The sequence below is a fragment of the Myxocyprinus asiaticus genome, chromosome 48 (genome assembly GCF_019703515.2).
Source record: "Myxocyprinus asiaticus isolate MX2 ecotype Aquarium Trade chromosome 48, UBuf_Myxa_2, whole genome shotgun sequence".
Classification (NCBI taxonomy): domain Eukaryota; kingdom Metazoa; phylum Chordata; class Actinopteri; order Cypriniformes; family Catostomidae; genus Myxocyprinus; species Myxocyprinus asiaticus.
Window position 1 is genome coordinate 29,703,690 of NC_059391.1, and position 72,089 is coordinate 29,775,778.

The 72,089-nt window shown below is 39.1% G+C and overlaps 3 protein-coding genes across 4 annotated transcripts in view; 1 reads left to right on the plus strand and 2 right to left on the minus strand.

Moving 5' to 3' along the window:
* Positions 1–6,586, minus strand: part of LOC127437114 (transmembrane protein 117) — a 77,000-nt gene extending 70,414 nt beyond the window's left edge. For both annotated transcript variants that reach the window (XR_007896523.1, XM_051691813.1), the window contains exons 1-2: positions 6,410–6,586; positions 3,297–3,605 (exon numbers count right to left, since the gene is read on the minus strand). Coding sequence is in view for 1 of the 2 variants with exons in the window: in XM_051691813.1 (XP_051547773.1) it covers positions 3,297–3,605; positions 6,410–6,443 (343 nt within the window). In the remaining variant the exon portion in view is untranslated. The remainder of the gene's footprint in view (positions 1–3,296; positions 3,606–6,409) is intronic.
* Positions 6,587–8,563: 1,977 nt separating this feature from the next.
* LOC127437126 (twinfilin-1-like) lies at positions 8,564–20,131 on the plus strand. The gene is made up of 9 exons (XM_051691829.1): positions 8,564–8,680; positions 9,522–9,599; positions 10,026–10,204; positions 12,314–12,409; positions 12,556–12,660; positions 15,219–15,344; positions 18,347–18,497; positions 18,600–18,721; positions 18,829–20,131. The coding sequence occupies exons 1-9, from the start codon at positions 8,656–8,658 to the stop codon at positions 19,000–19,002; spliced, it is 1,056 nt and encodes a 351-aa protein (XP_051547789.1). The 5' UTR covers positions 8,564–8,655; the 3' UTR covers positions 19,003–20,131.
* LOC127437120 (interleukin-1 receptor-associated kinase 4-like) lies at positions 19,271–29,017 on the minus strand. Its single transcript, XM_051691821.1, has 12 exons — positions 28,757–29,017; positions 26,383–26,528; positions 26,104–26,298; positions 25,845–26,005; positions 25,417–25,481; positions 22,728–22,842; positions 22,512–22,621; positions 21,939–22,125; positions 21,702–21,764; positions 21,467–21,625; positions 20,271–20,336; positions 19,271–19,868 (listed from the first exon to the last, which is right to left on the minus strand). The coding sequence occupies exons 1-11, from the start codon at positions 28,912–28,914 to the stop codon at positions 20,283–20,285; spliced, it is 1,413 nt and encodes a 470-aa protein (XP_051547781.1). The 5' UTR covers positions 28,915–29,017; the 3' UTR covers positions 19,271–19,868; positions 20,271–20,282.
* Between the last annotated feature and the right edge of the window lie 43,072 nt (positions 29,018–72,089).

The following is a 72,089-nucleotide window of genomic DNA, read 5'->3' on the forward strand; positions in this document are numbered from 1 at the left end:
GACAAAAGAACTGACTGAATTCACTGACAATAATCGACTGAATTCATTGACAAGAATCGACTGAATTCAGACAAAACAATTGACTGAATTCACTGAAAATAATCGACTGAATTCATTGTCAAGAATCGACTGAAGTCACTGACAATAATCGACTGAATTCATTGTCAAGAATTGACTGAATTCAGACAAAAGAACTGACTGAATTCATTGACAAGAATCGACTGAATTCAGACAAAACAATTGACTGAATTCACTGAAAATAATCGACTGAATTCATTGACAAGAATCAACTGAATTCAGATAAAAGAAACATCTGAATTCTCTTAAAAGAATCGACTGAATTCATTGACAAGAATCAACTGAATTCATTGTCAAGAATTGACTGAATTCAGACAAAAGAACTGACTGAATTCACTGAAAATAATCGACTGAATTCATTGACAAGAATCGACTGAATTCAGACAAAACAATTGACTGAATTCACTGAAAATAATCGACCAAGAATCGACTGAATTCATTGTCAAGAATTGACTGAATTCACTGAATATAATCGACTGAACTCATTGACAAGAATCGACTGAATTCAGACAAAACAATTGACTGAATTCACTGACAAGAATCAACTGAATTCAGATAAAAGAAACATCTGAATTCTCTTAAAAGAATCGACTGAATTCACTGAAAATAATCGACTGAATTCAGACAAAAGAACTGACTGAATTCACTGACAAGAATCAACTGAATTCAGATAAAAGAAACATCTGAATTCTCTTAAAAGAATCGACTGAATTCATTGACAAGAATCAACTGAATTCATTGTCAAGAATTGACTGAATTCAGACAAAAGAACTGACTGAATTCACTGAAAATAATCGACTGAATTCATTGACAAGAATCGACTGAATTCAGACAAAACAATTGACTGAATTCACTGACAAGAATCAACTGAATTCAGATAAAAGAAACATCTGAATTCTCTTAAAAGAATCGACTGAATTCATTGACAAGAATCAACTGAATTCAGATAAAAGAAACATCTGAATTCTCTTAAAAGAATCGACTGAATTCACTGAAAATAATCGACTGAATTCATTGACAAGAATCGACTGAATTCATTGTCAAGAATTGACTGAATTCAGACAAAAGAACTGACTGAATTCACTGAAAATAATCAACTGAATTCATTGACAAGAATCGACTGAATTCAGATAAAAGAAACATCTGAATTCTCTTAAAAGAATCGACTGAAGTCACTGACAATAATCAACTGAATTCATTGTCAAGAATTGACTGAATTCAGACAAAAGAACTGACTGAATTCACTGAAAATAATCGACTGAATTCATTGTCAAGAATCGACTGAATTCAGATAAAAGAAACATCTGAATTCTCTTAAAAAGAATTGACTGAATGGTATGGAGCATAACTAGAAAAATGCATATTCACTACAGAAATGTACAATCACTTTTCCAAGCCTGGCCTTTTCCATCCCCTGATATTTACAGGTTTTCCATGACCAGTGGGACACTGTTAAAAACACAATCACATGAACATCATCTCCACTGCTGGAGACTCAGATATGACAGTCTGAAACACACAAGAACTGAAAGATTAAAATCACACAAAGGTGCATTATTTACGATGTGCACACATGCAGCAGATGACACGCCACATCTCTACAAACACTCATGGGAAATTAAAACAGGGAATTAGAGGATGCACGTTAAACCACATGTGCTATAAATACTTGCTTTTTCTGGTCTTCTTTTGTTTTGTGACATTGTGACGTGTTTGCATGTGATAAAGTCTCTCATTGTTCAGAACAATCATTGTTTTGTTCTTCAGAACCGACCAAACAACAGAACAACATCAGCTGCCTCTGAATGAACAGATCACGTTGAACGCCCAGTCAAATGAAGAAATTATTCAAGAATCTTATAGGATAGACAAATAATGCACTCTACCAGTAAAAAGTTTGGACATGATCTTTCTTATGATCTTAAAACATTTGGATCTACATGCCTAAATGTTTGAAATTCGTTTTGGAGATGAAGATCAATTTCATTCAAACTAAAATGAGCTGAAAGTGAGCTGAAAATGAGCTGAAAATGGATTGGAGCGAAGAGGGAAGGAACAGCAGTGATCAAGTGTCCAGCATACATGTGAACTTCTTAAATACTGTTTTTTTAAAAGCATTTTAGGATGAACCTCAGGGTGTGCAGAGCTGGAATCACAAAAAAAACAATCAAATTAAAAGTTAAAGTTGTTGATTGACAATGTATTTAAAGTATATTGCAAGATTTTCAGATATACAGTATACTAATATACAAGCAGTCAGGAGAGCGACTCGATTGCGTCATTCACAGTGCATCATGGGAGTGGGCGGAGCTCTTTTGACGTGATACTCTGATTGGTGGATCTCTCTTTAGGATTATGGGTAGTGTAGTTCTTCACCAGGAATTCTGCTATTAAACAATTTTTTTTAAATAAAGTTGAAATAACATGGACTGTCTTGAACAGAAGCATATCCCATCGATTTACAACCTCAGAGCTCACAGTAGATCTATCTTTAAATGTTTATAAATTATCATTAATAATCCCTTCCCCTACAGAGAAAATGAATGGGATTTTTTTCGTCCAGAAACCAGAAGTAAATTACAGTGTTTCTCCATACTGTTCCTCAGCATGGCACATTTTGGATGTCTCCCTTTACAGTGTGCATCCATGAATGCTTTTTATGAGCTAATAATACCCAGAGGCTTAGTATGGTCCAGTTAGCCCTGTCTTTCTTCACAGACGGCCATTCAAAAGTAGTCGTGTATTCTGACAAAATGGGGTTAATGGAAGGGAATTTGGGTTGGACTGAAACAAGAAGGGTGCTGGGGTCAGAGGTCAACTCTTGTCTTCTAGTGACCTAAAAATGTCAGTTTTAACGTCTTCAAATATAACCAACATGCTGCAAAATTAATGAAACGCATTACAGTCGACGTGACCTAAGTGTAATTTCTTTGCAACTAGCGTCACAAACAGATTCTGAAAACTCCCCCATCTCCCACTGGCTGTACAAACAGACAGTCCCGCCCAAACTCACGCCATTGGTCGAGCCAGTGTTGTTGTGTCGGGCTGGATGAGCTGCTCAAACAAGCAGAGGAATGTTTTTAAAGCACCACAGAGACACAGTGTTCCACTTTTAGGTGAAATCAACCTGTGAATGACGTATATTTGACTCTGCATATTAAACTGGGAAACAAGAAATTATTTAAAGATTAAACACAGCTTCAAAATCGAGGACGTACCAAACAAGCGTCGATGAAACAGGAACTTCCCGGCAATGAGGCCCGTGATGATGGCCAGGATCCACATCAGGACTTTCAGGAAGTTCCATCCTCCACCAGGATATTTATTCACCACGAATGAGAAGCAGTTCCCCACCACGATCATGTGTGCTTCCGTCTGGCTGTGAGAGATGGGATCCTCCGCAAAGATCAGGAAATTGAAGAAGGTGACCAGATACGCCACGACCAGACGAGACCACGGGTGCTGGAAATAATAACGGAACCGCACGTCAATCTCCATCCGTCTGAGGATGCCCAGACACCTCCCACCTGAATGAGATGGAAATGAGACAGATACAAGCATAAAGAGACACATTTCTGCAAGTCACATTGTGAAAAAAGATATTTCGAACAATATCCTGGCCGCTCCTTTTGATATATTGAAAGTGAATGGCGACGGGTGCTCCAAATGTACAAAAAAGCACCATAAAAGTGATTGCACCAAAATAAGACTTGAGAGCTGCAGTGGAGAAGATTTTCACTGAATAACGACTTAAATTTGGGTCTGTTCCTCATGCAGAACTATCGATTGACTTCAGAAGACATGGAATATAGTGCACAAGTCATATGGACTACTTTATTGGTGCTTTAAAGGGGCTATTTTGTCATTTTTGGAGCTTGACAGTATACTTCCTCATTCACTTTCATTGCATGGAAAGAGCAGCTTGAAGTGAACGTTCTGCTAAACATCTCCTTTTGTGTTCCACAGAACAAAGAAAGTCATATCGGTTTGGAGCAACATGTAAATAATAATAATAATAATTACAGAATTTCCATTTTTGGGTGAACTGTAACTGGTTAAGGAAGCCAGGAATTACAGGCCTTATGTTTGTGTGTCTAAATCCGGACTGGATCTGGAAAAAACCGGTATGTCACACAGACACTCTAATGTTCACACGGTGACCCAAAATATGTGAGCGTGTGTGATGACGTAAGTGCACTGGAATAAACTGCTGCTTGGAAACCATGTGATTCAGGACTCATTTAGCCCCCTGTGTGTGTGTGTCTGTGTGAGTGTGTGTATGTCTGTGTGAGTGTGTGTGTGTGTGTGCGTATGTCTGTGTGTGTGTGAGTGTGTGTATGTGTGCGTATGTCTGTGTGAGTGTGTGTGTGTGTGTGTGTGTGAGTGTGTGTATGTCTGTGTGAGTGTGTGAGTGTGTGTCTGTGTGAGTGTGTGTATGTCTGTGTGAGTGTGTGTGCGTATGTCTGTCTGTGTGAGTGTGTGTGTGTGTATGTCTGTGTGAGTGTGTGTGCGAGTGTGTGCGTCTGTATGTCTGTGTGTGTATGTCTGTGTGAGTGTGTGTATGTCTGTCTGTGTGAGTGTGTGTATGTCTGTCTGTGTGAGTGTGTGTATGTCTGTCTGTGTGAGTGTGTGTATGTCTGTATGTCTGTCTGTGTGTGTATGTCTGTGTGAGTGCGTGTGCGTGAGTGTGTGCGTGCGTGAGTGTGTGCGTCTGTGTGAGTGTGTGTGTATGTGTATGTGTGTGTGTGTGTATGTCTGTTTGAGTGTGTGTGTGAATGAGTGTGTGCGTCTGTGTGTGTGTGTGTGTGTGTGTGTATGTCTGTGTGAGTGTGTGCGTCTGTGTGAGTGTATGTGTGTGTGTGTGTGTGAGTGTGTATGTCTGTGTGAGTGTGTGTGTGTGGATGTGTGTATGTATGTCTGTGTGAGTGTGTGCGCCTGTGTGAGTGTGTGTGTGTGGATGTGTGTATGTGTATGTGTGTGTGTCTGTATGTCTGTGTGTGTGTGCGTGAGTGTGTGTGTCTGTGTGAGTGTGTGTGTGTGGATGTGTGTATGTGTATGAGTGTGTGTGTGTATACCATGTTTTGACCAAATGTACAAACATAATAAACCTCAAATCACCTACATTGTGGGGCCTTTCAACAGACCATGATAGAAATTGTTTCATAAAGTGACTAAATATTATGCTATGTCTTATAATACCAAAATTTAAGGGCTGGGTTTTAAAAACGTAATTAGCATTAATTAAAGGAATATTGCAGGTTTTATACAAGTTACGCTCAGTCGACAGCGTTTGTGGCATAATGTTTATTACCACAAAAATTAATTTCAACTCGTTCCTCCTTTTCTTTAAAAAAGCACAAATGTGTGTTTCAGTGAGACACTTACAATGGAAGTCAATGGGGTCAATTTTTGGAGGTTTAAAGGCAGAAATGTGAAGATTATAATTTTATAAAAGCACTTACATTAATTCTGTTCAAACTTGTGTATTATATGAACTGTGAAGTTGAATGGGTCGTTTTAGGGTTAACTTTGTTACATCGTCATGGTAACAAAGTTGTAAAATTGTCTATATCTTTCCACAGATGTGTTTAGTAAGTGATTTTATGACAGTAAAATCATGTTAACACACATATTGTTTATGTCTTGTGTCTATACTTTTGAAACAGTGGGTGTTTTAATGTTTACAGATTGACCCCATTGACTTCCATTGTAAGTGTCTCACTGGAACACACATTTGTGCTTTATTAAAGAAAAGGAGGAACGAGTCGACATTCATTTTTGTGGTGATCAATATTATGACACAAATGCTGTCGCTTGAGCTGAACTTGTATTGAACTGGAATATTCCTTTAAAAACGAAAGAAGTTAATAGGAAGTCCCCAGCATGATATAATTACAAGCATTAATTGTGTGTGTGTGTGTGTGTCTGTATGATATAACACACACACACACACACACACACACACACACACACAGTGTGTGTGTGTATATATATATATATATATACTGTATATATTCAAAAGTTGGCCACCCAGTGCAACTGTTGTTAGGAAAGTCTTCCCTTAAATAATTAAAACAATAACAGAAATAAATAAATAAATGTGTGCATACTATATTTATGCGTAACAAATACCCGGTATATGCAGTACACAAAACAAAGACCGCGTGGCCTGATTTTTTTCAGATATTGTAAATCTACACATCTCAATGTCATATTTCTCTGTGTTCTTTAAATATCCACCGCCGGCACGTGTGTCCGGTTTAAATCATATATTCCAGCATATTCCACGCGCGGTGATATACAGTAAACAGTGGTAAAGTGATTATCTTACGGAGACAGTCGTGATCGTGATGTTCAGATCCCATCGCGACATCCGTGATTTGATTCCTATCTGAATGACGGATTCACCACACGCGTCTGATTTACCAGAACCAACACGAGACCAATAAACCTCCGAACATCATCACAACCATCAGCTGTTAAACATCCGGAACACAACATGGAGACTCACGTCTCTCTCTCTCTCTCTCTCTCTCTCTCTCTCTCGCTCTCGCTCTCTCTCTCTCTCTCTCTCTCTCTCTCTCTCTCTCTCTCTCTCTCTCTCTCGCTCTCCCTCTCTCTCTCTCGCTCTCCCTCTCTCTCTCTCCCCCCTCTCTCTCTCTCTCTCTCTCTCTCTCGCTCTCCCTCTCTCTCTCTCGCTCTCTCTCTCTCTCTCTCTCTCTCTCTCTCTCTCCCTCGCTCTCCCTCTCGCTCTCTCTCTCCCCCTCTCTCCCCCTCTCTCGCTCTCCCTCTCTCTCTCTCACTCTCTCTCTCCCCTCTCTCTCGCTCTCCCTCTCTCTCACTCTCTCTCTCCCCCCTCTCTCGCTCTCCCTCTCTCTCGCTCTCCCTCTCTCTCTCTCGCTCTCCCTCTCTCTCGCCCCTCTCTCTCTCTCTCTCTCTCCCTCTCTCTCCCCTCTCTCTCTCTCACTCTCTCTCGCTCTCTCTCCCCTCTCTCTCCCCCTCTCTCTCTATCTCTCCCCCCTCTCTCTCTCTCTCTCCCCCCTCGCTCTCCCTCTCTCTCTCACTCTCTCTCTCCCCCCTCTCTCGCTCTCTCTCTCTATCTCTCCCCCCTCTCTCTCTCTCTCTCCCCCCTCGCTCTCCCTCTCTCTCTCACTCTCTCTCTCCCCCTCTCTCTCTCGCTCTCTCTCTCCCTCTCTCCACCCCTCTCTCTCTCTCACTCTCTCTCGCTCTCTCTCCCCTCTCTCTCGCTCTCTCTCTCTATCTCTCCCCCTCTCTCTCTCTCTCTCCCCCCCCTCGCTCTCACTCTCTCTCTCCCCCTCTCTCTCTCGCTCTCTCTCTCTCTCTCTCCCTCTCTCTCTCTCTCTCTCCCCCCTCGCTCTCCCTCTCTCTCTCACTCTCTCTCTCCCCCTCTCTCGCTCTCCCTCTCTCTCTCGCTCTCCCTCTCTCTCGCCCCCCTCTCTCTCTCTCCCCCCCCCCCCTCAAATTTCCTATTTTTCCAGTTTGTTTTTCCAGAATTGCAAATTCCAAGTTCCCATTTAGTTCCAAATTAATATTGCAATATTTTTCACTGAGCTCACTGACTTTTACAGGTCTAGAAGGTAATTTAATAATATAAATGGCAGTGAATCGTAAAATACACAGGCAGCAAAATCATATTCCGTAAAGCTTGAAACGCGGTCAGCGCATGTTTTACGGCAAATTTCTGCCAATCACAGCTGCGGGTACTTTACCGTCAATTTTACCGTATTTTTCTACCATTATTAAAACATACAGTATGTTAGGTCAGGATTTGACCATTGGTCCCTTCATACTAAACAAAACTTTCCACTAAATAAATAAGTCAAAACTGTAAAAAGATATTAGAAGATCATTTTACGACAGTTCTGCGATTGTTCATGATTGTTTCACATAGGCCACATTCTGCCGGGAGAGTTGCTGGGAAGAGGATTCAGAGTCAGTGGGACAGTCAACACAAATGACCTGATGATTCTTAAACTCTAATCCTCAAATCCTGTCGCATTGTTCCGGACAGCAGCACGCTCCGATGGGTCTGATCATGCCATGCATAGAGAGACCCAGAGCAGATCAGGCACACACCATCAGATTAAATTCAGTCTAATTATTGGACAGTATTTGATTCAATAATTTGGAGATTCACATTAAAAACTCAATAATTCCAGAACAATTTAATGTCTTAAAATTACACTTTGAACCCCAAAAAATATATATTCCTCAAAATAAAAATACAGTTGTGGAGTGGCCTCTTTGACTTCATTCTTTTGCAAATTAAATGTTATTTATGTAAAACTTCTGTGCTCTACAAGAAATGCAACAGAACAAAAACCATTACAATAAAACAAAGTCTCTAACAAAACTGAAATCTAAATAAATCGGACAGAGATTCAAGGTTTTACTACAACAACAGCGTTTTTATTACAACATCATCTTTGCATTCACATCCGCGCATGCGCAGTGGAGGAGGAAGGGCTGATGCGTCAGTCGCGTGACGTCACCGCTGCTCTGCTTCCTCTTCCCGGATTGCGAGTCTTCAAACATCATCCTCGGAGTTAAAAAATAATGTCTCATCAAACTGGTATTCAGGGTAAGAAATTATTTATTTTCATCTTTTATACATCAAAAAGTATTTCCGGAGAATGCACGAGCGCTGTCAGACTCACTGTTTCATTTAGAAAACCAACAAAAAATATTATAAACATCATCTGTCGCTTGGGCTTCACTCAGATCTCAGCTAAGTCACTATAAATCATCTTCATGCGTTGAACTGAGAGTGTTTTCTGAAGGACTGAGCTCTGGTTCGGTGTTCTGTGTGCATGTTTCACTCTCACGAGCGCACGCTCCAGTTCAGACTGCATGCATCTAATAATATCATCAAACTGAGTGCATGACAACACATGCATATTAATGCATATCCCTGTATGTAACATGCTAAGTGTTTGTGCATTCATGTAGTATGTGTATTACTGGGTGGATGCATGTTTGTGATGTCATCAAACTAGCCATACATGCATATTTTACACTACAGAGTGTCCTTGCATGTACAGTATGTAGTATGATCAAATTGAAAGCATATGCATGTATTTAATATAACCATACTTGGTGCATAGACATGAATAGTGCATAGCATGCATTATTAATTAATGCATGGTTGTGTACATGTATGGGATAACATACAATGTATCAATGCTTAAATATAATATTCATAAAACTCAATGCATATCATATAATGCAATGACCAAGCATGGAATAACCAGTCCACTGTTGGTTTATCATATCTGCTTAACATGCATTTTTTATTTACAAAGTTTTTACAGTAATCTAAATAACTCTATATGCACTCTGAGATGTGGGTATTATATGCTTGCAAGTGTTTTTTTTTCTTCTTCTGGCTGTTAAAGTGTGTGTGTGTGTGTTTGGTCTTCTAGCTGCTGAGGAAGTGAAGAATGTTTTCGGCAATGCCAGAAATGGAGATTACAGACTTCTCAAGATCATCATTGAAAATGGTGTGGCTGCACTCATACTGCTGTTCCAACCATCTGCAAGCTAAAAAAAAAAAAATATGATTATTTATAACTACTAGTTGACTGTTGTGGAGTTTTTAATGGCTTTTGAAGGAAATGAAGTAAATGCACATGTGGGAATTAGATGTACACTTATTTTACACACAATAGTGTTTTGAGGAAAAAACGAAACAAAACTGAAAAACAGTGTGTATCATTAATTGACAACGCTGTTAGTAGATTTGGAAACTTACAGAAGGGGAAACCAATTGCCCCAACAGACACAGTAATCAGCCGATAGTCTCAAAATGGCCAAATGCCAGTCAATCAATTGGCAAATATCTGTTCTGGTAAAGTAAAAATCATTTAAAAGGACATGAATAGTGCCCATACTGCATTCTAGTGTCACACACTGTCACATGTTTCCAGAGGAGCTGGTTTTAGGCCTCACCAAACCGCCGTGTCGCAGCTGGGAGGAAGACTACAATTCGCTTTTACTTCCTGTGCTGGATAAAGAGCTGCCCTGCTACATCCTGTACCGACTCGACTCCAAAAACAGTCAGGGACACGAGTGGATCTTCATCGCCTGGTCACCTGACAAATCGCCTGTAAGATAAACACACACAAAATCAACTTTGAGTTTAATTAACATTGAATCATTAGAACCTTTAGCATAGTTAAATGTCATTCTCAGTTAATAATTTCTAAAAGTTCTTAACTAATTGATGGTATGTGATTTGCTGATAAATTGAACATCTCACCCCCCCACCCCCCATTTGCATCCAAATTGCAGTTAATTAGTGGCAAATATTGCAGCAGCGATTGTGCCGGAACACTATTTTTGAAAGGTTCTTTATCGGTTCTTATGTTCATTAAAGGGCTCCTTTCTTCTCAAGAACCGTTTTTGTCTATATGTGGTTCTTTTGAGATGAATAAAGTTCTTAATGTTTCATTAGAGGTTCTTCAGATCCGTCTTTTGGTTTCTAGGTTCTTTAAAGCACCATAAAATTATTTGCGATGTTCTCTGAACATTCTCATACATGTTACGACATGTCAGGGACTTTACACACTGATGTCTGTGTGTTCAAGTGATAAACGCTGATCTAGAATCAGCGGATACTCCCAAATCTTGTGGGAAAAGTCAAACTGATGTTAAGTTTGTTGTAAAAATTTATGTTGCCATCTTCCATCATTAGGTGTTTCTTCAACTTCGGGGTTTTATCACTGTGGTCTTCTAGAAAGTAAAGTCTCGTTAAAACTTTTTTCACACTCTCACTAGTTTATTTGATTTGTCTACTAACAATGTCCAACAGTGTATATACTAGAGATCGACCGATATATTCACTTTACCAATTAATCGGTGCCGATAGTTGCTGTACGAAACTATCGGTTATCAGCAAATATCTATGCCGATAGTTTCTTTTTTTGTTCCTCTGCGCTTCTACATTTAAAGGGATAGTTCACCCAAAAATTAAAATTCTCTCATCATTATCTCACCCTCTTGCCATCCCAGATGTGTCTGACTTTCTTTCTTCACATTCTTTGTGCATATCACCACCTACTGGTCGGGGTTGGTCAAAAGTGGAGTTTTATAGTAAAAAAGGACTTAAATGTTGATCTGTTTCTGACCCACACCTATCATATCACTTCAGAAGACATGGATTAAACCACTGGAGTCTTATGGATCACTTTTATGCTGCTTTTATGTGCTTTTTGGAGCTTCAAAGTTCTGGTCACCATTCACTTGCATTGTATGGACCTACAGAGCTGATATATTCTTCTAAAAATCTTAATGTGTGTTGTGCAGAAGAAAGAAAGTCACACACATCTGGGATAACATGAGGGTGAATAAATGATGAGAGAATTTTCATTTTTGGGTGAACTGTCCCTTTAAGACAGCTTGGTTGTACAATATAACAGCGACCTCTAGAGGTGAAATAAAAACAATCATGTGGGGATTCACTGTATCTAAATCTTTGATCATGACAATATTCATCCATATTTTTATCCTCACTTCAATGCATATTTTATTATTTTAATTAGATAATAAAGTGTTCTATATTGAACCATGAGCATGCAAAGAAAAATGCGACCATATGAAAACATGCCCGTCAGCACATACATCATGTCTCCAACTTCATATCTTGTGAATAAATGAATCTAGTGAAATATACAGTATATATATATATATATATATATATACACACACAAAACCCTTCATCTGGTGAATCTATAGGCTATAAAAAGCTTAATTTGGTAAATGCATTGTACACACAATATATTGTAACAGAGTCAATATACAACAACAATAGAATTATGCAGTATAATAGAACAATAAACTGCATCTTGTTGCCTCTATGTTTGTGCCCATAACAGTAAGGAAAGGGGGGTCTGGGTATCTCAGTGAGTATTGATGCTGACTATCACACCTGGAGTCCCGAGTTCGTATCCAGGGCGTTCTGAGTGACTCCAGTCAGGTCTCCTAAGCAACCAAATTGGCCCGGTTGTTAGGGAGGGTAGTGTCACATGGGGTAACCTCCTCGTGGTCGCTATAATGTGGTTTTAATGAGACCTTCATTTAACAAAAAGAAAAAGTTGAAATCTGTTTGTGTTTTCATACCAGCAGCTCTTGTGTCGTGTGGCTGACAGTCGGTGAGAGTGATTGCACATGGTTTATTTAAACTCCAATCAAACTCTTTTATTTGTTTTCTCTACAGGTGCGGCATAAAATGCTTTATGCAGCCACCAGAGCCACACTTAAGAAGGAGTTTGGACTCGGACACATTAAGGATGAGATTTTCGGCACTGTTAAGGTTCGTAAAACGCAAGTATAACTTTCTAATGATGTAATTATTACGCCTTTTCACTCCCAAACCGTTCACTTAAATGTTGGCAGAGATTTCTCTTTGTACTGTAGCAAACAAAACTCCAAATGTTTTTTCTTCTTGATGTGTGTCAGGATGATGTTTCTCTCAGCGGTTATAAGAAACACGTCACCTCACAGTCCGCTCCTCTACCGCTGACTGCAGCTGAGGAGGAACTACGACAGATTAAACTCAGTGAGGTAACCGTTTTTGCAATAATATATAACATATTCTTTGATCTTTTGACTGATCCTGTGACATCACCATGGAGTTTTGTTTTAATGCTTTATTATAAACAATTAACATACAGATAACATACAGTACACTGTACAGTATGTCACAAGAATGCAAGTCTCGGGGGCCTGGGTAGCTCAGTGGTAAAAGACGCTGACTATCACCCCTGGAGTTCGCTAGTTTGAATCCAGGGCGTGCTGAGTGACTCCAGCCAGATCTCCTAAGCAACCAAAATTGGCCCGGTTGCTAGGGAGGGTAGAGTCACATGGGGTAACCTCCTCGTGGTCGCTATGATGTGGTTCTCGCTCTCGGTGGGACACGTGGTGAGTTGAGCGTGGTTGCGCGGTGGATGGCGTGAAGCCTCCACACGCGCTATGTCTCCGTGGCAACATGCTCAACAAGCCACGTGACCCATGCGTGGGTTGATGGTCTCAGACGCGGAGGCAACTGGGATTCATCCTCTGCCACCCGGATTGAGGCGAGTCACTACGCCACCACGAGGACTTAAAAGCACATTGGGAATTGGGCATTCCAAATTGGGTGAAAAAAACAAAAAAAAATACAAATAAGAATGCAAGTCTTGTATACATTAAGTCAGTATATCAGAATGAGCTTCATTTGTCATGATGACAGAAGCTTCCAGTGCAAATGCAACGGTATATACATACATACAAACGTATACATTTAAACATATATACATATAGTGACATAAAAATAATACATAACGGATAAACAAAGAGAAATATACAATAGAGCAATAATGTTGTTAGAATATTTTGTATACAGATATACAGTTGTGCAGGTGATGTATAGATGAAGAGGTAGGATATGTTAAAGAATATACATGAAATATGGATATAAGTAGGAATGGATGGATTGAATATTGCACATGGTTGTATTGACCAAAGGAATGTAATTGGGGGCAGTTTTAACTGTTCATGAGATGGATAGCCTGAGGGATAAAACCTGATGGTTCTGGTGCTCAGAGCTCTGACGCTGTCGGCCACAAGGCAACTGTTCGAAAAGGTAGTGGGCTGGGTGAACGTGGTCAAGAGTGATTTTACCAGCCCTTTTCATGTCTCTGGATGTGTACAGTTCTAGCAGAGTGGGTAGGGGAGCGCCAATAATCCTCTCAGCAGTCCAAACTGTACTTTGTAGACGTCTGATGTCTGATTTCATAGCTGAACCAAACCAGACAGTTATTGAAGTGCAGAGGACAGACTCAATGACAGCTGAGTAGAACTGTATCAGCAGCGCCTGTGGCAGGTTGAACTTCCTCAACTGGCGAAGTCACATGGAGTCAATGTGTGTCTCCCACTTCAGGTCCTGTGAGATGGTAGTGCCCAGGAACCTGAATGACTCCACTGCTGCCACAGTGCTGTTTAGAATGGTGAGGGGGGTCAGTGTTGGGGTGTTCCTCCTAAAGTCCACTATCATCTCCACCGTTTTGAGTGTGTTCAGCTCAAGGTTGTTTTGACTGCACCAGTGAGCCAGCCGTTCAACCTTCCTTCTGTATGCAGACTCATCGTCATAACGGATGAGGCCGATGACAGTGGTGTCGTCTGCAAACTTCAGGAGCTTGACAGAGGGGTCCTTGGCGGTGCAGTCGTTGGTATACAGGGAGAAGAGTACACATCCCTGGGGGCGCCAGTGCTGATCATACATGTGCTGGAAGTGAATTTCCCGTCTCACTAGCTGCTGCCTATCTGTCATAAAGCTGGTGATCCACTGACAGATAGACATGGGACCTGGGTTAATTTAGTCCATAGGAGAACGGGGATGATGGTGTTGAAAGCAGAACTGAAGTCAACAAATAGTATCCTTGCATAAGTCCCTGGTCTGTCTAGATGTTGCAGTCCCGTGTTGATTGCATCATCCACAGACCTGTTTGTTCAATAGGCAAACTGCAGGGGACCCAGGAAGGGTTCAGTGATGTCCTTCAGGTGGGCCAACAAGTTAGATAAGAAACAAAAAAAAAAAAACGAACAAAGAAGGAAAAAGTAAAAGGGTACATAAATGTCCTTCTAGACAAAATTGGACATTCAGTCTTACTCTTAGTCTTAATATGTGTGAATGTGAAATTTACAAAGAAATAAAATAACCTTAATACTAAAACAAGCATCATCAGTAACATTTCAGTAAAATCTCTTTTACCTTGTTTGCAAGGAAGATTTTTATATTATTATTAGCTTTTACAAACTCAAGACCTTATAAGGGCATGGAGTGAAACACAGTGGCAGGCTTAAAACTGGCCAATCAGACATAAAGATACAGTGCAAACAGGAAGTAGGAGTTTCATTTTCCTTAAAAAGCTGAACAAGTAAAAGAGACCAGTGGCGTGATTAATCTGATATCAGTTCATTTATTGAATGATTTTTTGGGAAGCAGAGTTACAAACACTAAAATATGGCTTGCATTTATTTTTCATGATAACAGAATTTTATAACTTCAGTTGTTTATTAATCACTAATATCGTCTTGTGATCTGCTGTAATGAATCTGTCTCTGTTTCTCTCTCACTGCAGGTTCAGACAGATATCAACGTGAACACTACGAAGCAAACTCTTCAGGGAGTAGCGTTCCCTCTGGACGGAGAGGCCGTCGCTGCATTACAGCAGTTCAAAGACAAGAAACTCAACTATGTCCAGCTGGTGAGGATTTCCGAAAATGTGTTTTCCAGGCACATTTCTACTGAGCCCTTTAGAGGACAGGACGGGACTCTTTTTTTACCTGAAAAAGTTTAGCATGCACTCGCAATACACTTACCATGGTTTAACTACAGTAATATTGTAGTAACTATGAAAAGTGAAAACCATGTTTTTTTGGTGAAAACCATGATTTTAATGCAGAATACTGTATTCATATAGTACCCATAGTTTTACTTTAGATTAACCATGGTTAAACTATACGGTATATCACGGTAATTAACATGCACAATATTGTTATCGTGGGCACTTCAAAATACAGTCAATTATTCTAGATAACCTTTTAGCCAAATTGTTTAGATTTTTCCAGATCACACAGTAGTTTTTATTCCATCAACAAATCGAGATTTACAGCACTGATGTAAACAAACCAGCCAAAGGAGGAATGTAGCCGACCCTTTATCGCCTTCTAATAGGGTTAAGACGGGAGTGTGGAAGTATTTTGGTTTCCATAAAAATGCAGAGGGACTGATGGTTTCCCTTTGTGTAAAACATGCAGCAGAAAAGTGGCAGCGAAACACGGGAACACCTCCAACATGTTTGTGCATTTGCAGGACAATCATTGTGTTTATTTCCAGACAGTTCTGCTCATTTTTGAAAACTGAGAGACAACACTATGAGACAATCAGCTAAGTGACAACTAAGACAACAAAGAAAGGGAACAGTTGTTGTCATTTGCAGATAATGTGGCCATAGTTCGCTAAAACTCCACTAGCTACACAGTAACGTTTGCGTCTCATAGAAACAACTAAAGTACAGTTGGAATCAGATAACACTAAGTCCTGTAATTATTAATGGCAATGTGGCACAATGATAATTCCAATATTAATTTTGAAGTTCCCATACAGTGTGAGTGAATCTGCGGTTATTAAATTTAGCACCTAGCTATATATTAGCAACTGTTGCTATCCAGAAAAACAAACAAACATGCATACTATTGTTGTAGCCTAGGAGCTGGCTTGATAAAATTAGTCTAGACTTCCTTTAACATTAGCTTCAACAAAACAAGTTCTGTACTGATCTGTAATGATTAGTGGCCCTGTGGCATAATGATCATTTAAATATTAAGACGTCAACTAAATGTTATATTTGGTTATGTATCTGTAGCGTTGATGGTAGTTTTTTAAACGTTCAAAGTTCTTCTTTATCTGTTCATTTAAAGGCCAGTGTGGAATTAAAAATGTAATTAAACATGTTATTTAGACAACAACAATAAAGTTGATCTTTCAACCTGTTTTTCTAATGTAATTCAATACTGTGATAATACCGTATACCATGATAAAAGCTTCAGCAATTATCGTGATGTGCAAATTTGATACCGTCACATGCCTACTATGGAATTTGAAGTGAAACCATAATTATGATATTTATTATTATTCAAAATTTTCACTATGAATATCATGGTAAAAATATGATTACTGTAGTAAAGCCATGGTAAATTAATTGAGAACACAAACTATTGCAAGGGCACGCAAAACTTATTTCGAGGGAACGCAAAACTAATGTGAGGGAACGCAAAACTATTGCAAGGAAAAGCAAAACTGATTTTGAGGGAATGCAAAACTTATTTCAATGGAATGCAAAACTTGTTAGAGGGAATGCAAAATATTTTGAGGGAACGCAAAACTAATGCGAGGGAACGCAAAACTGATTTTGATGGAACGCAAAACTTGTTAAAGGGAACAGAAAATATTTTGAGGGAACGCAAAATTATTTTGAGGGAACGCAAAACTGATTTCGAGGGAACGCAAAACTAATGTGAGGGAACGCAAAACTATTGCAAGGAAAAGCAAAACTGATTTTGAGGGAATGCAAAACTTATTTCAATGGAATGCAAAACTTGTTAGAGGGAATGCAAAATATTTTGAGGGAACGCAAAACTAATGCGAGGGAACGCAAAACTGATTTTGATGGAACGCAAAACTTGTTAAAGGGAACGGAAAATATTTTGAGGGAACGCAAAATTATTTTGAGGGAACGCAAAACTGATTTCGAGGGAACGCAAAACTAATGCGAGGGAACACAAAACTGATTTTGATGGAACGCAAAACTTGTTAGAGGGAACGGAAAATATTTTGAGGGAACGCAAAACTTATTTTGAGGGAATGCAAAACTAGTGCGGGGGAACGCAAAACTGAGTTCGAGGGAACGCAAAACTAATGTGAGGGAACGCAAAACTATTGCAAGGAAAAGCAAAACTGATTTTGATGGAACGCAAAACTGATTTTGAGGGAATGCAAAACTTATTTCAATGGGAATGCAAAATATTTTGAGGGAACGCAAAACTAATGCGAGGGAACGCAAAACTGATTTTGATGGAACGCAAAACTTGTTAAAGGGAACGGAAAATATTTTGAGGGAACGCAAAACTGATTTCGAGGGAACGCAAAACTGATTTCGAGGGAATGCAAAACTAATGTGAGGGAACGCAAAATTGATTTTGATGGAATGCAAAACTTATTTTGAGGGAACGGAAAATATTGTGAGGGAACGCAAAACTGATTTCGAGGGAACGGAAAATATTGCGAGGGAACGCAAAACCTATTTTGAGGGAACACAAAACTAGTGCGGGGGAACGCAAAACTGATTCGAGGGAACGCAAAACTGATTTAGATGGAACGCAAAACTAGTTTGAGGGAACGCAAATCTTATTTCGATGGAATGCGAAACTTATTTTGAGGGAATGCGAAACTTATTTTGAGGGAACACAAAACTATTTCAGAAAAAAAATCCCACCGTCATCTGAGGGGTTCTGTAAATTTCTGTAGTAAATGTACATGTTAAAATATTTAATTTGTCGAAAAAATGTGTGTCCAAAATTCCCTTATCCAGTAATCTCCAGACACTGGAAAAGTCTTATTGGTCAGAAGGTGTAGAACATCTGAGAACGATCCGAGATCTTTCTACCTGAACATTTTTCCTCATGCATGTCTGTTGTTTCATGACAGATCATTAATTTCGAGAAGGAGTTGATTATGTTGTCAAACACGGACGCCACAGAAATGAAAGATTTACCCAAGAGAATTCCTAAAGACGCAGCGCGATATCACTTCTTCCTCTACAAACACTCACACGAGGGCGACTACCTGGAGTCTATAGGTACAAACATCAGCAAACAGAAGTTTCTATATGTTTTCAACATAGAAATCTTAAAACGTATGAACTATACATCCTCTAATCCACCGATGATTGTTTTTTCAGTGTTCATTTACTCCATGCCGGGTTATAGCTGTGGAATCAAAGAGCGGATGTTATACTCCAGCTGTAAGAATCCGCTGTTGGAGATGGTGGAGAACAAACTGCACATGGAGGTGGAGAAGAAGGTCAGATCTGTTTGTGACGTGATGTTTCACACTATCGCTTTACTCTGTATTTGATAACTTCATCTGGTGTCTCTCAGTCTAAAGTTTACAGTGTTTTTACTCTTCAGATGGAGATTGATAACGGCGATGAGCTGACGGCTGATTTCCTGTACGACGAGGTTCATCCGAAGCAACACGCGCACAAGCAGGCGTTTGCTAAACCCCGCGGCCCACAGGGCAGGAAGGGTGAACGCAGAATCACGAGGCGGCCCGGAGAGGGCGATGACACCGCCGATGATTAATTGAACATCAACAAACAAAATCAAAGAGGACACGTCTGTACGACACAACACTGTTGAACGTTTATTTTGCATAAAACACCCTCATGAACTATGCACGTTATGACACGAACACGGCCGTTTTCTCAATTTCTGTGGTCCATTTCCTGCTGTTTGAAATACTGTAGAGACGTCAAATTAAGAATTGCGTATTTGTGAAATCAGCAACACTTTTACAATAACACTGCATATGTTAACATTAGTTAAAGCAATCGAAAACATGAACTAAAAATACTTTTAAAGCATTTATTAAAACATAAAAAGGACTTTATTAAAAAGAACAATACACACAAAATATTTACAACAATTGAACTAGTTCTTCAACACATGCAAAGCTGAAATTGTGCAATTATGATCAATGATATTATATATAATTCAGATAAGCATTTGTGACTTTAAACTGTGCCAAATTAACAACAGGTCAGCGAGTCGTTAGACTGACGTAGTTACTGCTGGAACATGAAATGATAAAATGTGAGCTCTACGAACGCCCCCTCATTCCTGAACGATTGTCATTCCTCTTTGTTACATTGTTTTATTTTTCTAGTTTTACCAAACACAAGGGAAATCTAACATCTGTTCTTTTCCATTTTAACACTGTCCTTTTTTTACGACATAAATAAAATTCTCATTGTTTGATAAGATTGTACCAAGACGTTCATTTTTCTATGCAAGTGCTGTTCATGACTGTGATAACCGTGGTCTCTTATCTTGTTTTGCCGTGTTGTTTCTCTGATTTCCCCGTCGTCCTCAGAGGTGCTGACCATGAATTTCATTACGATGGAGGCAGTTCAGAATGCAGAGCGAATGTTTATCGTTTGAGGCTGTGGCTAAAAAGGAAGACAGAAATATGTGAATTTAAATGATTCACCAAATTTGGGGTCTGTGGGGTCAGGGGTCACAACAGGTCAGATTGAGTATTATTTGTCTACTGAAAGTCATTTGGCAAACACTGTTTCACATCTGGACTGTGACAGCAGCCGCTCTTGAGTTTCATATGTAGCTGTATGTGATACATCATGTGTACATATGTCTTCAAATAACCCTCGCTGTACAACTTGTGTTTTTTAAATAAAATATTTAAGCAATTGAATGGATTGTTCTTTATTATGTAGTGCTGGTGATATTCACTGGAAATTCAGGATCATATTAAACCATCTTTAAATAAAAAGCTATCTGTGGCTAAAATTTTACAGGATTGTACATTAAATGTAGATTTAATGTGGATTTACCGTGAGCAGCTCTCATCCAGAGCTCTGGGAATGTTTACGATGAAGATCCTCCAACTCAGATACAACCTTTCAATAAATAAATAGCAGAAAATACTGGGTTTGTATATATTTAACACTATAAAGCAACCTAAAAAGATACTTGTCCTATGTACTGGTAAATATATATATTTTATTTGTTATTGATTGCTAAATGTAAAATAAAGTGTTTTAACAAAAGCGTCCATGTTCAATTGTCAATTTTACAACAAACCCTACCCAATCTTAAATATAAAGCTAAATATCAAATATACAGTGCACGTAAATCTTTAAATAAGATGTTTTATATACAGTACATTTTATATACAATATATATATATATATATATATATATATATACACAGTATATACAGGGGACCTTCTTACTATGTACATTACGAAAATATTAATTTGACTAATTATATTTTATTAGTTTTTATATAATTTGTCACAATTTAGCTTTTTAAAAATGAACAAATCCATGTATTCCATCAATAAGTATAACAATCTATTGCATATATTATATATATTTTTTTACATGTTGTTTACTTAAATAATTTGTACTATTTACAAGTATTCACATTGATTAGTTGAACATGTCCTAAAAACCGGTACTGTCTCTTTAAGAAAACCGGCAGTTCTGTAAATGAGCACACATTAACGAGAGAGACTCGATCGGCTTTACCTCATCTGTGCTATGTTTGATTTAGAAATAAATGTTTCTTTTTCAGTTGTTTTTATCAACAACTGACTGTAAAGGACAGAAAGAATATTAAAAAAACGACAAATTATTCAATGATATATGGATTGTGCGAATCTCGGCTTTGGACACACATTACACAGAACGAGTCAAACCAAACTGTACTGTTGTACTGAACTGTACTGAACTTCTAGCCTTTTCTACTCAATCACTGCTGAGTGAAATCTGAACATTTACCAGCTTGTGAAGAATCAGACATTTTAGTCGTATAGCACTAAATTTGGTAGCAAATGCGAGTGAGCTCCGCATAGCGTAAAAGATCGATCTTGAGATTTAAGAATCAATATCGATATAGTTCAAATGAAGATAGCAATGCATCAGGAAAATCTATGTTTTTACACAGTCCTAATATATACTGTTTATATATACGTAATGTCAAATCTACATCAAATTAAAATAAATATACATTATATAAACACACCTCTTTGATTGTGGGTCTTTTGTTTTTCTTTTCACAGAGACATTGAGATGAAACGTCATACATCTGCTCCACCTCCTCCATCATCCAACCCTTCATCTTCTGATCAATAAACTCCTCCAAAGAGATCTCCTCATCATCGATTTCATCCTTCATCTCCATCTGAAATACACACAATGTGAAGGACATGGATAGTTTGCCGCTGTTTAGAAGATCTTCTGACTGAACGTTCACTGACCAGTAGTTTTGGATCACGACTTTCATCAACCGGAGGAAGTCCAGACAGAATTTCCAGCAACACCTGCAAAATAAAACACAACATAAACAAAATTAAATAAGACATCAATGTAAAACTAACGTCTCAGAACGGAGAATGAGAAAATTATGAATTTTCCATTTCAGGTAACCCATGTCTTGAATGTGTTAATATGAATGTCAACAAACACAGTGGATGATCAGAGCGGGCGTAACGTACCACCCCAAAGCTAAAGATGTCTGATTTCGGCGTGATCTCTCCTCTCAGAGCTTCCTGCGCCATGTACGCTGTAGTACCCACAATTCTCTGCGTCATGACCGTTGAGTTCGACTGTTTGGCTGAAGCTCGCGTCAAACCGAAGTCAGAGATCTTTGGTACAAAGTTTTCGTTCAACAAGATATTTGCGCTGTTAAACAGATGGAATAACATTTATTCTTTTCAATAGATCTTTCAATAGTATGAGATGTTGCATAGTGGTTAAAGATCTGGGCTGGTAACATAAAGGTTGTAGGTTCAAACCCAGTATAATAGTTTTTTGTCTAAATGTTTAAATACTCTCTGGCATCCTGATTTAAAGTTCAGAATCAACTATCAGTGCTCCAATGTTAGTTTGACTTCCTCAAGAGTGTACTGCCGCTAATGATACGTAATCTAGATTCTTATAAAATGTTGTTTATTATTCAATAGTATATCTTCAATAGGGTTCTGTGTGTTAATGAATGCAAGCAAATACTAACAATAGAAAATTCATCTAAAAATAAACAAATTGGTACATTTTGGTCTGACACAGACCTCTTCACATCGCGATGAATATGATTATTATGATGCAGATACTCCAGACCTCTGGCTGTTCCCATGGCGACAGAACATCTTGTGTGCCACGAGAGAGGAGCACTTCCTTCCTGTAAGAAAAATGTTCAGCACCGGAATCAACACAAGCTTGGCTTTGGGGCCCTGGGTGATATTTTTATATTTATATTGAGTTTATTTGTCAGATTCTTTGTTTACCAAACACGCCAGTCGATCGAGCAGCGATCCATTGGGCATATACGCGTACACCAAACATAGATGTTGCCCGTCGCTGGAGTACCCAACCATATTCACCAGATTCTCATGTTTCAGGCTGTCAGAGAAGGGGAAAATAATCTTATCACTTCGTTGCCTTGACAAAGCTTTGTCTGAAAGTTTGAAACTAGTTTTGAATGTTTGAAGTTCGATGGCTGTAGAGAGCAACTTAAAGCAGATCAAAGGCCTTTTGTTTACATTTAAATGTTTGACAGCTGGAGTTTGAATTCATGAACATTCCGTTGGCCTGTTTGAACATTCCGTCAATGTAAGTCGATGTAATATTTGATCGTCAGCTGTGCGAAAGCCACAAGTCCAATCAGTTAGAAAAGACACAGCATACTACTTCAGAACAGTCTGAAGGCTTGTACCAAATTTGGTGGATGTAGCTTGAAAGCTTCAGGAGGAATAAGTGGCATTAACGTTTGGTCTCGGTTTAGGGATTTTGAAAAATCCTAAACAATGTCTGTAGAATAACAGTATGTTGGCTTTGTCAAGCCAACGTAACAAGCAGAAAAATACATGCAAACACAAATACTGGGTAATTTAGTCTATTTTTATTTTTGGGGGGGATTTTTCCCCTTTTTCTCCCAATTTGGAAATGCCCAAATCACAATGTGCTTTTAAGTCCTCGTGGTTGTGCAGTGATTCGCCTCAGTCCGGGTGGCAGAGGAAGAATCCCAGTTGCCTCCGCGTCTGAGATCGTCAATCTGCGCATCTTATCACGTGGCTTGTTGAGTGCGTTGCCACGGAGATATAGCATGTGTGGAGGCTTCACGCCATCCACCGCGGCAACCACGCTCAACTCACCACGCGCCCCACCGAGAACGGACCACATTATAGTGATCACGAGGAGGTTACCCCATGTGATTCTACCCTCCCTAGCAACTGGGCCAATTTGGTTGCTTAGGAGACCTGGCTGGAGTCACTCAGCATGCCCTGGGATTCGAACTAGCGAACTCCAGGGGTGGTAGCCAGTGTCTTTACCACTGAGCTACCCAGGCCCCCAATTTAGTCTATTTTTAATTTGATTACAAGTATGAATTAATTAGAAATTGTTTTACTGATAGATTACATTTTTAATGACTAATAAATAGGACTACATTTAAGATCAACATTTTGTTATAAATCGTTCTTTCGTTTCATCTGCCATCTTGGACCAATTTCTTTCACTAAACTTGACAATGCATTCTGGGATTGTTTTCGCCATGAAATATTGATGTAATGCTGCCTTAGAAATCGGTCATAAAATGGTATGAGCTTTAGACGGAAGCATAATCTCAGAGAGCACATGTACATCTCTGAGATGTCTGTTTAAGATCTTCTTATCTGGAAAGCATCACAATCTAATTAACATCTGATAAAGGTCTTAAAAAGATCAGATTTATAAACATTCTAAATCATAAACGTCTCAAAGACATCTGCTGAATGCCTAATTGACATCCGAGAGGAAACGTCTTTTAGACATATTACAGATGACCAAGTAACCTAAAAAAATACGTCTTCCAGATGTAAACACACACATCAAATAGACATCTGGGTGATGAATCCCAGAGAGCACACGTACATCTCCAAAATGTCTGTTTTAGATCCTTTCATCTGGAAAGCATCACAATCTAATTAACATCTGATAAAGGTTTTAAGACCTTTATCAGATTTACAAATGTTCTAAATAATAAACGTCTCAAACACATCTGCTGAAAGTCTTACTGACATCAGAGACATACATATTGACATATTGTATATTAGCAAACAATGTTAAAAATACCTATTTCAGATGTAAACACACACATCAAATAGATGTCTAGGTGATGTACGTGTGCTATCAGGGATGTTGCTGCCTATGTACATTTTGGAACAGTTTTGCGCCGGCAGCTAAGATTAGAAGTCATCCGATAGTGGATTTTGCCGATACCGATATCTAATGTGGTAACAGATTAATCGGCCGATTGTTTTTAAAATCAACGTATGATGATATGAGACTGTTAAAAAAAACTTTCTTAGTCTTTCCTTACTATGACAGGCACAAACATAGAGATAGCAAGAGTCAAAAATGAATAAAATCTTAGATGCAGTTGATTGTGAAACAAAAATTAAGATTTTAAGCGTAATGCGGGACTCTTAACAAGCCCCAAATACATGTACTTATTTCAGGACTCTTATTTTGAAATGACAGACACTAGGCTCTGTTACAATGCTTAATTTTTTTTAACCAAATTTAGCTTTTTATAGCCTAAATATTCACCAGATTAAGGATTGTATATATACATACATATATACAAGATGAGTTTTTTTTATTATTGTTTACAAGAAATGTGTAAGACATAATGTGATCTATATAATCAAAATAACGAAATTTGCATTGAAGTGAGGATAAAAATATGGATAAATATTGTCTGTCAGTGATTGTTTTTCTTTCTCCTTTTTAACAACTATCGGCATAGATTTTTGGCCGATAATGATAGTTCCAAAAAGCAATTATTGGTACCGATATATCGGTCAACCTCTACATAAGATGCCTTAAAATGCTGTCTAGATAGGCAGTTCACTAGATTTTGGAACAAAGTCAACCTCGTGAATGACTAAAAGCACCAAAGAAATTTTTGATAGAGACAAAACTTTTGATTTTTACCTCCTCAGTGTTTGAATCTCTTGATCAAACTGAGTCTTGAGGTCTTCAGGAGAGCCGTCGTCCAACTAAAACATTCAAACAAACACCTTGATCAAACCGATTTAATTTAACCAATATGTGTTGCAAGACACGTTTAAAATGTTCTTAAATAATAGTCACAGCCTACTGTCATTCAAGAGTCCATATGAAATCAAAACTGACCCTATATTTACTTTCTTAACACACATTAATGTAACTACTTTCATTTTTTGTGACATCATCAAGCCCTCTTAATTTTCAAGTGACACTGAATGTCATGTTTTACATTGCAAAAGTAAAATGCGTTAGCAAATGTTGTTTCATATTGACTTTAAGAATTGTTAATATATGCTGACTTTTTCTTATATCACAGAGTGCTACTGAGTTGTCTGTCATGTGTGTTAACTCACAGGGTTCAGTTTTTTCACGGCTACATGCGTGTTACCAATGATTCCTCTGAATACGATGCCAAACCCGCCAGCACCCAGTTGACACCCTCCTTCTGACAGCGGACGATCATCCCAGTTCCCCGTGATCGCCGTCAGTTTGCGATAAGTGAAGGTGTAGAAACCTGATTAGGAGAATAAAACACTCATGATGCCACTTTACAAAAAATCTAGTACCTGAAATAACTAGAGTGCATGAAAGCTGGCCATAAGTTGACCGTACAATCGACTCTGTGAAACTCTGAACTCTCTGAGTTCTCCTCGGGTCTGCTGGTGCTGTCCGGCTCCATCACAGCTGTGCTGACTTCATCCATGGGTTTAGTCACCTCAGGACGCACACAGGGCTGCAGGCACGCCGGGAACGGAGGAAGCACTTCCTCAAACTGCAGTGTGGAGACTGACGCTGCCGCGCTCGAGTCTGATTTCAAAAGAAAAAATCATTGAGAGTAACAGATATCAATGGATACACATTGCAGATAGACAGATCTTCAGATCAACGCACCTGGCAGGAGGACACTGACCGCAGCGAACAGCTTGTGTCGGGTCAGAATCTTCACCAGATCTCCAACGGTGCAGTTTGTGGTTCCCCAGTCAAACAGCATCTCTGTGGTGGGACTCTTTCCTTGCACTACTGCTGCTTCAAAACGCCTGAAATCACACACAAAATCATCAAATGTCTGTCTTTATGACATTATATGCTGTTTATTTCCCATTTGTATTTTGATTATTTTATAAATTACATTTACCCTACCGGTCAAAAGTTAGAACACACTGGACTGAATATTTGTTTCTCATGATCTTACAACATTTAGCGCTTGAAATTCATATAAACTGGGGCTACTTATGAATGTCTATAAACAGAAAAACTCAAATAAAACATATTTTTCATTTATTTAACAGTTTTTTGGTCACTACATAATTTTTGAAGTCTTATTTTATTGTTTTGATATATATTATATATATATAAACATCTTTGGTCACTACAAAGTTTCCAACTTTGTTATTTCAGAATAATGTGAAGGTCGGTCCAAGCTTGATTGATTTATACTCTTTTAAATGTTATATTTTGTATAAATTGTGAATACTTTTTATTTATTTATTTTATTATGTAACTAGTCCTACTCGACCCGCTCCGAATGGGATTCGAACCAGCGTCTCTGGCGTGGGAGGTGGGCTTGCTAACAAGGAGGCTACAGCCTCTAGCGTCAGTCGCTAGTGCGCCTGTTGAGACCAGGGGAGTGAGGTTTAGACACTGCACAGCTACCTACCAGCTTGCTCCCGTTACACTCACTCCCCTAAACCTCACTCACATCCGGGTCACGGCACCACTGTAACCGGTCCTACTCGACCTGCTCCGAGTGGGATTCGAACTGGAGTCTTCAGCATGGGAGGTGGGCACGCTACAGCCTCTAGCGTCAGTCACTAGTCCGCCTGTTGAGGCCAAGGGAGTGAGGTTTACACACTGCACAGCTACCTACCAGCTGGCTCCCGTTACACTCACCCCCCTAAACCTCACTCACATCCGGGTCACGGCACCACTGTAACCTACTCGACCCAATCTGAGTGGGATTCGAACCGGGGTCTTCAGCATGGGAGGTGGGCACGCTAACAAGGAGTCTAAAGGCTACAGCCTCTAGCGTCAGTCGCTAGTCCGCCTGTTGAGGCCAAGGGAGTGAGGTTTACACACTGCACAGCTACCTACCAGATGGCTCCCGTTACATTCACCCCCCTAAACCTCACTCGCATCTGGGTCACGGCACCACTGTAACCGGTCCTACTCGACCTGCTCCGAGTCGGATTTGAACCGGGGTCTTCAGCATGGGAGGCGGACATGCTAACAAGCCAGGGGAGTGAGGTTTACACACTGCACTGCTACTGTACCTACCAGCCGTCTACCGTTACAATTACTTCTATCATTAATGTTTAAATAATATTTATTGACATTTTAAATTTTCAAATTATTCTTAATATAAGTTTGTCTATATAAACTATACAAAATATGAATTTTTTTTCTATGTCCATTTTTTGGAGGTTTTAAAATGTTTGGTCTCTACGTTCAATACTTCCATTTGTGTTATTTCAAAGTTTTGAGTTCTTTACTATTATAAATATTAATATTAAAGAATGTGTAGATGTCTCCAAACTTTTGAAAAAATTTTTTAACATGTTAATTATATATTTTATATAAATTGTGTATATTTTCTAGTTTATTTACTACTATTACTAATATATATATATATATATATTTATATATACACACTACCGGTCAAAAGTTTTGAAACACTTGACTGAAATGTTTCTCATGATCTTAAAAAATCTTTTGATCTGAAGGCGTATGCTTAAATGTTTGAAATTAGTTTTGAAGACAAAACTATAATTGTGCCACCACATAAATTTATTTCATTATAAATGTAAAATGTAATTAAAAAAAAAAAGTTTTTGAAATTGATGACTTGGACCAAATAATAAAGAAAAGCAGTAAGTGTTTCAAAACTTTTGACCTAGTGTATATAATGATATTTTTAATATGTCATTTTTTCCATTTTTGGTCATAGCTCCAATACTTCCTGTATTTTATAGTTTTGATGAATTTACTGTACTTATAAAATGTGGAAATGTTTAATTATAAAGAATGAGAAGGTGTGTCCAAGCTTGACTAATTTATCCACAATTAAACTGTATATTTTATATAAACTGTGTATTTATTGTATTAGTTTTATATATTTTCATCAATGTATTTATATTTACATAATATTAATATAATATTGATTATTATCTACACCCGCTTATCCTATGTAGGGGCAAGGTAGATTTTAATTGACTAATTTATACATAAGTAATATATGAAATTAGACCAGTGTGTGTCACAGCTCTACCTGATGTGTAACTGTGTGTATCTGGGTTCTCCTGTGGGTTTGTTGATGTCCATCATGACGGTTCTCCATGTGTTCTGAGGATCCAGAAGATCCGACAGTTTCCTCAGTATGGAGAACCGGAGCTTCCGAACCGGCGTGTCCAACGTTACGTCACTCATCCTGATCTTTCACAGTGTCGATATCAATCTATCTGTCTTAATAGTTTCGCACAAGTTCTTTATGTTTTTCCCTGATTGAGAAACTTCCTCCATCTGTTGTCATTTCCTTCATACAACATCCGCCTTAAACTGAAACCAATTGAAAGTACGTGGAAAAGTGCAAACAGAGATGACCAAGCATCACCGTGGGATAGTTTCAAACTTAACACTTTTATATAATAAAAACACAATTAAATGTCTGTTTCAGGTAAAACACAAAGTTTGTTTGTCCTCCATTGTGTCGCATTCAAATCTCATTCTGGTCTTGTTTGAGACATTTGAACACTAGAATATATATATAATCTTTTTTTTTTTTAATCTGTCATTTTCATAAATCCTTAACTGAGGTAAAAATGGAAATACGCCGCATATATTTGTATAAAACCATTAAATTAAGCGCCTTAGTCGGTAATCACAAATAACTGCGATTGGTCCATCCTGACAGCGCTGAGAAAAGTAACGTGTTTGTGGTAGAACCATCATTTTGTTTCCATCTGCTGGTTAGACTTCAGAAATGCACAACATTCATTTTTTAAAAAGATGACTGTTCCGCACGTATATCTACATATGCTACTGTTTATAACATGATCCCCTATTTATAAATGTGTAAAAATGACTGATGACATTATGCAGTGTATTTATGCTATTATTGTTGTTGTTTTATTCTTTCTACAGCCTTGATCAAAGTCATGTTCATGAGTTGACAAAATGCAGGAAAATGATAGATCTGTTTTATTGTCATTTACAGGGAAAACAATTGATGCTTAAACTGAACACTAAGTTCGGAATAACATACTACCTAACTATATCAATTTCTGCCCAACGGCATAGCCAAGGGTGGGCCAGGGTGGGCTTGGGCCCACCTAAAATATTACAGATTATTCTTTGACTTCAAACATACAGTACTGTTTAAAAGTCCTAGGCACATAAGATGTTTCACAAAAGCATTTGTCTTAAGATGTTTATTTATTATATACAATATAAATGTTAGACTCACAAACATTACTTTTGCCAATAGGAAAGATTAGAACAGAAGAACAGGGAGCCCTGCAACAGATGTCATGGCCCCCACAGAGCCCCCCACTGAACATCATGTCAGTCTGAGATTACATAAAGAGACAGAAGCAATTGAGACAGCCTAAATAGATAGAAGAACAGGGAGCCCTGCAACAGATGTCATGGCCCCCACAAAGCCCCCACTGAACATCGTGTCAGTCTGAGATTACATAAAGAGACAGAAGCAATTGAGACAGCCTAAATAGATAGAAGAACTGTGGAGAATTCTCCAAGATGCTTGGAACATCCTATCTGCCAACAACCAATAAAAACTGTGTCCAGGTGTATCTAGGAGAATTGGTGCTGTTTTAAAGGCAAAGGTGGCCACACCAAATATTGATTTAGTGACATTAAGTGATAAATGAAAGCTATTTATTTCATTATTTTTGAAGACATCCTCACTATGCACCATTTTTCACAAGTGCCTAAAAAAATGTATCCATTTTTATTGAGGCCCACCCAAAAGTAGTTTTCTGGTTAAGCCCTTGTTTCTGCCGAATGTCAGAATCAGAATGAGCTTTACTGCCAAGTGTTCTCACTTTTATTGAATTAAATATGAGTGAATTTTCATATGTACATGAGATATGTATTTACATATATTGCACTATGAGGGAGTCCTGAAGGCAGTTTAATTGTTCATGTGGAAAATGGCCTGAGGGTAAAAACTGTTTTTGTGCCTGGACGTCTTGGTGCTCAGTGCTCTGTAACTGTTCAAAGAGGGAGTGGGCAGGGTGTTTGGGGTCCAGAGTGATCCCAAACTCTGGATACATACTGGTCTTGGAGGGTGGGCAGGGGGGCACCAATAATCCTCTTAGCAGTTCTGACTATCTGTTGTAGTTTCCTTCTGTCTGATTTGGTAGCTGAACCAAACCAGACAGTTATAGATGTACACAGGACAGACTCAATGACGGCTGAGTAGAACTGAGTCAGCAGCTCCAGTGGCAGGTTGAACTTCCTCAGCTGGTGAAGGAAGTACAACCTCTGCTGAGCCTTCTTCACAATGGAGTCTATGTTGGTGTCCCACTTCAGGTCCTGTGAGATGGTAGAGCCCAGGAACATGAATGACTCCACTGCTGCCACAGTGCTGTTCAGGATGGTGAGGGGGGAGGGAGTGCAGGGGGATTTCTCCTGAAGTCCACTATCATCTCCACTGTTTTGAGCATGTTCAGCTCAAGGTTGTTGTGAGCGCACCAGAAAGCCAGCTGTTCAACCTCCTATCTGTATGCAGACTCGTCTCTGTTGCGGATGAGGCCGATGACCGTGGTGTCATTTGCAAACTTCAGGAGCTTGACAGAGGGGTCCTTTGCAGTGCAGTCATTCATGTACAGGGAGAAGAGCAGTGGAGAGAGAATGCATCCCTTAGGAGCACCAGTGCTAATAGCGAGGGTCCTGGATGTGAGTTTCCCCAGTCTCACTAGCTGCTGCTCATCTGTCAGAAAGTTGGTGATCCATCGACAGATTGGGGTGGGCATGGAGAGCTGGGTCAGTTTGGTTGAGAGAGGATCAGGCATGATGGTATTGAAGGCAGAACTGAAATCCACAAATAGGATCCTTGCATAAGTCCCAGGTCTGTCAGTGTTGCAGGATATAATGCAGTCCTATATTGACAGCATCATCCACAGACCTGTTTGCTCAGTAAGCAAACTGAAGGGGGTCCAGCAGGGGTCCAGTGATGTCCTTCAGGTAGGCCAAAACCAGTCTTTCAAATGACTTCATGACCACAGCTGTGACAGCAACAGTTCTCTTGTCATTAAGTCCTGTGATTTTGGGTTTTTTGGGGACCGGAATGATGGTGGAACGTTTGAAGCAGCAGGGAACTCCACATTCCTCCAGTGATCTATTGAAGATCTGTGTGAAAATGGGGGCCAGTTGGTCAGTGCAGGCTTTCAAACACCGTCTGGGTCTGAAGCTTTCCTAGTCTTTTGTTTTTGAAAATAACAAGACCCGGCACACATCCTCCTCACAGATCATAAGTGCAGATTGAGTAGCAGGAGGGAGGTCACAGGAGGTGTTGGTGTATGTGAAGTGAAGATCAGAGTGGGTGTGGGGTGTGAAACTGGGCTTTTAAAACTTGCAGTAAAACACATTCAGTTCATCAGCCATTAGTTGACTCTCTACAGAACGAGGGGGAGGTGACTTGTAATTGGTGATGCTTTTTAGGCCTTTCCACACAGATGCAGGATTGTTGGCTGAAAACAGTTTTTTCAGCTTTTCAGAGTAGCTTCTTTTAGCCACTCTGATTTGTCTGTGTGTTCCTGGCCTGGTTGTACAATATTTTATCCCCACTTCTGTAAGCATCCTTTTTGGCATGACGAAGTTGTCTGAGTTTTCCTGTAGTAGGGATGCACATATCCTCACAGAAACTGATATATGATGTCACAGTATCTGTAAGCTCGTCCAGGTCTGTGGCTGCAGCTTTGAATACACTCCAATCAGTGCAGTCAAAGCAGGCTTGTACTTCCAGCTCTGCTTTATTAGTCCATCTCTTTACAGTCCTTACTACAGGCTTAGCTGATTTTAGCTGATTTTAGTTTCTGCATGTAGGTCAGGAGAAGATGAACCAGTCAGTGATCAGAGAGTCCTAAAGCTGCACATGGGACAGAGCGATATGCATCCTTTAATGTTGTGTAGCAGTGGTCCAGTATATTTCTTTCTCTGGTGGTCCATGTGATGTGTTGTTTGTATTTTGGCAGTTCACGGGTGAAGTTAGCTTTATTAAAATCTCCCAGAATAATAATAAGTGAGTCCGGGTGTTGTTGCTCCGTGTTTGTGTTGTGATCAGCCAGCTGTTGCAATGCTACTTGTGGCAGGATATAACTACTCACCAGAATAAACTAGGAAAACTCCTGCGGCGAGTAGAAAGGCTTACAGTTGATGAAGAGCACTTCTAAATTAGGACAGCATATCTTCTTCAATGCTCTTACATCTGTACACCAGATGTATGTATGTATGAAAGACTCAGTCTGGTTTAACAAATAGGTTGTGTGAATGACCCTTTTTTAAAGGGATAGTTCATCCAAAAATGAAAATTCTCTCATCATTTATTGACCCTCATACCATTCCAGATGTGTATGATTTTTTTCTTCTTCTGCAAAACACAATGTAAGATTTTTAGAAGAATATCTCAGATATAGGTCCATAAAATGCGAGTGAATGGTGACCAGAAGGTCCAAAAGGGATTTGAACATCCAAAAAGGACATTAAAGCAGCATCAATGTAATCCATAAAACTCCAGAACACAAACATTATAGGCTACAACTTGTATGTTAAACAACTTGAAAGAACAAAACAAAAAAATTGGGGTTTCTACTAGTGAATCTGGATTCATGTAAACGAAATTTGGCCAGAATTCATGATTCAAAGACTCACCTGTAACACACAAAACAAAACTCAGTTGTCACGATCTAGCTACTAGTGCAAAGAAATATTAATAACCAGCTGGAATGGTCACTGAATCAATCAGTGAACGAATATGAATGAATCTTTTTGGTGAACGGACTCGAAAGATTCGAATCACCGAGATAATCAAACTCTCAACAAATGCAGAGCGTTCACTTGTCTAGAAGTCTCTTGCAAGAACCCAAATTTTGCGTAAGAACGCGAAAGGTCCTTGGGAAAACGCAATGGATTTGCAAGAGAAATCAAAAGTACTTGTTTATTTTTCCCGTAGATATTTCCCCCCCGCCAAAATATCCCCTGAGAGGCTCCGTAAGGAATTGGCACGATATGGACCTCTCTGTATTTGATCAGGTATGATGAATCTAAATAATCTAATCTCTTAGTTGAGCTCTTCATGGTGTATTTTCAATGTCAGTAACTATTAAACAGTTATCTATAATCTATATACAATGCAAAGTTTGTCAGTGCCATTATTCAGGTGTAAATTATTGTCCAGACTGCTGCTATAAATGGTGTTGCCATCCAATACCTGTTAATTTTCTCTGTGCTGGGTCGAGATGGACCACTCACATGCGTTTGTGATTACTGGATGATGATTTCAATTGTTATTTTATTGTGATTTCTGTGGCGAATAAGCAGTTGTATGTCGGGTAGTGATCATTTGAACTGAAAGATTGAAACGATTATACTTAGCATTTAAGAGTCTCCAATATAAGACAAAAATCATCCTTAGAGTCAGCTTAATGGAGGAATACAAACTGTGTGTCTTATATTGATTAGTTGGCAACTTTTGCCATCCAATGATGAAAATATTACTAGGAAAAGTATGAACAGAGATGTATAGTTATCACCTTGGACCACAAGTACAATTTTATACATATAACGCTTTTAAACAGATAATGGGTCTTATTTGAAAGTGTCAGGACAGATTGACAGACTTTAGTAAACATGCAGTACACAAACAAGCTGCCAGGCGGCAGAATATACAGTGATTTACAGAAGAGTCATTCCATGAAAGAAGTTGCATTTGTGTTTACAGCATTCGATGAAGTTAACTAAAACGCAAAAATCTGCTATTAAGTGTTTTACAAGCTTGATACATCAACTAAAAGTTAATTATACATTTTCTATGATGAAAGTAGTGTTATAAACAGTTGTACTTGTCCATATTGCCAGTCATAGAAATTCCATATCTGCAAAATGTCTATAAGATGTATGTCAAGTATGTCTCGGATGTCAAGAAGACATTCAGCAGATGTCTTTGAGACATTTATGATTTAGAATGTTGGTAAATCTGATCTTTTTAAGATCTTTATCAGATGTTAATTAGATTGTGATGCTTTCCAGATGAAAGGATCTAAAACAGACATTTTGGAGATGTACGTGTGCTATCTGGGAATACACTTACAATAGAAGTCTATAGAGCCTATGCACTCGAGGGTTAAACGTGAATCTTGTATTTCTGCTATAATACTCAAGTATTTCACGAGCTGTGAAGTTGTCTTAATCGTCCTTTTTTAAGTTTTGAAGACTTTTTTCTAGGTAGATGAACTTCTGGTTCAGTCGCTAATGAAGTTTTGAGATTGTTTGCATGCCATTGTCATGACATCATTTTCATGCGACTCCAGATTGATTATTATTGTGCTCATAAAAAGTCTTTGTTTTAATTTTAAACATGCTTTGAGATAAACCATGAAAGGAGAAAAAGAATAAGCATTAGGTAAAATCGTTGCCAGAAATCGCTCTTGTTCTCTTCAACACGCGTGCCAAAAATCAGTCAGTGTCTATGAGAAGTTCTGCAGCAGAACCCAGAAAACAGGATGCAACTCGGCCCGTGACCTATTTTGAGTGTCACATGATTTCAAGCGTACACAAGCCAGAATGTTTGCTTTAATACCAAGACATTTGCAGTGACCAGCTGGTTTAGTGATTTAAAGGAAGTGTTATACACATCTGTCATTAAGGGTTATGTACGTTTAATGTACACACACCTCCAGAGAGGTTTCGGCTTGTTTATATCTTTAAACAAATAATTACACGGCCGCATCTGCACAGAAAAGAAAGTTCATTAATCATGTTAGCAGTGTGAAAGAAATGGCGCTGATGGGAAGTTGGATGGAGACTAGACTCCAGGTGCATCTGTGATGTAATTTCCTTTCTGTAGAAATGTAAAGCTGAACACCAGGGATGGATTTCATGAGAGTTGATTCTTTGGGAGTGTTTGACAAACACCATTTAGTAAAAACAGACAACAGTCACTAGAATAACAGTGTGTGTTTATATATATAGATATATATATCTGGATGTGATGTGATGTGTGTGTTTTATATATATATATTTATAATATTTAAAATTCTCACTCAAATTCTTTCAACTCTAGCACTGTCAATACACTTCAACCACCAAGATTCTGTGGTGTCCACTCCATCACACAGAGGGCAGTAGTGAGCTTCAGAAATTCCCAAATCATAGCACATATTTGGAATAGCATGCTACTACTCTGATTATTTGTGCTGTATATAGTATGTATACTGTGCTCAGAATGTGCATTTTCTGTATTCATGAAATACCTGGATTTATTCAAATGTCCAGTGTACATATGTCATGTGACAACAATGCGTTTATCATTGAATATAATGCATACTGTTGCACCTACATAGAGAAATCTAACAAAATTTGGTGTGGTTTATGCTTAAAACAAGAAAAAACGATTTGCCAATTGGATAAGAAAAATAAACTTGTTTTTCATTTGAATCAAGTTTTTTCTTACCCCATTAGCACATCCTTTTTTTTTTTTTTCTTGTTAAATGCATAAATATGCATTTTTTAGATTTCTCTGAAAATAAGATGAAATGTAATTTTGCTTCTTGAGGAAATGTATCTTGTTTTAATAATGCTTAGATACTTTTACTGGAAAATGAGGCAAAAGTACTTGCCGCTAAAATAATTTTTTGCAATGTGGGAAACTCTGGATTTTCTTTGTTCTTTAAACAACTTCATTTTAGAAAGGAAACATCTGTGAACAAATTTGGTTATTCATTTATGGAGAAGACAATCCCAGAATGCATTACGACAAGCTCAGTGTAACAACAAAGCTGAGAGAGGGTTTGATTTTAAATATACATATAATTCACTTAAAACTGTTAAGTAATATTTAGTTTAAAATAATGGAAATATGACTATTTTACCACATGTATGTCTACAACGCATGGTTATGCTAATTAAGGACCGAAACACACTCTACGCAAGTACATGAATCCTGACACTACTAGCTATGCGGGTTTGATTTTGTACATTGTTGCATTTGACAGACCGCAATTCATAACACAACGCAAGTGCGCATTGCATTCTCCGCATTTCCACAAGGAGCGCTATAGAGAGATTAGTGAGAACTGACCGCTTCTACGGTGAGTTTTCTCTTTCAAGTCATCTACTGTAAAGGATATTGCTGAGCAAATAAAGTGAAGTCAGTATATTTATAGCAACTTACCTGAATAATAACAAATCCAAATAAATAAATATTAATGGCACAGACTTTTGAAGGTAACTCTATCGCCCTCTTGAGTTCTGAGGTTTTTACCGCTACAGTAGCGCAAAAATGCGCATTATGTATGTTCGACCGGGCCAAGCATTGGCAATGCGTTGGCCAAGTGTTCGCATCTGTATACGCGTACTTGCATTAAGTATGTTACTCGTGTCAACTGTATTGAAATCAATTGCTAGTCGACTCTTCTGTGGGCTTTGCATGAGGAGTGCTGTTTGCATGGTGCACAGAGTTGCTGCCTATGTGGACTGTTCCAAATCGCTCATTTATGAGGCTCCATGAGCATTCGGTTCCTGTCTTAGAAGACAGTTGCCTATGTCGGCAGTAGGCAACGAGGCAGGTCTTTGGGTTTTGGAGCTAGTAAATCTGTAAAGGGGTTGAAAAACGTGTTAATTTTGACTGTACATTTTAATGTATTTTCATACTGTTGATGAAGAATAGTGATAAGGTTTGTCTGAAAATAAAACTCATTAAGCTGGTTTATAAAGAGTCTGGTGATTGCAACAACACTACATTTCCCATCATTAAATGTGGCTGCATCAGAATGCTAAAATAGATAGAGAAGCCTCAGCTGCATAACTAATGCGTGGCTTTGCTAGTTGCATTGGTGCTAAAAAACCTTCTTGTCTTAGTCAGTAATTGAAAAAGAGAGAAAGAATTATGAAATAGCAAAACGGGCCCTTTCTTTCCAACCAAAATCACTTTAACGCACATCACATTGTATTTATGACTTCAAGTAAGTGCGGAAGTATGAAAAGGACTTTTAGATTAACCAATCAACAAATATAGTTGATAAACAAACAAAATACAGATGTTAAACAAATACAAATACAGACAGTCATCAAATTTTAGCTAGTCTCCTATCCAACACTGTGAACAAATTTGGTTACTCATTATCATATTTATTTATGCAATACAAATGACTGATGGATGCCAATAACCTGTAATACCCTTCCCTCGTCTCATTCCAAACCCTGATGTTTGTTTTCTTCCATATACTCAAAAGTTATTTTCCTATTAAATCAAGGTTAGGTTTAGAACTTAAACTTTCGTTGGTTTGTTTATTTTTCTCAATGGGAGCAAAAGCCATACAATTTCGTACAAGCCAGCTCATACGATTTCACCATCTCGTACTATTATTACGACTGTGTTGGCTGCATCCCTAATCACATACTAATGCTATGTACTAAAAGTATGTATTTTGCCGGTGATTAGGAAGTACACACTTTTGGGTAATGTGGCGGAACGTCCCGCCCCTCTCTCTTGTCATCATCGCCCCTTTTTAGGGTCATCCTTCAGCCAGGCTCACAACAGGAGTGGGCTAGAGAGGGGAGAGGTACAATTTGATAAGCCTCGTTTGGGTAGCGGATGATGAGGCTCACCTAATGTGAATATAATGTAGAGAGCACCTCTCCTCGGGGAGCCGGCTTCCATCTACTTCTGAGCACAAACTGGGATCCTTCGCTGGTCCAGGAGCAGAACGGGGAGGGTACCGGTCGAATTAGATGCATGCCAGACCTGCTCATTTGGAACCCCGAGCAGGTTAGAGAAGTCACTGGGGATTACCGCTCGCTTCGCAGCCGACGGACATGGATGTTGGCCCGCCTACCCTTGACACTCGTTGCGGCCCTTGGGAAGACAGGTCGCCAGAGAAGCTGCCACCCCTCGTGTCCTGGAAGGACGGAAGCGTGCATGGCCGTTGGACCCCGCCCATTGTTCATACTATGAACAAACTGGTTTGGAAGCTGCACAGCTCAGGACCGTAAGTCTCTGCAGCAGGTGGTGGGAGATGCCCAAAACATCACTGGAGAGCCTCTACCAGGCCAGGACATTTTGGACATTTTCTGTTTATTATTATTTTCAATAAATGCATCTCTGAGGCCTGACACCACACCCACTGTGTCTGTCTCTTGCTCACCCCGCCACAGTATGTGTGCCAGTATTGGTAGTTTTGTTATCACAGAAGCCTTTTGACAGCTGTTTGTGTTTGCTAAATTAATCAATTCTTGATCACTTAAAAGTCAACATTAAACAGCATCCACAACCCATTTTACTTTTGTAATGTGACACTGGAATGAAACAGGATATTCAAGAAAAAAATGTTGGGTAGGAATTGATTGGATAGTGTAAAGTGTCTCTATATGACAGGTGACGGCTTGATGACATCAGCCGAAAAGGAAAGTTGTTTCAGAGTGAATGCTAACGCCACACATTTCCCATTGCTTTGACCTCTGACCCTGACATTTCAGAGTCCCAGAGAGGGTTCATTTGATAAGAACAATGTAAGAAAGAGAAGGTCAATGTTGAATCTAGTGAAACCGTATTAAGAACTTATTAAGGAGCCACACTCGCTGTGCTAAATCTATACAGTCTCTGTTAAGAAAGATCTCCGCAGACTGGTCTTAAATCAGGGCTAAAGGGCAGCTTCTCACCAACACTACCAAGGGAACTAGTCAAACTAGTGAAGCTGATCAGGGCTTAACTTTGATTGTGTGGGAATCAGAGGGGAGTTGGCCTGAACCGGTGACCTCTGATTAGAGCCGAATCACTCCCTACAGTGCTGGCCAGTCAATGATTACAAGAAACCTCTTCAGGCTGTTAGCCAGGGTTCTGTTTAATGCTGATTTGTGCTTATTCTTATGTTATTTTAAGTTTGGATTTTGATTGGGTTAGGGTTAGGTTAGGGAAACAGCTGTTTCGATAACAACATGAAAGAAGAAAGTGTCTCGTTTAACTTCTCAGCATGAAAGCTGTAATCCAGAATTTCTCCGGGCTAATCCTCAGATGTAACAGGAAGTGCTAAAGAGATTTATATTCCCTTTCTTTAGTACTTACTTGCAGATTGAGTTCTTAGTGTTGGTTAGGGCTGTGTCAATACAGTCATACATCGATATACTCACAATATTGCATTGATACTTTAGATACTTTTTTGTGTGCACTCATTTCATTTCCTATTCGAGTGCTGTTTTATCAATTAATGCAGAAGTTGGCTAACTAAATAAGTGCTTTGAAACTGTACAAGTGGAGTTCCTCTTCATTTTTTTGGGGCACTTGGTAATTACTGTTTTTATGTTGCAGTGACATCAAGTGGTGTTGATGCATCATGCACAAAAACAGAAGTTCTCGGTTACCAATGGCGATGAGAGCGTTTACGTACACGTTCTTACTGATGCGCATTACCCCTATTTCACATTGCATGTGAACACCTTTATCTGTGTTCTTCCCACCTTATCCAATGTGTGGAAGTGCGCATGACTGTTTACGTTTTGACTTCAAAAGTAGAGAATAATTATATTACTCCAAATCTCAAGTATACACGGATTTCTTACATTGACGATTTTTTTTCATCAATAATCTGATTTATGATAGTTACACTATTGGTGTGCATGTAATCACATATTGATTATAAAAATTAGCTATTTGCTCCAGCCAGGTCTCCTAAGCAACCAAATTGGCCTGGTTGCTAGGGAGGGTAGAGTAACATGGGGTAACCTCCTCGTGATCGCTATAATGTGGCTCGTTCTCGGTGGGGCACGTGGTGAGTTGGGAGTGGTTGCCGCGGTGGATGGCGTGAAGCCTCCACACGTGCTATGTCTCCGTGGCAACGCGCTCAACAAGCCACATGATAAGATGCGCAGATTGATGGTCTCAGACGTGGAGGTAAATGGGATTCGACCTCCGCCACCTGGACTGAGGCGAATCACTACGCGACCATGAGGACTTAAAAGCACATTGGGAATTGGGCATTCCAAAGGGGAGAAAATAAAATTAAAATTAAAAAAAAATTAGCTATACGCAGTCGGCCATGATAAATTTATTCCATGAGTGAAAGCATCCAATTATTGGGGATTATTCAAATAAAGCCGTTAGTGAGTACGGATTGGCCCCCCTTCACTTCCATTAAGTGCCTCACTGTAACCCACATTTTTCCTTATTTGCTCAATCTGAAAAAAAATATTGTGGTAATCAAAATTTTGCCACAAATGCTGCTGAATGAGCTTAACTGGTTTTGAACCTGGAAAATTTAAGACAATTTTTTTCCAAATTCTAAGCTATTAATGGCACAGACTTTTGAAGGTAACTCTATCGCCCTCTTGAGTTCTGAGGTTTTTACTGCTACAGTAGTGCAAAAATGCGCATTATGAATGTGCGACTGGGCCAAGCATTGGCAATGCATTGGCCAAGTGCTCGCATCTGTATATGCTTACTTGCGTAAAGTAAGTTACTCACGTCAGCTGTATTGAAATCAATTGCTAGTCGACTCTTCTGTGGGCTTTGCATGAGGAGTGCTGTTTGCATGGTGCACAGAGTTGCTGCCTATGTGGACTGTTCCAAATCGCTCATTTATGAGGCTCCATGAGCATTCGGTTCCTGCCTTAGAAGACAGTTGCCTACTGTATGTTGGGTTTTGAAACAGAGCTAGTAAATCTGTAAATGGGTTGTTTGCCATTGTGTTCTTTGTTAAAATAGAGGAAAGGCCTCATTGGAGGGTATTATTTACATTGTAGCTCCATTTGCTTGTTCGGATGTTCGACTAGAATGGAAATAGACAGTGTGAACCAGTATTCACAATGAAGAATCCCTGTTTTCATCTCTTGTCCTAGTCTTGGCCCTTCTCACGGATGTACAAACACAAGCTGCCTAGCTTTACACATTGACAACAAGTCTTGAGTTTGAAAAGACACGGACACTTTCTTCTCCGCTGCAGCTAAATAAACACATCAGGCAGCGGTGGATTTCTGAAAGACTTCAAAGAGTCTTTAGGATTCGATACAAAAGAGACGTGTGACAAAAGCCGAGAGTCTGCGATTTACATTTGTCAAACAATAACACAAACCTGAGCTTTGTTTCCTGTGGACCAGTGCGGACCTGCGCAAGAAAGCATTCAAATCCGTCAGGTGTTGCGCTTTGTTTTTTAAGCTCTTTACTGTGTTTATAGTGATCTTCAATGGAAGCTGCCAATCACAGAGGTCTATCTGAACACGTCCAGCGCATTTAGCAAGAAGTTTGAAGTGTTCAAATAGGACAGGATGGTTGCCTTGTTGTCCAACAACTGCAAGCCTTCTAACTACTTTTACCTCAAAATTTACCATCAGAAATGTATCTAGAATACCTGAAGTTACCTGAATGCCAAGTGCTGACAAAAATATGGGATATTCCTCACATTAAGCCACCAAAACAAAAATATTATGGAATAAAATTACTATGTGTCTTCACGTTTTTGTGACAAGTGTAGTTTTGTTTTTGTTAGTGGGATTGCTAACATGGTAGGAGATAAGATAAATTAAATAATACCTAATAAATAATTTCATTATATATAAAAAAAATCTTCTTTAAATAGCTTCAATGCAGTTTGCTACTTGTTGTTAGTAACTTGTTTTTTCTTTCTCGTTGTTTAACTACTTTAAGTAACGAGTAGCAGCTTGAGATGATACAGATTCAAAGTAGCTTCGCCAACACTGATATAGGTCAAATAAGGTCTTTATTTTTACGAGCTGTGAGGTGATCATCTGCATTCAACGACAGCAATCGGGTCCTTGAATAACGTATAACATGCGAGGGAGGGCAGCTGGTGAAGTTTCTGGTGCACCCCTAGGGTAAGATGGTGTCCCCTTAATAGGGCTGTGTCAATACAATCAAATATCAATATATTGCAATACTTTTTCTCACAATATTGTATTGATACCTAGATCCATGCATCGTGATGTACCGTGATATTTTCAGTGCAGTCTGAGATGATTCTATGAGGCATGAAAGACACAAACTGATCCTGCAGGATTTACGGTTTCTCTCACGGACATGCTGGACCTCTCTCACACGTTTGGATCTAGGGCCGGGCAAAAAATATACATTTTCAACTGTGTGCTGAGAGTAAAAGTTTTGACTCTTTCTGTGTAATGTGAGTCCAAAGACTAGATCCAAGCAAACCATTTGTTGTTTAATAATGTCTCTTTTAAAATTCTTTCTGTTCTCTACAGTCAGTTATTTATCAAAAACAACTAAAGAAACATTTAATTCTAATCACACATAACACAATTGCTGTAAAGAAGCCATTCGACAAAACAAACACTATTGTCACTTAAAGAGGTCTTAAAGAGACAGTACCATTTTCTAAGTAAATACTTGTAAATAGTACAAATTAGGCATGTAAACAACAAAACTGTAACAATATACTGTATTTATGCAATATAAGTTAAGTTAAGAGTTTATTGTCAAATGTACAAGAAACAGTGTTACAGGGCCTGGGTAGCTTAGCGAGTAAAGACGCTGACTACCACCCCTGGAGTCATGAGTTCAAATCCAGGGTGTGCTGAGTGACTCCAGCCAGGTCTCCTAAGCAACCAAATTGGCCTGGTAGCTAGGGAGGGTAGAGTCACATGGGGTAACCTCCTCGTGGTCGCTATAATGTGGTTCTCACTCTCGGTGGGGCGCGTGGTGAGTTGTGCGTGGATGCCGCAGAGAATAGCGTGAAGCCTCCACACGCGCTGTGTCTCTGCGGTAACGTGCTCAACAAGCCATGTGATAAGATGCGCGGATTGACGTCTCAGATGCGGAGGCAACTGAGATTCGTCCTCCACCACCTGGATTGAGGCGAGGCACTACGCCACCATGATGACTTAGAGCGCATTGGGAATTGGGCATTCCAAATTGGGGAGAAAAGGGGAGAAAAAAAAACAGTGTTACACAGTACAATGAAATTCTTACTCTGTGAATCCTCACAGCAACCTCAGACATGAGGAGGAGAGAAACAATACACAACAACAAAACTTAAATTACAAATAGTGCACAAGCAAAAGTGTATACACATACATAAAAGTGTAAACATTAGAAACAAAATAAAAAATTGTGTACAAGAGAAAGTGTATATGTGCATTGTAAACATGGAGATGGTTATGCGCAAAGGCCTGCGGAGGTAGTCTCAGTAGTGGTCCATAATGTTGTTACATTCATAAATATGTGTGTGTAGGCAGGGTGGGGTAAAGCTTAACACCTCTTACGAACAGAGGGCAAACTGTGTCTGCAGTGCTGGGGGAGGAGCAGTGGATGAGAGTCATTCACAAGCCTGATGACCTGCAGGTAGAACTGTTTCTCAGCCTGGTTGTTCTTGCTTTTGCACTCCTGTAGCATCTACCTGATGGTAGGAGTGTGAATAGGCTGCGTTGGGGGTGGCTATTGTTCTTAATGATGTTGCGGGCCCTCCTGATGACCCTGGCCTGGTAGAGACTCTCCAGCGATGGTAGGGCTGTTCCAGTGATGGTTTGGGCAGCTCTCACCACCCACTGTTGAGCCTTATGGTCCTGAGCTGTACAGCTTCCAAACCAGACTTTGATGAAGCTGGTGAGGATGATATATAATATAATTGAATATATGATGTGACGAGGAGGAGGGTGACTATGCACACCCAGCCCCCAATCAGCCTAATCAGCCGAGGAGAGGGATAAGTGCGGCGAGATGCGGCAGTTGGAGAGAGAGAGAGCCATACGCAGCTGCCGTGTGTGTATGTTTATGTTTGTGTCTTTTTGATTCTTTAAACATTATTTTGATGGTTCGTCCAGTTCTCGCCCCTCCTTTCCATTGAACCCTGTTACACTGGTGCCGAAAGCTGGGAAGGGGGAGGGATGTGCTGTCATGGAGACCTCGCCACTACCAGTCAACCCAGGAGCAGCCGCGGCCATCCGCCCGGGGACGGAGACGTCACTGCCGGCAGCCAAAGATCTGAGGCACGCAGCTGTTTCCCCCCATAGAAAAAAGAATAGAGAAAAAAAAAGAAAAGGGGGGGGAGGAGCATGACCGCCTGCCCGGGGCTGGAGGACCCACTACCTTCCACCAGGGGAGGTGCGAGCTGTCGTCCGCATCGGTGAACCAGGCATTTCCTCTCTCTCCTCTCTCTCTCTCTCGCTGTCGCTCCACTTTGCCTTTTCCCTCTCCTCTCTCTTTTTTTTTTCCTCACCTTGTCCCCCTCCCCATCCCTAGAGAGGTGGGGAAAAGCCTGCCGGCAGGCGGGGCCAAAAGGGCGAATTCAAACCATGATATCATGATGTATCGTGATATATTGAATCGTGACGTGTGTCGCAATACGTATCATATCGTGAGGTGACTGCCGATACCCAGCCCTAACCCCTAGAGAGTTGGTGCCCTATGCAGACTGTGTGATATGCGTATTTGGAGCGGCGGTACTGAACATAAATTAAACTCAAAAACTTTAAAAACTTTAGTTGGTAACAGGTGGCTTCAATGACATAAGGACTACAATGGCTTTCAGATTCGTCAAGTACGTAAACTAATGTCCATTCTGTAGTTGTAGTCCTTAATTAACAACTTAATTTTTTTTTTTTTTTTTTTTTAAACACAATTGCTGAAAAATTTACAATTTCGACTTGTGATAGTATTTTAACCACGTAACTTATTTTTCTTGTAAATCAGAAACCACCATTTAAAAGCCCATGGAAAATCAAGGACTCAAAAATATATTAATTGTTTTATAGGTTTAAGGACTAGAAACGTAACATTTCTATAGCCTTTCGGAGCGTCCCCATCCATTCATCCATTACCCGTGGTCCAACACTCCTGGATGCCCACCTCAGAGAAGTTACAGGGATGTATTATGTGTACTACAGTCAAGCACAAGATTGCACCCAAATTCCACATCTCAGCTCGACCCGCGGTAACAAACAACAGTCCACTTTGTGTGTGGCATCGTTACTGCTCAACGCCAGTCCTGCATGCTAATGAGAATAGACCCTCAGACTGGTGAAGATGGTTATCCAGACTCCAGTCATTCCATTAGAAACAGCAGAATTCCACTGTGGCATTTACAGAGAAATCCGTGCTGATGGAGTCATCTTGAAACAGGGTCCTATCCTGTACGGAATGCCAGGATTCTGTAATTCCCAGTGGAGCTCGTGTAGAAAAGCGTGAGAATGAAATTCCCACTGAGCGGAAGAGTGTGAGCGGTGAGGTGAGGAGACACCCCGCTGTGTATAATAGTCATTTACCGCACACTCAGCACCGTACAGCCACTGCAGTTCATGAAGCTGCTCACAAGAGCGATTGTCAAAGTTCGATTATTCCACTAGACCGGATCTTTAAGTGGCTTATACACCTCCCACTGTTTGCAGTAACCCTTTCACTGCGATATACGAAAACAAATTATCAAAACTAGAGGGAAACAGTTAAACGCTTTCTGTGATCTGTGAGAAACGTTATTTACATCCAATTGATCGTATTTTTAGCAATAAGTCAGGTGAATTTAACAAAAACTGTCATGCTTTGTGCATCTCATAAATCACTCCAAAATCAAAAGGAAAAAAATAAGAAATACAATTCTGCATTAAGAAAATTAAGCCTGTTTTAGGTCAATTAATATTTTTTTATGTCAATTAAACATTTAAACTCCCATGTTTTCATTACTGTAATGTGGAGGAATATATATATATATCATTTAAATGTTTAAATCACAGTTGTATGTATACATCATGGTAGTATTTTTTTATACTGGATTTAATTTATGCAGCCTATTTTAAACGTCATTGTAAATCCGTCTTTTATTTATCTGTGAATATATTTAAAAGACAAATGTAATTATCTTTTATTTAACTCATTCTTAGTTTTTGAAAATCCGACTTGAACATTACTAAAGTTAACATACTTGACATTAATCATATTTATGAACAGCTTCTGTACAAATTTTGTACATTTACACTTTCCGTTATAATGCTGCATGTAAAATAGTCCAAATAATAATTGCTCACGAGCACCCATTCATTCGACAAAACCGTTTTGTCAAAATGGTGTAGTAAATTAGCCCCTCAGAGATGCTATACGTAGAACTTCAACGTTTGCATCTTTTGTCCTCACACATTTTCCTTGAAAGCTCCGTCGGAACATTTGTTTCTCATCCTGTGAGTTTAGCGTGTATAATCCACATCCCTGTAATCTGCTGTTCTAGTATTAAGTCTGTTTCCTGACGCTCGTGTGGCGTGTTTGTCTGCGCTACCATAACGCATTTAGGGCCCCAAAACTGAACTTTCTTTAGATGTACTCTTCAATTAGCCAGCATAGCAATCTTCCCTCTGCTCCAGAGATGCTGTTTTTGAAGTTTTAAAGCATTCAGCCTAATAATTTGGATGTTCGCTTAGTGATTTTGGAGTGCTCACATGGAACATTGCAGTTTGTGCCAAAAGCGAAATGTCCATTGAACGACTGTACAACTCCATCTGCAACAAATATACATGGAATGGGCAAATGTTTAAAGGGATAATTCACCCAAAAATGATCATTATCATGTACATCCTCACCATAAAAGCTTCATACAAGTCCCAGCCAACAAATCTATGTTCTTAAATCATTTTCTAAATGTTTTTTGGTCTATTCCTCACATTGATATCGTATGACTTTACAAGACTTTGAATATAGTGCACAAATCATATGGACTATTTAAAACGTGCTTTTCATTGTTTTTGGTGTACAAAGCTGCTATTAAAATTAGCTCTTTGTTGAGTTAAGTAGACATTAAAAGAGCTCAATCTGTGTTGTTTGCTCGGAGCTTATTTAGAGCTTCAATTTCAAAAGAGGAAATTTCTAGAGAACTTTTCTTCCTCTGATCGATCAGTCAACTAACACACACACAACATGAGGTCATGTTTTATCAGACAGCAGATAACTCTCTCAGTCTCTCTCTAACACAGATCTGTGTCCCGGGGCTGAGGGTTTCTCATTTTTTCAGTGAGGGTATGTAGATTTTATCTGATGGCCACTCAGGTGGTTTATTTGCGTTCTGTGGAGCATCTGATCATTCCTGTCCATTCCTGGATCAGCAGTGCGGGACAGGAACACCCAGATCACAAGCATGAGATGTCAGACAGATAAACAGGAAGACATACCTGAGGCCTTCACTGCTGCCCTCTGACCTCTGAACTATTAGATGCAAAGTAAAACTGTTTGTTGTGGTTTTATGTCACTTGTAGATTGAAATGAGCTTCAGTTTGAGTTGAGGTCTTCTGCCAATCATCTCAGATAGTGTCAAATTACATTTACAGAAAAGTACCATTGTAATATCACTGATTTTGGACCTGGTACCCTGGTAATACCATTTTTGAAACATGGTACTACAGCAATACCATTGATTTTCTGACATGGTACCATGGAAATAAAAAATTTTTTGGACCAGGTACTATGGTAATACCATTGATTTTTGGACATGGTACCATGATAATACAGTTTTTCTTTTGGACCTAGTACTACAGTAATACCATTGATTTTAGACATGGTATGATAGAAATACCACTGTTTTTGGATATGGTATCATGGTAATTCCACTGATTTTGGACGTAGTACTACAGTAATGCCATTGATTTTGGACATGGCACCTGGACAAACCATTTTTTGGACATGGTTCTATGGTAATTCCATTGATTTTGGACATGATACTATGGGAATACCATTTTTTGGACCTTGTACCATGGGAATACCATTGATTTTGGACATGATACTATGGGAATACCATTTTTTGGACCTTGTACCATGGGAATACCATTGATTTTGGACATGGCACCATGGAAATACCATTTTTTTGGACATGGTACCATGATAATACCATTTTTTTGGACCTAGTACTATGGTAATACCATTGATTTTAGAAGGGTATGATAAAAATACCACTGATTTTGGACATGGTACCATGGTAATACCAATGATTTTGGAAATGTTACCATGGTAATGCCATTTATGAACCTGGTACTATGGTAATACCATTGCTTTTTGGACATGTTACCATGGCAATGCCATTTTTGGACCTGGTTCTATGGTAATTCCATTGGTTTTGGACATGATACCATGGAAATACCATTTTCTGGACCTGGTACTATGGTAATTCCATTGATTTTGGACATGATACCATGGTAATACAAGTTTTTGGACCTGGTACTATGGTAATTCCATTGAATTTAGACATGATACCATGGTAATACAAGTTTTTGGACCTGGTACTATGGTAATACCATTGATTTTGGACATGGTACGATAAAAATACCACTGATTTTGGACATGTTACCATGGTAATGCCATTTTTGGACCTGGTACTATGATAATACCACTGTTTTTGGACATGGTATCATGGTAATTCCACTGATTTTGGACATGGTACCATGGTAATACAAGTTTTTGGACCTGGTACTATGGTAATTCCATTGAGTTTAGACATGATACCATGGTAATACAAGTTTTTGGACCTGGTACTATGGTAATACCATTGATTTTGGACATGGTACGATAAAAATACCACTGATTTTGGACATGGTACCATGGTAATGCCATTTTTGGACCTGGTACTATGGTAATACCATTGAATGTTGGGCATGGTACCATGATAATAAAAATTTTTTGGACCTAGTATTACGGTAATACCATTAATTTTGGACATGGCACCATGGAAATGCAGTTTTTCTGACCTGGTACTATGGTAATTCCATTGATTTTAGACATAGTACAAAAGAAATAGCACTTATTTTGGACATGGTACCATGGTAATTCCACTGATTTCAGACATGGTACCAAGGAAATGCCATTTTTTGGACCTGGTACCATGGAAATGCCATCTTTTGGACATGGTACAATGGTAATACCATTTTTTGGACCTAGTACTATGGTAATACCACTGATTTTGGACATGGTTCAATAGAAATACCACTGATTTTGGACATGGTACCATGGTAATACCACCGATTTTGGACATGGTACCATGGTAATGCCAATTTGTTTGGACCTGGTACTACGGTAATACCATTAATTTTTGGACGTGATACCATGGTAAAACCATTCTTTTGCACATGGTACCATGGTAATACCATTGATTATGGACATGGTACCACAGTAATGCTATTTTTGGACCAGGTACTATGGTAATACCATGGAAAGAATTTTTTTTTTGGACCTAGTGCCATGGTTATACCATTGATTTTGGACATGCCATCATGGAAATAATTTTTTTTTGGACCTGGTACTATGGTAATACCATTGATTTTGGACATGGTACCATGGTAATACTGTTGATTTTGGACATGGTACAATAGAAATACCACTGATTTTGGACATGGTACCATGGTAATGCCAATTTTTTTGGACCTGGTACTATGGTAATTCCATTGAATTTAGACATGATACCATGGTAATACCGTTGATTTTGGACATGGTACAATAGAAATATCACTGATTTTGGACATGGTACCATGGTAATGCCAATTTATTTGGACCTGGTACTATGGTAATACCATTGATTTTGGACATGGTACCATGGTAATACCGTTGATTTTGGACATGGTACAATAGAAATATCACTGATTTTGGACATGGTACCATGGTAATTCCACTGATTTCAGACATGTTACCATGGTAATACAATTTGTTGGACCTGGTACTATGGTAATACCATTGAATTTTGGACATGGGACCATGATAATAACTTTTTTTTGGACCTAGTACTACGGTAATACCATTGATTTTGTATATGATACCATGGAAATACCATTTTTTTTTTTTTGGACCTGGTACTATGGTAATACTACTGATTTTGGACATTGTACAATAAAACTACCACTGATTTTGGACATGGCACTATGGTAATACCACTGATTCTGGACGTTACCATGGTAATGCCATTTTTGGACCTGGTACTATGGTAATTCCATTGATTTTGACCATGATACCATGAATATATATATATATATATATATATATATATATATATATATATATATATATATATATATATATATATATATTTTTTTTTTTTTTTTTTTTGGACCTGGTACTATGGTAATACTATTGATTCTGGACATTGTACAGTAAAAATACCACTGATTTTGGACATAGTACCATGGTAATACCACTGATTCTGGACATGTTACCATGGTAATACCATTTTTGGACCTGGTACTATGGTAATACCGTTGATTTTGGACATGGTACAATAGAAATATCACTGATTTTGGACATGGTACCATGGTAATTCCACTGATTTCAGACATGTTACCATGGTAATACAATTTTTTGGACCTGGTACTATGGTAATACCATTGAATTTTGGACATGGGACCATGATAATAACTTTTTTTTGGACCTAGTACTACGGTAATACCATTGATTTTGTATATGATACCATGGAAATACCATTTTTTATTTTTTTGGACCTGGTACTATGGTAATACTACTGATTTTGGACATTGTACAATAAAACTACCACTGATTTTGGACATGGCACTATGGTAATACCACTGATTCTGGACGTTACCATGGTAATGCCATTTTTGGACCTGGTACTATGGTAATTCCATTGATTTTGACCATGATACCATGAATATATATATATATATATATATATATATATATATATATATATATATTTTTTTTTTTTTTTTGGACCTGGTACTACGGTAATACTATTGATTCTGGACATTGTACAGTAAAAATACCACTGATTCTGGACATGTTACCATGGTAATGCCATTTTTGGACCTGGTACTATGGTAATACCACTGTTTTTGGACATGGTATCATGGTAATTCCACTGATTTTGGACATGGTACCATGGGAATACCATGTTTTGGACCTAGTACTATGGCAATACCATTGATTTTGGACATGGCACCATGGAAATACATTTTTTTTTTTTTTTGGACCTGGTACCATGGTTATACCATTAATTTTGGACATGGCACCATGGAAATACATTTTTTTTTGGACCTTGTACTGTGGTAATTCCATTGATCTTTCAACATGATACCATGGAAATACCATTTTTTTTGGACCTGGTACTATGGTAATACCATTGTGTGGCAGCGGAGGTGTGGTCAAGCATCTCTCCGGAGAGAGAGAAAGCGGTAAGGGCACTTACACCTGAGCTAAATTATGTCTAACACCTGTCTCTAATTTCAGTGAGCACAGGGAGAGCGGCATAAATAGAGCCAAACCGCAAGTAGAAGAGAGAGAGAGCCTGGGCACCACAGACCCGATTAAGAAGCAAAGAAGTTTTCGTAGTATAAATGATGAGAGTTTATTTTTGTGAAGCGGTGTGAGACTATAGATTAACTTAATGAATAAAGTAAAGACTCTGAGACTGCAATTGTACTACAGAGAGAAAATAAAGCCTTACCTGAACCAGGAAAGCTGCTTCTCGCCTCCTCTTTACACATTGATTTCAGACATGGCACCATGGAAATACTTTTTTTTTTTGGACCTGGTACCATGGTTATACCATTGATTTTGGACATGGCACCATGGAAATAATTTTTTTTTTGGACCTTGTACTGTGGTAATTCCATTGATCTTTGAACATGATACCATGGAAATACCATTTTTTTTGGACCTGGTACTATGGTAATACCATTGATTTTGGACATGGTACCATGATAACACCACTGATTTTGGACATAGTATGACTGAAATACCACTGATTTCGGATGTTACCATGATAATACATTTTTTTGGACCTGGTACTATGGTAATACCATTGATTTTGGACATGGTACCATGGTAATACCGTTGATTTTGGACATGGTACAATAGAAATACCACTGATTTTGGACATGGTACCATGGTAATTCCACTGATTTCAGACATGTTACCATGGTAATAAATTTTTTTGGACCTGGTACTATGGTAATACCATTGAATTTTGAACATGGGACCATGGACATACCATTTTTTTGGACCTGGTTCTATGGTAATTCCATTGATTTTGGACATGATACCATGGAAATACCATTTTGTTTGGACCTGGTACTGTGGTAATACTACTGATTTTGGACATTGTTCAATAAAACTACCACTGATTTTGGACATGGCACTATGATGATACCACTGATTCTGGACATGTTACCATAGTAATGCCATTTTTGGACCTGGTACTATGGTAATACTATTGATTCTGGACATTGTACAGTAACAATACCACTGATTTTGGACATAGTACCATGGTAATACCACTGATTCTGGACATGTTACCATGGTAATGCCATTTTTGGACCTGGTACTATGGTAATTCCATTGATTTTGGACATGATACCATGGTAAAACAAGTTTTTGGACCTGGTACTGTCGTAATACCATTGATTTTGGACATGGTACCATGGTAATACCACTGATTTTGGACATGGTATGATAGAAATACCACTGATTTTGGAAATGGTAGCATGGTAATACCACTAATTTGACATGTTACCATGTTAATGCCATTTTTGGACCTGGTAACATGGTAATTCCACTGATTTTAGACATGTTACCATGGTAATGCCATTTTTGGACCTGGTACCATGGTAATTCCACTGATGTCAGACATGTTACCATGGTAATACCATTTTTTGGACCTGGTACTATGGTAATACCACTGATTTTGGACATGGTATGATAGAAATACCACTGATTTTGGAAATGGTAGCTTGGTAATACCACTGATTTTAGACATGTTACCATGATAATGCCATTTTTGGACCTGGTACTATGGCAATACCATTGAATTTTGAAAATGGTACCATGATAATAAAAAAAAATAATAATAATAATTTGACCTAGTACTACGGTAATACCATTGTTTTTGGACATAGCCCATGGAAATACCATTTTGTGGACCTGGTACCATAGTAATACCATTGATTTTGGACATGATACCATGGAAATGCATTTTTTATTTAATTTTTTACCTGGTACTATGGTAATACCATTGATTTTGGACATGGAACGATGCACATCCCTATATGAAACATTTAAATTGTACTCTTACAAATATGGTTAAAGGTGTGTGTTTGTGTGTGTGTGTGTGTGTGTGTGTGTGTGTGTGTGTGTGTGTGTTTGTGTATGACTCAGTGTCTGAATATGAGTTTTAAATCAGTGATCCATCTGTTCTGTGGCTCTTTCAGCTCTCAACACTCACACTACAAAGTGAAGAGGCTGACCTCTGACCTCATCCCTAAGAAGTTAAGATAGGTTATGCAGGTCATGTGTTAATGACACCTTTTAGAACATCAGTTGAAGTTGCACTTTAAACTCCAGACATGACTGCATGCTTGGCTTTGAGCAAACACACCTAGTTAAAACCTAGCTTAACCACTAGCCAGGATAATATATTTCAAAATATTTTTGTCTGCTATACTGTATATTTCTGTGCTTATTATGTTGGCTTCACAAACTTCCCTATTTAGAGTACTGATTCAAAATAAGAAATCTTTTACATTTGAAGTGTTCATAGACATCCACTAGCTACTGCTTCATAAGAGCTCCCTGTTCCACAAACATCTGTTCTAACTGGATGACAATCTTAGTCTCATTTCTATTTTTTCCCCAGTGGAATAAGTGACATCATCACAGCCGAGACTATGGGAATGTCCATACATCCCGATGCTGTCTGCTAAAACTTTTTGTCTATTAATTCATGACTTTATGGAATTCCCCATCTATATTAAGTAACAAAGATCACTTGATGTGAAAACAGTTTCCACTGCTATCTTTATATCTATTTTATTGTTCTTTGTTCTATGAATAATCTTTCATCACTTTTTCATTTGTCAGCTGATGTCAACATAAACAGAAATAGATCACAGATGGCACCGAAATCAGACACTGTCTGGATATTTTCACAGACATATTCACTGATGTATTGCATCCTGCAGTAAAATCCAATATTTTCACTCGTCAAGCCGAGGGCTTAAACCCTTTAGTTCTTTTAGATTAAGTTAAATGACAGCTTTATTTTTCTCAACGTGAGTCACACCTCTTGTTTTACTGCTCTGCTGAAAAAGTCAAAACGTTAATCCACATGTGTTTCAGGCTAATTTGGAATCAGAGACTCTCTGTTTCTTGAGTTTGCTGGTAAATGAATTCACTGATGCAGATAAGCAGCCTAACAACTGAAATGCGTGTCGCTAGGATGCTGGAAAGAAAGAGAAATGCCGAACACAAGCCCAAATCTCTTTGTCAATAGACTGCCACCAATTATCAAAGACTATTTAGTGTTCTGGCTTAAACTCTGCTGTGGGGAGGGCAACTTTAAGATGACAAGGTACGTTTACAGCAGAATATCTCAGAGACATTTGGACCAGTAAGAAACCACCTAGCAACCACTTAGAACACTTAGCAACTGCATAGAAATGCCCTGGCAACATGACAGTGAGTTTTGCAGGTAAGCACCACTCACACTTTTTCTTTAGAAAAGTTAAATCCTCGTTCTGTTTCTTGTTCACACTTTCTTTATATCTCTCTTTCTCTGTAGGAAGACGAACAGAACGTAATTAAACTGCAATTCGGGTTTATAAGAAGGTAAAAACGGTGTCTTGATGCTTGAGGGTTAACGAGGAAGTTCTTTGTAAGTCTTGAGATCTCTCAGAGAGGACAGTCTTTTGTTTCGGTATTAAGGGATTTAAACTCTGCAGACACACAAACGGCTTAACAAATATTGACCTCGCTCATGCTGTGTGAGGTATTGGGTCAATGTGTTTATCAAGGTTTGCTTTTCAGCTGCAGATGTATCTTGAGTCGACGGCAATGTTGTGACTCTCAAATAAAAAGAATAAAAAACTGGCACAGCTTTCCAACATCGCATCAGTTTTTTTCTGTCAGATTTTTGTGTGTGTTATTCTGTTCAGCTGTATGTAGCAATATTTTTGTCTGTGTTTTCTGACACATTTACCTGACTATGTAAATGGGCACATCTTACAGAGTTGTATTATTCTTAAATTAAACTCTTCTTAAATTTGTTTACTCTAACACACAAAACTAGAATACTTCCAGTATAACTGATGAAGCCGCCTGCATGATGTCATAGAGAGCAGCATTGTTTATACTAGAGCTTATTAGTTTTGTCACAATGTGTTGTGTTGTGACGCTAGCTTGCAGTACAGACATCATCATTATAATGGGAGCGTTCTAATTTTGTCATGATGTGTTGTGTTGCAACTCTTGCTTATATTTTGTCACAATGTGTTGTGTTCTGTTGTGGCACTCACTTGCAATGTAACATCATTATAACGGGAGCATTCTAATTTTGTTGCAAAGTGTTGCATTGCATTACAATGCTCGCTTGTAGTGTAGACATCATCATTATAACAGGACGTTTGTGCTGCTTATTCACTGAGGCCTTGAAACCTAATCAAAGCCCAAACCCAACTGAACAATACAAGTTTAGGCAGTTTTAGATGTGAATAAAGATTGTTTTCGTTGAACATATTTATGAAACACTTCTACTTTTATAGGATGTCCCTTTAAAAGAAGTGCATTTAAAAAGCATTTAGCTAACTTCAGGTGACATTTTTTAGAATTCGTTTTGTTGCCAGGTCAAAAACGAATTCACACATACCCTTGATATCAACCTATCATGACCCACTCTTTGTGTACTTAATATGATCTGCTAATTCTGTTAGCAGATCATGTAAAATGCATACCGCAACATGCTGCAATCTGCGTGAAAAGACTCATTGTTGGCGTGTTATATCACATGGCTTAATGCGGCGACCAACAGAGACAAATATAGCAACAGATTGCTGTTCCCACGTGGAGTTTGAAGGAATAAATTCTCTGAATAGGCCCCGAAACCCTCTGGTAGCAAGCACAGAATGAGCACATCACTGTAATGGTGTGTTATGCAACTGTTCAGCTGACCATCGGCCGTATGTTCCCAATCCTGACGCCTCCGACTCCCGCGGGCCCTTTGGAATGTGGACAAAAACCTGCCTGCGACTCCTTTACTGTCCCAGAGCAAGAATCCAGGTTACAGTAGGACATTTTTCCATACATCTTAAAGGGATAGTTCAGCCAAAAAAATTAAAATTCTTTGTGTTGTTCCAAATCTGTGTGCTGTTATTTTTATTAGCGGTGACTTATCACACAAGTCGGATGGACTAATTTTATGATACTTCCATGGTGTTTTTTGGTCTAAGACATGGTCACTTCTATTGTGTGGAAAAGTTGGAATTCTTTTTTGAAGAATGTCAGGTTTGATGGAAGGTTTGTGTTCCACCTAATAAAGAAAGTTGTGTGCTGTGGACCGACATGAGGGACAGAAGACAACTATTCATTTTTGGATGAACTATTCCTTTAAGTGCGCCCACACACAGCAAGATTGTCAACTCGTATCTTTTTAATTCCCTTCTCGCTATCTTGTTCCTCGGTGACATCATCGGTTCATTGCAGTCCTGGGAAGCCAAGCATGTGAGTTTCCCCAGGTCATTAAGAACCGGCCTGAAAAGACTCTCGGCGAGCCACAGATAAACCCGCCAGCGGACGGCCAATAAGCTCGGAATAAAGAGTGCTCTGTGGAGGGCAGCGCTGGACACTGAGCGGGGATTACAGAGAGACTGAAAGGATGGGAAAGTCAATGAAACTGCACAGAAATATGAAGAGAAAGAGAGGTGTGTGGAGGGGGCAGCAGATGAATAGCAAACTTATCAGCAGTCAGAATGCATGCGAGAACCCGCTGCGACTGGGTCACAGAGTTCTCTCAGGAGGAAAGGTGCAAGTGGCAGAAGCAAATCTGCAGTTTGGGTGCCGTACGGTTAATACAAGCATCTAAACAAGAGTGTTGCTCTTATTAGAGCTATACTATTCACACAGAATTCATTTTTGCATCCATCTGTGCTGTTTTTCAGTGAGTCCTTTTACATGCAAGCCAATACGCTGATAACTTCCAAAATCAGCTTATTTTAACAAACTGATAAAGCAAGAAAACCACGTTTACATGAGATTTCAAATAATCGAAATATATGTTTTGCTTTTGACATTAAACCGTGAAGAGGCATGCACACAGCACTTACGTACATTGGATAAGCCAGTAAAGGTGTTTACATGTAACACGAAACCGGGGTAATGGGTAAAAATCTACTCGTGTCAGTCGGTTTATTCTTAAGCCATTTTATGACCTTACATCGATAAAGGAAAGCCGTTTAATGCGTTTACATGAGCACACACATTGTCAGCTTATTAAGCATAATTGGTGTAAAGCTTGCATGTAAACGTGCTAAATTATGCAGTAGATGGACATATTTGACCACTGCACCAAACGTGTCTCAAGACACCAAGGGCTGACTATAAAAATTGACTTTTTTTTAGAGGAAAACAAAATATTCGTAAGCCTTTTCTTAAATTAGAAAATAATGGTAGTTAATAGAGGTCGACCGATAGTGGATTTTGCAGATACTGAAAACTTAGATGGTGGATGTAGAGCCGAGGAGGGCGGGGCCAGGCTGGAATGAGACACACCCGGTCCCCAATCAGCCTGATGGGGCGCGCGAGGGATAAAGAAGGCCGGGGACGACAGTTGGAGAGAGAGAGAATTACAGGCAGCTGTACTGTGTGTTTTTGGTTGTGTGTTTTAGTTGTTCATTAAATTATTATTTAAGTTGTCAAGCCGGTTCTCGCCTCCTCCTTTCCACTGAACCCCCTTACACTGGTGCCAAAACCCGGGAAGGAGGAGGGATTCCCGTCGCAGAGTCCTCGACACTGCCGTCCACCCAGGGGAGCGCCGCTGCCGTCCGACGGGGGACGGAGTAGCCCGACCACCCGGATGCGGGGAACGGCCGCCGTCTGCGAGGCGAGTGGGGACGGGACTCCCCGACCGCCTGGAGCGAGGGAGCCGCTGCCGGGGGCGGAGGAGTGCCCTGCCGTCCCCCGGGAACGCGGAGGGGCGTTCTGTCCGCTGGGGGTCGGAGGTCTGACTCCGGTCCGCCCGGGGAGGAGCGGCTGCAGTCCGCCTGAGAGGGTGGAGTAGTGATCGGGGACCACGCGATGGCGCATCAGAGAACCGGTGAGTTTCTTTTTTCTCTCTCTCCTCTCTCTCTCTCTCTCTCTGTCGCTCCGTGTTGGCCTTTCCCTTGCCATTTTGTGTTGTTGTTTTTTCCCCTCCTGTCTCCTCCCAGGTCGAGGAAGGCGGGGAGGACCCACCGGCAGTCGGGGCATAAGGCACGCCCCCCCCCCCCCCCGGAGAGGAAGGGTGGGGGGATGTACGTCATGCCGGGGGCTCCCCGGCCTGAGGCAACTCCGGGAGGAGTGTAGAGCCGAGGAGGGCGGGGCCGGGCTGGAATGAGACACACCCGGTCCCCAATCAGCCTGATGGGGCGCGCGAGGGATAAAGGTGGCCGGGGACGACAGTTGGAGAGAGAGAGAATTGCAGACAGCTGTACTGTGTGTTTTTGGTTGTGTGTTTTAGTTGTTCATTAAATTATTATTTAAGTTGTCAAGCCGGTTCTCGCCTCCTCCTTTCCACTGAACCCCCTTACAGTGGGAAAGGCCGATAACCAATTAATTGGCTGATCGTTTTTAAAATTGATATATAGAATGTCAAAAAAAAAATTATTCTTTCCTTTTTTTTGACCCATGTAATTTCTTGTTATAATTGAATGTACACTGATTGTAAAGCGACCTTGAGCTTTTGGAAAGGCGCTATATAAAAATATAATAATAATAAAAAAAACGTATTATTATTATTGCTATAAAAGGCACAGACAAAGAGTCCTAAATAATTAAAATCCCAGATGCAGTTTGTTCAACCAAAATCCGAAAAATAACCAGAGAAAAAATGAAGATTTGGTGCATAATGTGGGACTTTTAAGTATAAACAAGACCGAAACACACCGGGGACTCTTATTTTGAAATTATGAAATGATTAAAAAACTTTCGGCTACTATTGGCATAGATTTTTTTCGATAACGATAGTTCCAGAAAGCAACTATTGGCCTGATTAATCGGTAAAACAGATATATTGGTCTACCTCTAGTATCTACTAGCAAACCGGCCCTCACGTTGTTCTATTTGTTGTGCTGCGTTTAGCTTTTTTTTTAATGCAAAACCCATTTTGTGAATGGCCCTTTACAATGCATCGTCATCAGATATCTGCATCACGACTACGTTTGTATTCAGAACTGGTTCTATTTATTTATTTATTTATTTTTGCAACATTTATTCATAACTTTCAGTTCCGTTAATGGATGACAGTGTTTCCTGTGCTGCTACTGAATCTAAAGCCCCACGTGTCGAGAGTGCAACACAACATTACAGCTTACCATGGTATTCGGTTTGGTAAACGTTGGCAATTAGTTTTGAACCACTAGTGGCAGCAAAGAGAATTGCAACAATACCAATTGTTACCAAACAGGTTTATCAAATATCCCCCTTCCACCCCACTGCCGGTCAATTATTGGTCGTGTAAATGTGTAGTCCCACCCCAAACTCACTCCATTGGTTGAGTCAGAAGTTGGCATATCGGGACGATCAAACAAACAGTGTTTACACTCTTCGGGAAGTCAAACTAACAATGACTTTCTTATCATCTCTGATCATTAAGCTGAGACTGGACAAAGTATTTGAACATAGAGAAATTAAACACATCTTTTTGACAAAGAAAACATTTCATAAAGCTTCTCAAAATGTACATATGGAGATAATGGATACAGAGTGTTGAATTAGACCAGTGAGTGTGTGTGTGTGTGTGTGTGTGTGTGTGTGTGTCTTTGTTTCTTCCTGTGTGTTTGTGGAGATAACATCAGCTCGAGTCATTACAGCAGAGTTATCTGTAGTTTGGGGGTCTTTCGGCTCTCCAGAGTCAGGATACACCACTGATCCTTCATTAAACCTGCCTGATAAAATTCCATTAGGGAGCATTTTGGAAATCTTAAGGGCACACACAGATTTCTCAACGTCACATTCTACATTTGAACAGGAAATTACGTAAACTGCATCAGATTTAATTAAGATTAAAATGTCTTGCACATTCTTGAGCAAACAGGTGGGAGGTGCCTGTGATTGTGGGGAAGTCTGTGGGATGTTATTGGTCGGGACTTCGTAACTAAAGAATTGTCAGGTAATTAGATCATTCTGTGCAGAATCTGAACCAATTTCCGACCGGGCAGCGCCGTGGCTTTTCCTAATGTGAGCCACATTGAAACCCCTGATCCACGGCAATAATTCAAAGCAGATGTGACGCCCGTCTCAGGTGGGCCGAGGCGTCCATCTGTGGGAGCTGAGAGGACTGACTCGCCAGGGCTGTACGGCCACTGTGAGCACAAAGTCTGTAAAGGTTTGCGCAAGTGTTGAGAATGAATTTGTGTCTGACACTAATTATTTATAGCTGTTAGCATGTTTGGATCACATTAAGAGCACTCAGTTGGGTGTAAAATATGTGCCAAACCATGGACTGTGTCTCAGTTTCAACATATTTTGTTGACATGACAAATGACGCTCTACACAATCACGCAAACACAGATGAATGTTTGGCCAACATATTGCAAGTACACGGTCCCGTTGTACATACTTAATGTGTGTTCTTGCATTACTGTGGTGGGAACAAACCTCAGTACTCATGGCGATAGAGTTTCCTTCAAATGTATGTGGCATTTTATTTAGGTAGCTGCAATAAACTTGTTGATAGTTAAACAAACTTTAACTATCTTAGCAAGATTCTCTTCAAACTGTTACTCCACCATGACAGTAGTTGAACTGAAAGAGAAAACTGGCCACAGAAGAAGACTCTTGTTCATTATAGAGCACACTTTTTCAGCCGTCTTGTTTTCTGAAAGCATTTTTTCCCATTGATTTCATCCATAGGGATTTCATAAAATCCTTCATAAAAGAGTTGTGTGCCATGAATCAAACCAACCATCTCCGAGGTGAATCACGACATTACAAACTTTGATTTAAAGCAAAAAAAGTATGTAAAAATCCGACAAAACGGCAGAAAGATTAAATACTTCATGTCTTTAATGCTGGAATGAACTACAATTCCGTGAAGCACTGCCAATGAAGTAATCAAATTGATGATTATGAGTGTAGAAACAATATATTTTAATTTTATTATAAATTATACCAATATATTCAAAGATATAAGTACTTTGAGAGTGTAGAAAGAGTGACGCATCAGTAGCCTAGTTTCCATCCACTTTTCGTGCTGTTTTTTTATCGACAAAGTGAAAATGCGTAAAAAAAAGTTTGGGAAATTTGCCTGTTTCCATTCAAGGCCTTTTATCAATAAAAATGGTGTGCGTGATGACGTCATGCCTAAAAAAACACTTTGTCGCATCAGTTTTGGTTTATCGCAAAAGAAATCGGTCCTGATGTTGCGCCTATCGCAGGTTGCCACCGGTTCCAACCCGAAAGCGAATCGTCATGAACCTGTTCAAGCTGGCAACTTGCATCAAGTAGTGGGGGAAACTTTCGGTCTTAGTATAAGGACCATCCATCGATGAGTATATATATATATGCTGTGTGCACAGCTATTAAAGAAACATTATGCGGTGTAATATCAGGGTTTACATATATATATATACATTCCTGATATTCAATAGGCTATTTTGAACAATCATCTGATCTAAAGCATCGCCATCACAACTGCATTATGTCCCGCATATTTGTCCAGCAATGTTTAACGACCAACTGAACTTGATTGTTATCTAAAATTAATTTTAGCGTCATAATGCAATTTATATTTTCTGAAGAAGCTCAGCAAATGAGATCCGAGGTAAAGAGGGTTAGATTTAAAATATTTTAAGATGTTCAGGGGCCTGGGTAGCTCAGCGAGTAAAGACGCTGACTATCACACCTGGAGTCGTGAGTTTGAATCCAGGGTGTGCTGAGTGACTCCAGCCAGGTCTCCTAAGCAACCAAATTGGCCCGGTTGCTAGGGAGGGTAGAGTCACATGGGGTAACCTCCTCGTGGTCACTATAATGTGGTTCTCGCTTTCGGTGGGGTGTGTGGTGAGTTGTGCATGGATGCCGCAGAGAACAGCGTGCAGCCTCCACACGCACTACGTCTCCGCGGTAACGCGCTCAACAAGCCACGTGATAAGATGCGCGGATTGACGGTATCAGATGCGGAGGCAACTGAGATTCGTCCTCTGCCACCCAGACTGAGGCGAGTCACTACACCACCACAAGGACTTAAGAGCGCATTGGGAATTGGGCATTCCAAACTGGAGAGAAAAGGGAAGAAACCCCCCTGATAATTTATTTTTTTCATTTAATGCTTTATTCATTTGGTAATTTATTTAGCCTAATTTAATACAGGGAATTTTGCCAGCATTTTTTCAAAAGTATAAACAATAATTTAATAGAATTGGGCTATATGTTAGTGTTCCAAAAAAGCACACTGAAGCTTTTCTTCTAGTATTGTGTATTTATTTTGAATTTAAAACATCTTTGTGCACAGAAATGATGTTTTTTGTATTGTGGGCTAATTCCGTCACTGCCGTCTATTATTCTGAATGGTGTGGAAAAGCAGCTTTAATAAATAAACGAATGGCTACCGTGATTAAATTAATCGCAAACAGTGGCCATTCATTTGTTCTCCGTGCACTTGTCGATGTGCATGATATGAGATATTTGTGTTGGTCCTGGAAGTGTCATGTTTGCAGATCGGATCTACATGCCGTTAAGATCAATCCATAATCATGTACAGTAAATTGGCTTTCAAGGATGTATACCGTCGTCATGATTAACACAGGCTAACGATTGGGGTAAATTCTTTCATGTGACACTACATTTTGCGTTAATGCCAATTTTCTCAGCAAAAAGTGTTTCCAAACCAGTTTTTCACGACATTTGAAGGATCGACATAGAGTTTATGCGCTAGAGTTAAACGGAAAAATATTATGTTGACACTTATGAAATTTTTGCGATAATTTGCGTTTCCATCAGCTATATTTTGATGTGCTAAAACGTTTTCCGCAAAAAATCCTTGGATGGAAACGTAGTTATTAACAGTGTACTTTTACTCCCATTCTCGGATTGGTGGATTTCTCTTCAGGATTGTTGGTAGTGTAGCTATTCACCAGGAATTCTGCTATTAAACACGGTTTTTTAAAAATTACTTTGAAATAACCTGGACTGATGACTTCAACCGAAGCATATATCATCGATTAACAACCTCAGAGCTCACGGTAGGTCTGTTTTTATATAATCACTTCCCCTATGAAGAATATTAATGGGATTTACTGAATACTTCCAGAACCAGACTGTTCCGCTCTAAAGTGCCCCTTGCAGCAACGCAGAGAATGCAACACATGAGTGTTGTGTTCTGAATTGCATTCAGACACATTTTTGTGCAATTCAAAGAGCTTTATTGGCTCTCTCTTTCTCTTTGTAATAGGTGTGGAGAACAGAAAATGAAGGTATTCAGGCTGGTGTGGGTCTATAGGAATGAATGTTGTGTTGGTGGTCTGCAGCTCCTCTGAAGTGGAACTCAAGCAGCTGTCACTGACATCAATAACCTACTGAGAAGTGTGCAGAAAAGATCCCCACGTGGACTTCCTGTAGACCCATCCGTCGCCTATATCGTTTGTCTTGACTTCCAATTAATTCAATATGCTGGGCCATGGTGCGTTTAAACCAACGGGAACATCTGAGAAGCAGGAGACTTCAGCAAAGTCTCCATTTAAGGTTTTATGCTTCAAACAAACAACAGAATAACAATTTGCCAATGTGGTAAGAAAAATGAGATTAATTCAAAGATAATTTGAATTGGCAAATAGTTTTTTTTTTTCCTTGTTTTAAGCACAGCAATGCAGTGTGACTATGTGTTTTATTTGAGACACAGTTAGTGTTGAACTGAGGTTGGCTAACGTGCTAAAGCTAGCAAAAACACATTCCATGTGTCTGAAAAGTCACTTCCATCAGCTGAAAAACAACGAATGCTTCCTTGTAGTACAAAGAAACGTTAGTGTTCCATTTGGGACGATACTACACTTTGAAAATTCATACACTCGACCACTAGACTTGGTCAAGTGTAGGGCTGCCTCCGACCAAAGATTTTCCTAGTCAACTAGTAGTCTTTAATTTAAGACATTAGTCAACTAGTTGTCGCACGTTTATGACAATAATAATGAGCCTTTAAAATATACATTTTACAAGCGCACAAAGTGAGCCGCAGCGACACCGGCAAAAGCAGTAATGATTCTGAATGTGTCTAAAATCTAATGATTTTGATACATTTCACATGATAAGCCATGTTTGAGGTCGATGAATGATAGGCGAACGTTTGCCTGCAGCGTTTGCATGTCACCTTCTTTGGGTGATCCTTTACCCTCTCGAAATGATCCCACACATTGGATTTCCTGCCCGACATAATTAATTACCGCATGGACCAGTTGTGTAAACGGTCTGTCCGTCACTGACTGCGTGACTTCGCCACTTCCTGTGGATTTTTTGTTTCTGTGACCAACCGTCCAATCAAAACTTGGTCGACCGAGACTCTTCTCATCGACTAATGTTTGGGCGAATATTAGGGGGCAACCCTAGTCGAGTGTGTAGTGTAAAGAGCGTAATTTAGGACACAGCGAATGCATCTTGTTAAAACAAGACAAAACAACCGCTTAAGAAAATGATTTCTTGCAGTGTAGTAATTTAAAAATGTCTTTTTTATTTAATTTAACTACTCCCCTTTTGTTCTTATCCATCCCAAACTGGCAGCAACATGAAGATTGCAAGTGTTGTACATGCTGATAGCACAGGTGAAGATAAATAAAAAACAAGGTGTCCGTGAGGGGACTGCCGGACAGAGTGATGGTAAGAAGGAGTGAGTAAACGAATGAGAAGTGTCTGTCTGCTGGAGCACGTCCTGTATTCTCCAGATGAGGGTGAAATATAAACCACCTGGGCTGAATTCTCACGTGACTCTGTCCCCTCAAGAGGCCTTCACAATTACAACGCTGGACGGTGAACTTGCTTCTCCTCAGAAAAGTCAACAATATGGAAATCATCCAGATTGTAGAGCCGCAGATTGCCATTAATGTTTGCAACGCTCATAACTGTCTTGGCACGGTGCATTTAGCATTACATTATATTCCCCTCAAACCCAATTGCCTTCTGTTTTTCAATGCAAACACTGACCGCAAATACACCATTTCATGGCTAAAACTTTTCAGAACCATTTATTCTTAACATTTCCACAGTATAAGAGTAGTTTCGATAATAGCTAATACGTCAAGAGACATTCGTGCTGAGCATATGGTTGTGCTTGAGCAGGTTTTAAAAATAAGGTTTTATATTGATACATTTATGCAAAAAACTGAATTTAACGCAGATAGTTCGGCCGATATGGCATCTTTTGAAGCCGCAGCTCAATTGATTGACTCAAGCTGGCCACAGCACTGATGATAATATAAAATTTTCTCTTGGCTCACTTTCACCAAGTCCTAAATCATGCACATGTGAGGCGCACACACAGACATATGAACATGTATACAGATACAATAATCAAATACTCCACAGAGACATGACTGTTAATGTATCAAACTGCCTGCAGAGATTGTAAAAAACATAACAGGAGTTCTTTATCTGTTAGCATTCTTGTTCATCTCAATGGCAGCTGGTTGGCTGGCGCATGCAGCCCCCTGGAAGCACTCCGATTTGTTATTGGAAAATTGTTGTTTTCCCCCCTTGTTTTACGTATAAACCTCACTACATTTAGTTAGATTTATGCTTAAAATAAGAAAAAAAATTGCCAATGGGTGAAGACAAATAAACATAATTCAAGTAAATATATATTGTTTTAAAGATGTTTAGAAAGGTTTAATGGAAAACAAGACAAAAAATACTGATTAAGAAAATAATTTTAAAGTGCAGTGAATGGGCTAACAAAGAGGTTTGATAACAGCCATATATGAACATGTATATTGAAAATATAAGTTCATTTATTTTTTACTTTATTTATATTATCTATCATTTATATACATTTGGGCATTTAAATGTACATATTTCAAATTCCACTGTTATTTGTTACATATATGGAAATGTACATTTTTGTGATATTTTGAAATATACACTGCAAAAATAAAAATCATTTACTTTATTTTTATTTGGTTTCTAGTAAAAATTACTAAACATTCTTAAAATAAGATAAATTAACTTGTGACGCAAAATTGCATATGATATTTTGTGTTGTTTTCAGAGAAATCTTACACATTTTTATTTTATTTTTTAATTTGTAAAAAAAAGAATATATATATATATATATATATATATATATATATATATATATATATATATATATATATATATATATACAGGTGCATCTCAATAAATTAGAATGTCGTGGAAAAGTTCATTTATTTCAGTAATTCAACTCAAATTGTGAAACTCGTGTATTAAATAAATTCAGTGCACACAGACTGAAGTAGTTTAAGTCTTTGCTTCTTTTAATTGTGATGATTTTGGCTAACATTTAACAAAAACCCACCAATTCACTATCTCAAAAAATTAGAATATGGTGACATGCCAATCAGCTAATCAACTCAAAACACCTGCAAAGGTTTCCTGAGCCTTCAAAATGCTCTCTCAGTTTGGTTCACTAGGCTACACAATCATGGGGAAGACTGCTGATCTGACAGTTGTCCAGAACACAATCATTGACACCCTTCACAAGGAGGGTAAGCCACAAACATTCATTGCCAAAGAAGCTGGCTGTTCACAGAGTGCTGTATCCAAGCATGTTAACAGAAAGTTGAGTGGAAGGAAAAAGTGTGGAAGAAAAAGATGCACAACCAACCGAGAGAACCGCAGCCTTATGAGGATTGTCAAGCAAAATCGATTCAAGAATTTGGGTGAACTTCACAAGGAATGGACTGAGGCTGGGGTCAAGGCATCAAGAGCCACCACACACAGACATGTCAAGGAATTTTGCTACAGTTGTCGTATTCCTCTTGTTAAGCCACTCCTGAACCACAGACAACATCAAAGGCGTCTTACATGGGCTAAGGAGAAGAAGAACTGGACTGTTGCCCAGTGGTCCAAAGTCCTCTTTTCAGATGAGAGCAAGTTTTGTATTTCATTTGGAAACCAAGGTCCTAGAGTCTGGAGGAAGGGTGGAGAAGCTCATAGCCCAAGTTGCTTGAAGTCCAGTGTTAAGTTTCCACAGTCTGTGATGATTTGAGGTGCAATGTCATCTGCTGGTGTTGGTCCATTGTGTTTTTTGAAAACCAAAGTCACTGCACCCGTTTACCAAGAAATTTTGGAGCACTTCATGCTTCCTTCTGCTGACCAGCTTTTTAAAGATGCTGATTTCATTTTCCAGCAGGATTTGGCACCTGCCCACACTGCCAAAAGCACCAAAAGTTGGTTAAATGACCATGGTGTTGGTGTGCTTGACTGGCCAGCAAACTCACCAGACCTGAACCCCATAGAGAATCTATGGGGTATTGTCAAGAGGAAAATGAGAAACAAGAGACCAAAAAATGCAGATGAGCTGAAGGCCACTGTCAAAGAAACCTGGGCTTCCATACCACCTCAGCAGTGCCACAAACTGATCACCTCCATGCCACGCCGAATTGAGGCAGTAATTAAAGCAAAAGGAGCCCCTACCAAGTATTGAGTACATATACAGTAAATGAACATACTTTCCAGAAGGCCAACAATTCACTAAAAATGTTTTTTTTATTGGTCTTATGATGTATTCTAATTTTTTGAGATAGTGAATTGGTGGGTTTTTGTTAAATGTGAGCCAAAATCAACACAATTAAAAGAACCAAAGACTTAAACTACTTCAGTCTGTGTGCACTGAATTTATTTAATACACGAGTTTCACAATTTGAGCTGAATTACTGAAATAAATGAACTTTTCCACGACATTCTAATTTATTGAGATGCATCTGTATATTTGCCAATGGGTTAAGAAAAAAAACTTGATTCAAAGGGAAAACAAGTTTATTTTTCTTATCGCATTGGCAAATCCTTTTTTCTTGTTTTTAGCGTAAACTGCACCAAATTTTGTTAGATTTCTCTGAAAACAAGACTTATTGTCAAACACAAAAATAAGACTCATTGTCTTATGTAATTCTGCTTCTCAAGTGATTTGTTTTAATGATTTTTAGAGTATTTTTAATGGAAAACAAGACAAAAATACTCGGTTCGAATTTTTTTGTTATATATATATATATATATATGTTTATTATATATGTATGTTTTACATACATCTCCATTTATCAGGTTTCTGTATGGCCCAGATCTGTCTCATCAGCATGTGCACTCTAAAAAATAATATTCTTAATGTGCTTTTTTTGTATTGGTTCCCAGTAAAAATATGTAAACATCCTTGAAACAAGACCAGTTTACTTGAGAATCAAAACTGTGTAAGATATTTAGTCTTGTGTTGAGAGAATGAATCTTCTAGAAGTGAAACAACCTGCCAGTACAAGACAAAACGCACTTACATTCAAGATGCATTCTTCAAAGCAAGTCTAAATTGTATTGCGGTTTTGTTTGCAAACAGTACATTATCTGATTCTAAATGTTGAAGAGTGGATACTCGGGAAGACACCTGTAGAACACTCAAGATGAAGGAAAGACAGGAGGCGGGCGTCCCAACACTTCTCCAGAGATTAGTTCAGTAATCCTGCTCTTAGCTGGCAGCCAAAGTTGGGTTGGGCTTGTCGTCTGAGAATAAGAGAGAGACTCACTTTTGCAAAGTCAGCAAACCCTTAGCAAGCAAGTTAATACAGTAGTTATAATAGTGCTGCTGGTTTTATGCAACAGAAATATTCTCTATGAAATGAAAAGGCACGAAGGTGGTCATGGATAATGCATACAGCCAAAGACAATGGAGAAACCATCAACTGTGCACCAACACTTTGGACTGCATCACTTCAAGCACACGTCTTTGATTTGTGTAGTTTACATGGTTTGGCAAATGTTCCTGGATCTCTTTCAGCTCAAAATACAAAGACAAATGGATTCAGGCTTTTCTTTGATTTGGTGAACTAGTCTAAATGACCTATGTAAGCAGATACTGAAGCTCTAACCATAACTTTCAGACCCACACAGAAGTTCAGGTAAGGTGTGCCAGAAATGACTGCAATGAAAGCGTTTGCCTTTGCACTCTGTAAACATGCATTCATGTACATCCATTATTGATACTCTATGTACACATCAAGATATAGAGTGTACATATAGAGCTCATCAATCACTTTGCAGCCTTTGATATCTTCTGGATCCAAAGCAAGACCACAAGAGGATAAATATGCTACATTCCCTTAAACAGACGAGATTTGATGTACCTGACAAGCAACAGATTTATGTTTGTGGGTCAAATGTGTTTTAACGGTTGGACTCTCATTTTGCCTCACCATAAAATCTTCCGACTGATCTTAATGTGAATATGGAAACAGTAGGTCGAAAGTTCTTCAGCTGTCCCCTCAAGAGGTCTTCACAATCATAATGTTGGACAATGAACTTGCGTCTCCTCAGAAAAAGTCAACAATATGGAAATCATCCAGATCGTAGACCCGCAGACTGCCATTAATGTTTGCAACGCTCATAATTGTCTTGGCACGGTGCATTTAGCATTACATGTGTTTAACACTTAAATTCCCCTCAAACCTAATTGCTTTTTGTTTTTAAGTGCAAACATTGAATGCAAATGCACCATTTCATGTCTAAAACTGTTCTTAACATTTCCACAGTAGAAGAGTAGTTTCGATAATAGCTAATGCATCAAGAGACATTCGTGCTGTAATCAGTCTGTGCTTACTAAAATTCTAATCACTACCCCCAGTGGCCAAAGCTGGAAGTGTAGCTCAGAGATTCCTTATAAGTAGTGCCACAGGGAAAGGTGAACTCTTTTGAATTGATGCGAAAAATATCTGATGGGAGATGGCGCTTGTCAATAATTCTGGAGAATGGGGTCGATTTAATGGTACATGAACATGCGGGCGCATATGGTCTCAGACAACCCATGTTTAGTAAATGGCGCTAATTAGGAAATGCTATCAGGCCAGACATGAGCCCTGAGGTAAGTCACCTGCATTAGCGACGCTCAGACCCTTCTAATGGACGTTGACCCCTTGTTCTCACCACTGATTGGCCACTCGGGCCCAATCCCACCCAATACACTAACCTGTTATTTTAGTTGCAGTTCACAAATAGAGTTGCAGTTGTCTCGGCTGTTGCCTTCAGGGAATGAAGCAGCATTCCTTCTGTTACTGACCTGCTGCAGTCCGCACTGCGTGAAACTTGCGAGTCAACAGGACAAGAGTTATTACAGAGGAAACCGCTCTGTCTCTGTGGAAATCACAGTATTAGAAATGGCTAATGCTTGTACCTCTAGGTTGTGTGCTAGTATTTAACCTCAGGATGTTCTGCCATTACTCCAGTGCTTTACTCTGAGGAATGGCTATAATTTCTCGTAATGATGCAGTAAATTCTAATGACTTTATTTTGCTCGTAGACCAGATAAAATGGGTCCATTTAAAGGAAAAAGCAAAAGTTGAGCAGTGAATATTTTGTGTTTTGCTTGAAGGTTTGCTTTACCCATCACCTACACATGAAACGAAGGAAGAATTACGCAATGAAGTTTAATACTTACTGTAGGCCAGAAACATACTTTATGCAGGTACGCATACACAGATGCGAGCATTTGGCCAACGTGCGGACTGCTTGACCATGCTTAACGTGCGTTCTTGCTTTACTGTGGCGGTAACAAACCTCTGTACTTAAGGGGGCGATAGAGTTACCTTCAAACGTCTGTGCCATTAAACTGGTTGTGTTGTTATTCAGGTAAATTGCCATGAATAAATTGACTTCTCTCTAAAATAGCCTCTGGAAATAGTCAAGGTTATTTCACCGTTAATGCTTGATCGTCTGAGACATCTATCTCGCAGTGGGTATTGTCATGAGGGTGTTTAAAGGCTTGTTGTAAACATGATGTCATAGTTTAGAAGATTATCCAGTGTTTCTGTGGCCTGTGGAACCCTGTGCACCCCTACTAAACTGTCATCATATCCCATGAGTCACTGGGGGAGAAGGCTTTCAGTTGTTGATAAATGACCCACGGGTTAGCTGTCTACTGTCAGAGCATTATGAGATTAACATAGTATCTGATGTAGGCATGAGCTAAACACAACAAACGAAACATGCAAAGAAATTGCATTTTAGTCTTACTTTTGTGGAAAAAAAAATATCTTTCCTCATTGGTTTGAAGTTAAAATAATATAACCCAGTTATAACAAAACTCTGGAATAATGGACCAATGTTTGTTAGAAAGGTAATTTCACCAAGAATAAAGTGCAATGGAAGTATCATGTTATTTATTTATTTATTTTTATAAATAAGTACCCTCAAAGTACAAAGCATTACAGATGTACTATGGCAATACAATGGTTATTTAAAAATACACAGCAGT

Excerpts from the sequence above, each read along its gene's own strand:
- LOC127437126 (XM_051691829.1), top strand. The coding sequence starts at position 8,656 with ATGTCTCATCAAACTGGTATTCAGG. Across the intron at positions 9,600-10,025 it reads CAAGATCATCATTGAAAATG|AGGAGCTGGTTTTAGGCCTC; the intron begins GTGTGGCTGCAC and ends ACATGTTTCCAG. Across the intron at positions 18,498-18,599 it reads CGACTACCTGGAGTCTATAG|TGTTCATTTACTCCATGCCG; the intron begins GTACAAACATCA and ends TTGTTTTTTCAG.
- LOC127437120 (XM_051691821.1), bottom strand. The coding sequence starts at position 28,914 with ATGAGTGACGTAACGTTGGACACGCCGGTTCGGAAGCTCCGGTTCTCC. Across the intron at positions 26,529-28,756 it reads TACACACAGTTACACATCAG|GCGTTTTGAAGCAGCAGTAG; the intron begins GTAGAGCTGTGA and ends GTGTGATTTCAG. Across the intron at positions 21,626-21,701 it reads GTCGTGATCCAAAACTACTG|ATGGAGATGAAGGATGAAAT; the intron begins GTCAGTGAACGT and ends TGTGTATTTCAG.